The following is a 69872-nucleotide window of genomic DNA, read 5'->3' on the forward strand; positions in this document are numbered from 1 at the left end:
AAATCTCTCAGATAACACAGAACACAAATTGTGTTCGGGAAGAGCACAGCCAAATGTTACTTTTTTGAAGCTGAAAATACAGGATTAACCAAGAACACCCTCAGCCGAGCTCTGAGGTTCAATGGTAACATACTGAAAACGGCACCCCGAAAAAATAAGTGGGTTATGGCTTCATTCTAGGGAAACACAGGCAGGGATTCCAAGTGCTCAAGGTGACGAAATTTGCACTAAGTGAATTGTTACACTTGGAACAGAATGGATGATAAACTGCTTTTAACTGCAGTTTGTGAAATAGCCGGGTACACAAAGGGGTCTAAGGCTGGGTGGCCCTAGGTATTAGAGATAAAAAATAAAAATCAGAGCACGTGTGTAGTCGTTGGCACTTCTCCAGGGCCGCAATTTTGAGGAGTTGATGGGGGAGCTTTATTCGACGCCCCTGAGCAGCCTCGTGTCCTCGCTAAGGCAGTGTAATAGCTCCTCATCCCAAACCCGCGCATGATCTCCTCCAGGCTGCTCCTGAAGCGCTTTGCACACAAAGCCAATTAACTCCATTATGGAAAGAAAGCTTCGAGGGCAGTGCGGCGGCTCTGGAGCCATCTGAGCACACAGGCGAGGCTCGGAGCGGGACCTGCTGATACAGAGCCCCACGAAAATGAGTGGAGTGACTCTGGGCAGGGTCTCTCCCGCCGGTGACCCCACGGAGCCCCAGCCCCAGAGCAGGCCGCCGGCGCCGAGCCGAAGGAAGCCCCACACCGCGGGCGACATGACCGAGACACCCCCACCGCCATCTCCCCCCCCGCGGTGTCTCTGTCCGGGGAGGCGGGGCCTCCCCCGCCCCCCGCGTCGTGCGCCCGGCCCCGCCTCAGCTCGCCATTGGTTGTCGCTGGGGCAGAGCGGCCGCCCCGCCCGCGGCCATTGGCTGGCGGCGAGGCCGGGGTTCCCGGATGCGGCCGCGCGGTGCGGATATAAAGGGCCGGGGGAAGGCGGGAGTGGGCGCAGTTTGAATCGCGGCGGGTCGGGACAGGTTGGTGCTGTCGCCCGGGCTCGGTGCGTGCGGGACGCTCTCTGCTTCAGCCTTCCCCTGCGTGGCACTGCGCTCCGGTTCGCTATGGTGAGGAACCGCGGGGGCGCTCGGGGGGCGGGCGGCCGCGGCTGGGGCCGGGCGGGTTCCGTGCTGCTGACGAGAGGGGGGGAACGCGCGCGGGCTCGGTGGGGGGGGAGGGCGGGGGCGGCTGGGGGGGTGGTCGCACGCGCAGTGGCGCCCCGGGAATGGGGAGCGGGGGCCGCGCATGCGCGCGGGGAGCGGCCTGTGCCGCGCGGTGCGGCGGGCGGCGCGCACGCGCCTCGCAGCGGCGCGGGTGGCTCTGCGCGGGGGGGGTGGTGGAGGCGCGGGGCGCATGCGCGGTGGGAGACGTCAGCGTCTGCTCTTCTCTTGGCATTGCCAGGCTGGTGGGAAAGCTGGGAAGGACTCTGGGAAGACCAAGACCAAAGCAGTGTCCCGTTCCCAACGGGCTGGATTGCAGGTGAGCATGAGCTGAGGTGTGCGTGAGTGAAAGTCAGGCGGGCCTTCCATCTGTTGGTTTATTTGTGCAGTGTGAAACCTTCACATTCTGCTGTCTGGCTGTTGTCTGGAACGATGTAAGGATCGTGAACCAGACATTAACATACCCAGCGGTTTTAGATCTTTGCATATCTATGCAGGGAGGAAAGCAATTCCCTTGTGGCCATTGCTGGGAATCGTGAAAGTTGCTAATGTGAGTTTGGCATGCAGTCTCTTAACTGAATTCTCAAGTTCTGAAATGCAGCCCGTGCTTCTGCCACTAGGATTTTGCTGCCCACAATGTGGTTTTGTGCAGAGCCTTTCTGTCGTCACAGCCTGTTCATGCTTCCGTTATTTTGCAGTTTCCTGTTGGCCGCATCCATCGGCACCTGAAGTCCAGGACAACCAGCCATGGGCGTGTAGGAGCCACAGCTGCTGTGTATAGTGCTGCAATCCTGGAGTACCTGACAGCTGAGGTAAAATGCCTGCAAGGGGTGCCAGCAAGTTGGTCAGTCCCCAAAAGTGCCTACTGTATTTGACCAGTTTGGATGGGGTTGTGAACTCTTCATGTGCTTTGAGACACTTTTAAAGTGTCTCAAAGAGCAAAAAACCATGAAATATCACTCTGCATTTCAAGCAGCTCCTGCAGTGTGCCTTGTAGGAAAAATGCAGTACGTGAAATAACTTTGAGAATAGGCCATTACACCATGTCATATCTGCTGTAGAACTCTGTTAGTGGGAAAACTGAATGCGGAGCTCTAAAGGAGGAACCCCTTGAAAAGAGACATTGTTTGCTGTCTTGTTGTCACTGGCAGTGACACTGTATATGGAGAAGAGAATTGAACAGCTAACAGTGTGCTGTTGGTCTCACTTGATTGTGTAACTGTTAAAAAATGGTCTCGTTTCAGGTCCTTGAGCTGGCGGGAAATGCATCCAAAGACTTGAAGGTGAAACGTATCACTCCCCGTCACCTGCAGCTTGCCATTAGAGGAGATGAAGAGCTGGATTCTCTGATCAAGGCAACAATTGCTGGTGGTGGTATGTCAGTGCTTGTTGTTTATGGGTGCTTGGGTGGCATGAACTGTCACAGACTTGAAGTTAGTTAGTGTTGTCATTTTATTTGAAGCATGAAGTTTAGGAAAATCATCGAAGAAAAATAGCATGGTCTTAACTGTTGTTCTTTTTTAGGTGTAATACCACATATCCACAAGTCCCTCATTGGCAAGAAAGGACAGCAGAAGACTGTCTAAAGGATACCAGGATTCCTTGTTATCTCAGGACTCGAAGTACTTAATTTGTCCAGTGTTGGTGATTCCAGTGGACTGTATCTGTGAAACACGATTTTGCCTTTTTTTAACTTTGAGAAGCTAAAGCTCCCTTGAGCTTTCTAACAAACCAAATTTCTGCGTTGAAGTCTTAACCATATTTAAGTGTTACCATGGCTTCAAAGAAGCTATTGTGTTTGTAGTGGGTTGTAATTGAGCCGACTGTTTTTAGATTGGTTTAAGTAAAGGAAATGTTTGGTTTTGTACAGACTTTTCATCTACTAGAGTGGAAATACTCAATAAATGTTATGTCAGGACTGATTTGTCTCTTTGTCGTTAACTGGAAAGTCTGGTCTCCACTGTGCAGCTCTTGAAGTTGTTCCAAGAGCATGTAACTGACAACTCTTCCTGCTGGGCTTGGGGCATCTTGAAATACAGCCTAAGAATACTGTAGTCAGTAAATACCATGTCGGGAAAGGGCACAGCGCTTTATCCTGTAAAGTTACACTCTTCCTAACTGAACCTGCTGTGTCGTGTGCTGAAGTTGTCTTTAGCAGGGCATGTAAAAAGCTGATGTTATTTAAGGCCAGTTTTACTCAGTGTCAGCCTTCATAGAGGGAGAGGGTCTGTCATGGAGGAGTGTAAGATAAGCTGAAGGGGTGTTGAAATTCCATGCTTCACATAATTTTGTGTTAAGGCCTCTCCTTAACTGTTCCAGCTTGCAAAAGCTTTGGACAGACATCCACGAAAACAGGGACTGTACTGCAGCACCCTTTAAATTGTGCCATGCAGTAGAATCCTCAGTAGCAGTGGATTTCAGGGGGGGTCTGGGCACACCTTCAGCTGTCCCCCACTCTGCTAGTTGATTTCATATAGCAAAGCCCTGCCTGTTGTGGTAAGGGGAAACCTCCTTTTGTTAAGGCAGAGGGGAACAGTCACTGCGTGCGGTTGGGGGTAGCAAGCTCCCTGCCTTCCAGAACTGCAGTCATCAGTGAAATACTGCAAATAGACTTGGTTCTGTTGAGAACAGGCTCTCGTGTTTCCCTAAGCTCTTGGAGGCAGTAATCTCTACTGCAGCACTGTAGCTGCGAGGCGGTGACCTAGATCGGAGACGCCGGTGAGACCTGTGCTAGCTGCACTCCTCTGGCGCTGCGCTGCTTCCCTGGACCAGCAACCGAGTGCCTCCTTGGCGGCACAGCAGTCCTTGCGGGCTGTAACTGCTGTCGCTAATTACAGTCAGCCGGTGCCAGCTGCTAATGAGCACCGTGAGGCAGAGTCGGGTACGGGAAGCAGTGGCACCGTGCGGGGCCGCAGTGCTGCGGCAGCGCGCACGGTACATTTCCATCGCAGCCGGCTCCCCCGCGGGGCCGGCCGTGAGGGCGGCTGCGCTCCCAGCCGGGACGATCCCAGCGCTCCCGGCTCTTCCAGCCGCTCCAGGCCGGGCGGCGGCGGCGCCCCGGGCGGGCGGGGCGGCGCATGCGCGGCGGGGCCCGGAAGGGGCGGCCGGGCTGGCGCCGGTGCGAGCGCCGCGCTGGGGCTGCGGCAGCGCCGGGGCAGCGGCGAGATGAGCCCTGCGGAGTGAGCGCGGCCCCGCCTGACGCCCCGCGCCGCTCTCGGCGCCTCCGCCCCGCCCGCCTCCGCTCTGGCTTCGGGCCCCTTCTCTCTGCGCTGCGGCGGGCGGAGGCGGCGGAAGGAGAAGCCCATGGAGGGGAACCGGGACGAGGCCGAGAAGTGCATCGGGATCGCGCGGGAGGCGCTGGAGGCCGGGAACCGCGACCGCGCCCTCCGCTTCCTGAACAAGGCGCAGAAGCTCTACCCGACCGAGACGGCCCGAGGTGAAGCCCGGCCCCCTCCCCGCTGCCCGGCTCCGTCGGGACGAGCCCGGACGGACCGCGGGGCCCGCAGGAGGGCGGGCGCAGGGGGGCCTGCCCAGGGGGGGCCGTGCGGGCCGAGACGAGCGGGAGCCGGCCCCAGAGGCAGCCCGGGGGCTCTGGCGGGGTGTGCGGCTCGGCCGGCAGAGGAGGCCGGATTGCGTGCCCGGGAGCAGCGCTCAGGGCAGGTGCCTTCCCCCTCCGGTGCATGACTCTGGCGTCAGGCGCTGCGGAGGAGTGGGTTTACCTCCCCCGGTGCCAGCGGGGATCTCCCAGGGCCGACCCAGCTCCTCGCCTGCATTCCCTCTCCTCTCTACAGCCATCAGTAAAAGCGCAGCTGTACAGACGAGGCTTAGCCCCGATTAACATCAGGACATCTCAGGCCCCAGGCCGAGACAAGCTGGGTTGGCTTCTTTTCTGTCACTGTGAATCACCCCTCTCTACCAGCTTGCAGTAAGAGCTGGAGCTTCAGAGTGGACCGTGTCTTCATTCTCTAATATAATTGTAGTTTGGGTTTTCTCGGGTTTGGTTCCCTTTTGGGTGTACAGCAGCCACATAGGAATTGCACACGGCTTTAACTTTGCTAGAGAAAATAGAAAATGTGGCACTCCCAAGACCTAATTAGCTCTCATGACTATTCCATACTAAAACAAAAAAATAGTACCTTTAGCAAAAAGTGTTTAGAAATAATTGTTTCAAAGGAACAGTAGTAAGGTTTCAGTGTATGTAGGACTGTTACCTGTCTTGGAGCCTTTCTGTCATACAGTGCCAGAAGTCAGCTCAAAACACCTTTGGACACAGCAGGGACTTGTTGCCTTCCTCTGGTTCTCACGTACGTGGTCTGTGCTGTGTAAGGAGTAGGAACAGCTTCAGTGCCCTGTACCGCTTAAAGGCCTCAGCAGTTGCCATTTCTGCAGTGGAAGTGTGAGGCCAAATCTTAACTGGAAGTTGCTGTGAGGAGATGCAGTGAACATTTTGGGGTCTCTTATCACCTGACTTCTTCTTCTATGCAAGCAATAAATGAAGACTTTGCTGGCGCTTTTCTTTTTTAATTAGTATTTAATTTTTTCAAGTGTTTGTTTTCTCCTGCAAGACAGCATGGATGTTGCCATATTCCCCTAAATTTCTGTGGCTTGAGAACATGACATGCATGAAAATACTTGGAACTTTTTGGAATCTGTGTTGGTCAGGAGGCAGGAAGGCAGAGGATTTCAATTCAGTTTCTTTCACCAAGGAGAGCAAATTTCATCTGCTTCACACAGCTTGTTATCATCTTATATCTCAAAGAGTTAAAGCAGCTTTCAGGAAAAAAATCTGACTTGTTTTGAGCATTTGTGTTGTTTTTTTTTTTAAGTAGGACTGCCACTACATAACCACCATGATAAAGTATTCAGTGCAAGAAATAGATGGCTAATTAGGCTATTGTCTGTAGGACACTTGTTTTAGTCACTGTGGAAATTAGCCAAGTCAATCGCAAACGAGGTACAGACCTGGGGGAAAGAATTTGGCCTTGTGGTAGTGGGCTGTAATCTGGGGAATTGTGTCTTCTTAAAAGAAAAGCTTCCCAGAATTTCTGTGTGGTGTTAAATAAGTCAGTTCACACCGTTTCCATTAGTGACCAGCTAATTGTTTGTGCTTCGTTTTTCAGGTATTCAGCTTGAAACAAGGGCCTGATTTGTGGAACTGGTGGGCAGTTAAAGCTCCATCTGAAGCTAAAGAGAATTGCAGATGCCCTAATACCACTGAAAAAGTTCAGGCCCTAGGCCTGATTTGAACTAGGTACTTAGAAATTAGGGGACTCTATAAACATCTAATATCTCTGTGCTTCAGTTTTCTATTTGTGGAGGTTGTTGAATCTTTTAGTCATCTCATTTCCTCCCAAAACAACACCAATTCATTGAATTTATTTTGGTTTTAAAGTTTGAGGCACTTAAATGGCCCTCTTAAAAGTGCAGTAAAAGTGCAAGAACACAGACTGTCTTTTTTTCAGGACAGGTTCTGGACGGGCTGCAATAAATTACAGCTGGCATTTTACACTAAGAACAAATTAAATTGCTCTCATTGGATCTTTTAGTTGGGGGCCCACTTGAAGGAAAAAATCCAACCTGTAATTCATAGTTCAGGTAACCAAAAATGTGTCATAGCACATACCAGAGAGAAAGAAGTAGTTAAGGTCTTGTTCTAACAGTTCCTTTAGTTCCTTTAGTTCTAACACAAATTCTCATTTTACAGTCAGAATGTGTTGGGTTTTTATGGTGCTAGGACAACGTGGTGCAGCCCCGGTTGCCTCTGCTCGCTTATGTTTCTCTGGAGTGTGGGTTGGAAGGTAGTTGAACTAATTTCTCACTGAAGTTGCAGATTCTTCGTATGCTGTACCTTTAGTATCGTTTTGAGAACAATTGCACAACCTTTTTACAAACAAAGTTGTCAGTCATAAAAGCAATGAGAATGGTAATGCTGAATCTTTTACTGGTGGGAGCTTCCTCCTCCTGATGTTGTAGTGGATTACAAAAGGGCAGAGAATAGGTTTTAACTATTGTCTCTAAAACAATACTATGTGTGATCTGCTTTTGGCAACATTTACATTTAAAGGGCATTCAGCACTAGTTCAGTCATCAGTGAAGTTTAGTTTTGCTAAACAAAGCTTCTGCCTGAAATACGCTGACTGCAGCAGTGCTATTTTAGGGCTTTACTAGTGTGAAATGTAAGGTCAGTGCTTATTTAATGATACTGAGCTAATGACTTCATAGTAGCAGTGTCCATGTTGACGTCATTCTTTGCTAGAAAATTGTTTGATTTTGGTTTTTGCTAAGGATTCATCTTGCAACTGAACAGAACATAATCTCTTGTCTGGAAAAGATTTTTTTAGAGTGAATTTAAAGATAACAAAGGACAAAATGTCCCTTTCAAACTTAGGTGCCATTCTGTTTGAAGGCAGAAAACAATGTTAAGGAAAACTTTATTTTTTTAGTGCTTCTTAAGATTTTCTTGCCCCATTTCTGATGCTGCCTTTACAAACAAATTTTTTGGGAGCATGTCAATTTAGTTTTTAGGCTGTTGCATTAGGACAAATTCTGAATTAAACAGAATTCTTCCATTAGTGAAAGTGGGGGGAGGAGGGGGGTCATGTTCAATGCATAATGGAATCAAATGTAGTCCAAGGATCTTTCATTCAACAGCAGGTAATAGTACACACAACAGAGACTTCAGACACACTCAGAGATAAGATTCGTTGCCTTACCTGCTAACAAAATAAGTCTTTGGTTCCCTATATGCCCTATTTTGAAATACTAGATGCACAGTTAAAGTTTTCTTAAATGCAGTATTAGTATTGCATTGTAACAGCTGCTTTTACCACCAGCAGTTCATGGAAGAGTCAGAGTATTTTCTGAATACCTAAACTGTATCTTCTATTTGAAGGAAACAATGGCCCCATACCCTTTGTGTGGTTTTCTTTTTCAGTGTAGGACAATAGCATGTTTGTGTACACTGTGTCCTGCTATTTTAGGAAGTTCACACTGATATATTTGAATTTTATTTTTTTAAGCATCCTGCATTGTATTCTCAGCAATGCAGCTCCATTATGAGGTCTGAGAAGGGGATTAGAAAATAGTGATGTTTAAAGAATACTGCAACCAAACCTGTTCATTAAGAGACTTAGAGCCATGCTTGCTGTGGAGAAAGACTGGATGTTAAAAATGCAAACCATCGCCCATGTCTGTGCTTCTGCCATTTCTGCTCCCACAGGTTCTGCATAAATGTTGGGGCAGGGATGAGAAATCTCTAGAGCAATACCAATATAAAAGGAGGAACTGCAAAACTTTGAGCAAGCATCGTTTCAAGAAGGCCACATGTTCATTAGGATTCTATGCAATGCCATTGTTAAATGTCATACTCACTGGATAGAAAGATAATTTTTTTGTTTTGTTTTGTTTTCTGGTAGCACTTCTTTGGAGCACATTGGGACTGAAATGCTTCATTCCAAGGGCACTGTCTGTCCATTCAAAGCTCTGTTCTTGATTAGTTCTTAATCTGCAGACCTGGTCACCTCGTTGGAGTTGTTACTACTTCATTTACCTCAGAACTTCATATGCCACAACCGAGGATATTAGAATAAAGTATTGCAAATATCAATATGTCCTTCAGTTATAATCCATAATGCAACTGTAGCTCTCCTGTTTTCAAGCTCCAGATTTCATTTGTAGTGAGAGCATCCCCTCAGTTACAACTAGACATGTAAAGCTTAGTTGTTTCCTTATATCTGCTGTAAAGAGCCTGATCTGATCAGTCCATGAGTCTGGCTGAGGCAGGCAGAGGGGCAGGACTGGCTCTGAAATCAGCTGACTTTCTTGTTCAGGCTGAGTGTAGTTATTCACTAATAAGTGAATGTAAAACTAAGTGCTGGGGAGCTGTTAAGACGTGGTGGCTCTCCTTTTTAACAAAGCTTCACTTTCTTTTCTTTCTGTGATACACAAGCTATGATGTGTAGGATCCCAGTTTTCTGCTGCTCTAAGAAAGACCATGCTAAGCAGAGAAGAATTTTTTTTTTATTTAGGAGAAAATTCTTAAGGATTCTTCCCATGGGCTTTCTAGAAGAAAGTGCTGTGCTTTCACACTGCATGGGACATTTTTCCTGAGCAGTTTTTATTAGTGCATTTTTAATGCAGATAGTAACTAATTTTCTTTATGAAACAAATTTAGGCTATGTAGTTTGCCATGTTGCTCTGAAGGAATCTGTTTTCAGGAAAGGTGGACTATTTAATAATCTTTGATCTATATTATACTTTGTGGGCAGTCCCTTGTGTTAAAGTGGTATTGTTTCTGATTCATTGCTAAGACAGATACCCCTAAAATACAGGCTTATATACAGAAATGGACTTTGTGTATAATGTTTATTAAAACTGCTACATTTGAGATCTGCTGGAACATGGAATGAAAGAGGATTTCAAGAACTAGCAGAAGCCAAGTGGTTTTCAAGTTTCAGGTCTTGAGTTGGGTGTATTTGGCTGGTCCGTGGCTGGTTGTGGCATTTTAAGAGTGGTTTCAATTTCAGCTGATATTGCCTGTAAGGAATAGAGCATCAGTTTGTGGCAGTAATGACTCAGGTTACAGATAGGTATGTACTGTAGGAACTGAAATGTGCTGGAGATGGGCTTGATGTCTGTGTGGAATAATTTGCACTTTATATAGAGTTTAAGGTTAGTTCCTCTTCTTCAATTTGCACTTGCTTATTCAGGTGTTCAGATGTTTTCACCCCAAGGCACAGGTTCAGTGGCTCTAAAAAACATCTAGAAATGAAGCACCTGGACATATTCTCTCCAGTTACATTACCTTGGCAGAGACAGATGGGAGGAGCCTGATCACTAATTTTGAAACACTTTTCCATAGTTTTGCCACAAAAAAGAATTATCAGACTGGCTGCAGAAAATTTGTGACACAAAGTGGTGATCAGTAAGGAAGGAGGATGTAGCAGCTAGTCTTGTCATGTGGTGCTCTCATCTGAGATCCTTGAGAGCCCTGACTTTTTCACTAATACCTGTAATGATACTATGATATACTGTTGTTTTTATAGTTTTGTTGGAAGCTATTATGAAGAATGGAAGCACTGCTGGGGGAGGCGCTTACTGCCAAAAACCAGCCAGTAACAGTGATCAAAGTAAGCCCAACAGCACAAAGGAGAGCAATGCATCTGCTGCAGGTGAAAGTGGAAAAGGCTACAACAAAGACCAAATGGAAGGAGTATTAAGGTATGGCTTAAATATGTCATTGCTTTTCATTCTGTGTATTACCTGCTTACCCTTTCAACTCTTGTCATCTAAAGGAGCCACAGGAAGTTTGAGGTTAGCTCAGAGGGATTACTTGTACTGAACTTTGACTGGAAGGAGGAGTTTTGCTGGCTTTAAACACTGAATGAGACGCTGTCACTTTCTGCAAGAAAGATGCTACTCCTTTCTTCAAAATATTAAGGCTACTTTATGGAAAAATAATACTCAAAATAGTTACTGAGTAGATCTCATGGTAAATGGAAAAAGTTATGAAAACTCTGTTGTACAACTTGCAGGGCAGTGTTTCTATTCAGTATTTTTATACTAAAGATACACGGTCACTCCTAAAGTTTATTTTCAAGCTAATCTTGCTGTACAGGCTAGTCTTAGACAAATGTTAAAATTATTTTGGTTTGAATGTAAAGGTGTCTGAGAAGCACTGGAATACATCATCTGAGTTGCACTATAAACTCTGCTTAGTGCAACTTGATAGTATTAAGATGAGGTGACATTAGGAAAGGATGTGGGAAAAGAAACAAAGGTCAATAAAAATGCCCTTTTGAGGCAAGTAAGTCTTAAGTCATGTTGTTATTGCATACTTGCTGGCTGTAGGAGCAAGAAAAATATTGTTTCATATGTGCCTGGGTTTCTGCTAAAGAAATATGGATATAGCAAGGAAATTGCACAGCTCAAACCCTGGTATTTTCACATAAGCCTAGCCCACATATTTTCAAGGGAGCTTGAAGGGAAATCAAGAGGTCCCTGTCTCCTAGTTTGTGTGTATTGGATGTTGTGCATAACAGAAATTTGGGGTGGTTGGGGTTTGTGTGCATCTGTGAAATGTATGTTACTGTTGATACGATCTTGGATCTTCCTGCATTTCAGTAATCTGTTCAGCTGTGCTAACAGTGAGGAAAGAAGTAGTTTTACTTTGTTGATACAGAAGCTCTGCATTCAGGCAGGTAGACAGCAGCAGGTCTCACATGGTTATCCTCTTGGTGTTATTTACTAGTGCTTTTCATTTACCATCATCTCCACTTAATTAATGTTATTACCTTTTGTGATATATCTAAAATAAAACCTGGATAAGCCTGTATGTTTCTGTTAAAATGATTGTAGTATGTATGCTTGTACACACATGTGTGAGACAAAATATCCAGAAAGAAGTCCTCTGTAAATGTGGCTTAGGTCAAAATAAGACATGTCACATACTCCCAAAAAGCTGCTGCAGGGAGGGCTGTCTTGGTGCCAGTAGTCACTCACCTGTGACATGCCATTCTGAGCTGCAGTCTGCTTCGACATCAGGCTCTCTGCAAGATCAGTCTGTTTGTTTGTTTTAGCAGAAGGTATGTTACCTACTTTCTTGACTGAAATGGTGTTGTAGAGCTAGCTTTTTTCTCTAGTTGGCTTCTGTGGTATTGGGTATTGCTTTCTTGAAGGGATTTGTTAAATGCTATATAAACTTAATCCAGTTTGTTGAGATCAGGACCAGAGTTAGGGATATTCAAGAATCGCACATTGAGAATAGTATTGATGCAACATGGCTTCAAGAATATTGAATGTTGAGTACAGAGTTTTAAAACCTACCAAGATCTTTGCAAAATAAGCGATTGTAATATAGAACAACCCATGTTTGTTTGTTTAACATACCACTTAAAATCGTGTGTTAAAACAATGTCTTCACCTTTGCTCAGGGAACACTGCCATCCTTTAATACAGCACTTCATGAACCTTTAGAGAGAGATGAATTTTTTGTTTAGATTTGTGCAGTGATCAACAGAGCAAGTTTTGAGTTCATGTTGAAAGTTTTGAAATGTTCATCATGTTATTATTTAGTGACATAAACCACTTAAAAAATTTGTGGTTAAGAATTAAAAAACATGTGTGCCTTGCCAATGAGAGCAGAATTAAATACAAACAATAGCCTAAAACTCAATGGAAAAATATAACACATTCAGCGATGATAACTGAGAGAAAGTTCATGTTTAAACCACAGTGAGAATGAGCTTTCTAGTTGGAAACATGACAGACAGCATATGATATTGCTTCAGTCAGGCCCCATATTTTTCCAATTAAATGAAACGTACCCCTTTGGGGAGGGTATTCTTTAGAGAATAGAGTTTGTCACCACCATATGCTTCTGCTGTACCGCAGTGGAATGGTTTTCAGATGTTTGAATTGATTAAAGAAATTGTGTGTGAAAAGGGGTGTTTTTAAACAGTGTTTCATCCCCAGTTGTTGTCTTTTTTTCTGTAAGGGAAGAAGTTTATAGACAGCAAGGTAGCAAAACCTCCAAACTTCAATAAATTCTGACACTCAGCATGGACATCGGACAAACAGAGTGGTTTGCATGTGCATGATTCAAAAGGTCATTATCCTCAAATATTCTTCCCTTTAGGAGTTCTTGGTTCAGTAACTGAATATAGACATAGGGAAAGCTTTTAGCTACACTTCCATGCCATTTCCAATGCTTTTGTTGTAAGCTTTACCAAGCTGTCAGACCGGGAGACTGACTCTGAGCTCCCTGGCTTGGATCACTGATTAAAGTTCCTGGAATTGTACAGCTATCTTGAATTTGTTTGTGACAGCAGATTTAAGAAGCATAGTGAGGATATGCTTGGAGCAATGTAACTAATTTAGCTGCATTAATTTTCATCAGGGTTACTCTAGTAATGTGAGTAGCTATGAGTACAAACAAGCACCTCTGTGCTGGCTTCATTTTTTCCACATACACAGGGGACACTGATCACTAGCAAGTTACCATAACAGTTCTGTAGAGTATTACGTGAGCTTGCAAGCTGCTCAACAGGGAGAAGCGTAAGATGTAACATATTTCCTTTGATTGCATAAGTGCTGGGTAATGCTGCTCTTTGTGGGAGCTGTGCTTGCTATTTCAGTGTGACAGTTTGAAGGTTGAGAGATACCGCAGCACTTTGTTGCTTTTAAGTGGAAATGCTTTGAAAATCCTATCTGTAGTACGTGCATCTTTTTCCTAATGAACCTTACCTTGTCACTGAGAACTGGATCAAGTTGCCTTAACACCCTTAGGTGACCTGCATGTGGGAGATACTGCAGAAATATGCTAGGACCCACAGTAGGCTTAATGCCTTCTTAGAGCAAGTGCCCTAGAGGTCTCTAGGCAACTGAAAGCTACACAAGTGATGTCAGCTTAAGACAAATGTGTAAGAATCACATGCACGACAAAAAAATGAGGCATTTTCATGTTTTATGTTTTATACAGGGTCTTTTTAAATTATCTTAAAATGCACATGGTATTTGACCTCTTTGGTCTCTTTTTTTTTTAGTGAATAAGCCATAGCATGTATTCCATATTGCCTTTTTGACATCTGAAAGAAAACTGCCATGACTACTAGTATGCTAAATTTGCATTGTTGTCTTGTGAAAACGGTGGTGGAATACTGCTTTTCCTGCCTTGCCAGTGCCAGCTTCTTGGAAGAAAGCACAAGAATCAAGTTTTGTATGGATTTTTGAGATAAAACCAAACCAAACGAATAGAGGCATGAGTTCTGTAGAAACCTTGGAAGGCAGGATTAAGTGTCATCAAGTAGTGGTCAGGAATAATCAGTAGCTTGATTTGAATTCATGTAGTGAACCAAAAAATTGCCTGTGCACATTTCATGGATCAAAGTAGGAGTATAAGTTGTGTGACTGACTTTTTCCAAGCATTCTGCTGACACTTTCACAAATCCAGCAAAAAGAGATATTGGTTCTTTTCTACCATAGTGTCAAGAAGATAATTAATTGGAAGTGGATTAATAAGAGCAATCAGTATGTGTTAAAAAAAACCAAACCACCAAAGCAGAGAAATCAGGGCATCCCTTTAATTAGGCTGTAGAGCTGCCATGAATTTTTGAAATATCCATTTGAATGGTTGAGAAATTAGGGTGGAAATCATAGTCATAGAGCCTGTCACAGAAAAGTGGCAGAGAAGACATGATGGACTTTGTCAGAAAGCTCATAACTAAAATAAAATATTAAATAAAATCTGGAGAATAGCATGCTGATGTAAACACAGCCTTGACTATTTCATATGATACACACAGTAGAAACAAACTGATCAGGTACATCCAAGAGCAAGGTAGTAAGACAAGCACCCTAATGTGTTGTTGAATCTATCAGTGCAACAGAAGTCTGAGAGTTCTGCTGCATTTGTTTCAAAAGCTAGGGGTATGCTGGTACCAGCTTGAGTTCCTTGACAATGCTGTGACCTTCTCTTCCCAATCTAGAGCACTTCTTTCAGCCCATGTTTGTCACCCAAACTGTGACTGGCACATTCCCAGCTCAGCTGCTAGATACCATTTGCATCAGGCTCTCTGGCATAGTTGGAAATTTGACCTGTATAGATTTTGGTCTGCATTTTACTGTGTTTTTCGGCTCAACTCTAGGATCAGAAGTCAGTATAGCTTCCTCTTGCTGGATTCCTTGTCACTAACATTCACATTGCTGCTCACTGTGCTGCTCAGTTCAGATTACCATTGGGAGAAATAATTGTGGCTCCCTTGACATGCTTCTGGTTGAAGTATTTGTCTTTTGGGCTGTTCCTGTGAGAAGGAAGGAAGGAACTTTGGAAGACCCTTTGAAATACCTCCTCATACTCCAAATTTCATGATTGTGCATTGCTGCAGGTATTTGATACAGTAAGGCAAGCATCTCTGATAGGTTTTGTTAATCTGATAAAAGCTGGCAGTGCTGACCTAATCGGAATTGTAGATTTGAAAAGTGATCTGACAAGCACAGCATTAGGATCCCATCATTTTGTAGTCACAGGAGAACCAGTGGTGGCAGCCCTTGGGTTTCTGCAGCTGAGAAAAGACGTTTCAGAACCTGAAGGGCTTCCTCTGCTGTCAGCCATCAGAGCATGGAGAGGAGCCCAGCATCCAGCAGAGTTGTTGGTGCTGCAGTTTGCAGCTGGCTGACCAGTTCTACTGCAGGTGCCTTATCAGCTGCAAGCTGGGATAGTGGAGCTTTGCAAGTGGTGATGAGATACTTCCGTCAACAGATTGGGCATGAATGTAGGCCATCACTTGCTCTCCTGCAGTTTGAGAAGTCTATTCTGTAAAAGTCAGGTGTTATTTCAGGAACAGCCAGCAAATCTGTTAATCAGAAGGACAGTGCCAAGGTGTTGGCAGGGGACTAACAATTCAACAAGGAGAGAGAAATAACAGAAATAATTTGTTAGTAATTCAGATACAGAAGTGATCCAACCAGAAGTGAAAAGTACAGGAAAAGCAATTCACAAAAAAGCCAAAACCCCAAGCAAAGTATCAGTGAAAACACCAAACTTCAAGTAAACCAAAAATAAAGAATGGGAATAACCTGTTCAATACAAAATGGGCAGTTAGTAAGCAAGTAATGTGTACATTAGAATTTTGAAAAGAAATGTCTGTGTGGAGTTTACGTATGCAAGAAAACTAGCAGTAGGAACTGCAGTGCCTTAAGGGCAGCAAGACCAAACAACAATTTGAAATGCAGCATTCAGAAAGTTGTTCATGCTGAGAGTGTTGGAGGGGTTTCAGGTGCAGTTAAAAGCCAGCAGTAACATCAGTGATGGAGCTTTTCCAAAACCTCCACTGATTTTACCCTTAATTTTTCCCTGCTTTTACTAGCTGATTTTTGTGCCCTGTAGTAAGAGAAAAGTGCCACCTGCCTTCCCATGACAAATCTCCACAGGATAATTCAGTGGTGCAGGTGAGGGTTTCTGGCTGAGTGACGATTGTCAGAGGTCAGTCTACTAAAGTAAAGAGGTGAGGAATATGTCCAGTAATGTCTGCATCTTTTGAGGGGCAAGGATCAAGTTGGACATGGCTTCCAACAGCTTCCAGCAGCTGGAGAGAAGCTTCTCATCAGGAGAGTGGAGTTTTGGGGGAGGAAGACTTGGAGCATCTCTTAAAGGATGAGGATGGATGGGGCGTCTGAGGGTGGGCTGTGTGCTCCAACAGTGTTAGAGAAGCCTTGTGGCTGCACAGCCATGTGTGACCTGAGTCCTGGTGACCCCAAAGTTTGTCCTGTGATAAACTGACTTTCCAGGTTCTGTTTGTGGTGCATTAAAGTTTTGCTTCTCAGGAGTACATCACAAACACTGATAACTTTGTTTAACTGGAAAGCACCTTCTAATCATCTTTGCTGTCCCATCATCCCCAGTGCAAGTTTTGGTGCAGAACTCACATGAACTCAGCTGAAGGGGGGAGAAACGGAGGTGTTACTCTGTTATGATTGCCCCGAATTGTGGTCTGTCAGGAACCTCCTGGCAAAAGTCACTGACTCCCTCCCAGGAGGAAACTGCATTAACCAGATGCTGGCAGCTTACAGTCCAGGTGGTTTTTGCCTTGAGGTGGCCAAGCAATGGTGTAAAACTGTTGGCTAATGGCAGAGTGTGGTAAGGGCTTCATAGCATAAGCTCACTGCTGAAAATTCCAGGCTTAGGTATGGTTTTTGGCCCCTGTGCATTTGTAAGATCATTTAATGGTTTTTAGCTTTAAAACTTGATCTGCCTAATCCAAAGTTCTGCTGAACTGCAAAATTTCCATATGTATATGCATGTTCCACATTTGTTTGTAGAATTTTTCATTTACCCCTAGGAAAGACTTGCAAAGAAAAAACAGAAATGTGTTATACTTTGGCTGAACATGTTTCTCAGTAATAACAATACCTCATTTGTGGGCCAGGTTCAGGATAGCTGTTGCATGAAAGTGATTGCATTAATCCTTTAGATCTTCTGGTAGATACCCACCATTGCTGCTTCTCCTTTGAGGGTCATCCACTGTGGAGCATCCACTGGTTGTGAACAGGAGGAAATCTCAAGTGGCTTTTGGGGAGTTAGAAAGTACAGGTTGGCATCTGTTGCATTGTTCTTTTTTTTTTTTTTCCCCATATTTCTCTTCTTGGCATCCTAGAGTTGTGAAATGAATGTATATTGTAAATAAATAAATTTCCCTGGTGTTTTTTTTTCCCCACGAAAAATGACAATATGCTGTTGAAGGAGACAGTTGTTGAGGATGCACAATGCTTAAAAACACAGGAATGAATGTTTCACACCAGAGTTTTAATGCCAAAGCAAGAGAGTTGTAGGGGATGCACAGTGCTTAAAAACACGTGAATGAATGTTTAACACCAGAGTTTTAATGCTAAAACAATTACAACTTTGCTAAACATTGATGGCTTGCTATGTAATTTTATATCAACCAAAGTTCTGAAGAGTCTGGCCCACAAACAGATATCTCAGAAGCAGTTGTTCAAGAGAACTTAGATTGGATGCTGAGATATCAAATTAAGCTTTTATTTCATGAAATTGCTACTGTTAGACATTTAAATAAAGATACCTGTTCTTGGTACAGTTCATAAATCATCCCAGCATTGAGGCTATGGATTAAGGGATCTGTACACTACCACACTTCTTTCTGCTTGTACAGATTACCAAAGAAGAGTTTCCAGTACTCATGAGTATAATTTAATGTATTTTCTTTCCAACCTTTCTTGATGGATTCACTGTGTTCTTTTTAGTTAGCTCTATCAGCTTCCTAATTGGAGCTTATTAAATGTTACTTCAATATAATGAGCCATATTTATTTCACAGGATGTTTGTGTTGGCAGCTGCCTGCATACATTCAATTCAGTGCTCTTGTGAGCATTACACCGAGGCTTCCATCAAAGCTTCTGTATTTGAACACAGGAAACAGGATCCCTCAAATGAAACTTGATTTGATCAATCTGTGAAGTAGGATGGACCACACATGATGGTGTGGTTGTACTTGTGATGCTCACACTCCCTTAATAACAGGATTCCATGAGAATGCCAAAGGCTTGCTTGCCCCCTTGCAATACACAGGGCTGTCCTGTGTATAGTCTTGGAAACATTAAACCCAAATTTATGTAGACATTTGTGCATGTAAGAGAATGCAGATACGATTACAGCCATGTGAAAGACTCACATGAAGCTTTTAAAATATTTTTGGATGTAATTTCTATTTCTTGCTCAGACCAGCCCATTTTTTTTGGCATGCACTCCATGTCAATGTGCCTTATTTCTGCAGTGCAAGTTTGGGATTCAGCCTTTTCTTTCTGAATTTTTACCTAGGTAACTTGGTTTGATTGTTAAGCTCTATTTACTGGTTTGATCAGTTCTTCCTGCCCACAAAGAATTAATGTTCTCACATTTCCTCTAAGTGCTCTTTCTTTCTTCTGGGGTATTGTGAAGTATACTAAATCATTACATCATTTCCAGATTTTGCTTTTCCTTTCTGGGTTAGATAGCCTACAAAAAGAATATTTCTGAGGTTTGAGTTTTAAAAAATGCTATACTTGATTATATGAGATAAGCTAAATATGCAATTGCTGGAGCTGATAGTGTGACTTTGAATTTACATAAACACTTACAGAAAGATTGTTAAGATCCAGGTGCATTCCCAGCAGCAGAAGTGTTCTCACATGTTTTATTCCCTGTAAAGTGAATGCTTGCGTGATGGAAGGATTTGGCTTTAGTTTGGAGAAAGGGAGGTGTTGTTTGCTTTGTTTTATATCTTTCATACTGAAGTGCATTTGCTGTTTACAGTCAAAACACATTTTCCTACCTGCTAGTTGTGCAAAGTAAATTTGGAACCTTCTTTTATGCATTATTAACAGCAATATTAATGTAATTGTAGATGAGGAAATGCTACAGTAGTTGCAAACTGAAACCCTTTCTTACAACCATGGTAGTTCTACAGTAGAAGAAATGTACATAAAAAGCTCAATAGTGAGTTTATTATCAAAAAATGACATTCTTTGTTTCCAGAGTGGATATTTAAAAAATAATTTATATTGAAAGCAAAAGATGTAATATAATGCACCAGTGTAGTGTATGACCTCATTCACAGCTGTGTGTTAACCCATTACTTTTACATCTTTTTGCTTGCAACATTTTACATCATTTTCTTTTGCAGTATAAAGAAATGTAAAAATTATTACGAAGTCCTTGGAGTGTCAAAGGATGCAGGTGAAGAAGACCTAAAGAAGGCTTATAGAAAACTTGCTTTGAAATTCCACCCAGACAAAAACCATGCACCTGGAGCAACAGAGGCTTTTAAAAGTAAAACACCATTTTTACTTTAAATTTCTTTTATCATTAAACTTCATCCAAATCCATATTTATCTGCATTGATTGCTTGTATTTTTACAAATGTAAATGTGTTTTTTAGCTGTTGTTGGACTGACATTTTTATTCAAGAAAATATTTGACCTTTGTTATATTAGAAGTATAGATAAATAACATGGACTTTGGCAGTAGGGCTTGGTTTCAGAAAATCGACTGTAATGTTCAGTACAGGGAAGAAATACTTGATCTGTGAAACCCAATTGTACTTTTTTACTGTTGTTGACTTAATGTAGTTATTGAATTTTATTGTCTTGGATCTTTACTGTACTTGAGCTAGATAAAAAAGAAAGCAATCCTTGAGAACAAAATGCAGTTTTTTCTGAATCATGTGCCACACTAAGTTGCCTCTTCCTTAGAATTTCTTGTATGTGTGTAGTTTTACTACTTTTCCTGCATAAAAACACCTGAGTTCAATCATGGCCTTACTAGTAGTTGCCTTGGACCATTTTTTAGGTAAAATTTACAGTCTGACTTGACCTTATTTAAGGCTGCCCAGCTTAGCCCTACACAAGGGGAGTTATTGAAGAAAAGCATTTTAAAGAAAACTACAGCTTCATCTCAGATGAACAAAAATGTGAATCTGTAAGAAATTATAATGCATAAACAATCAGATTGTGGTACATATTTTTATTTTTTTCCTGTGTGAGGTTTACATGCAGACATTTGAAAAAAATCATTTGGATAAAACACTTAAATTGGGGAGGGAAAAAAAGAAAAAAAAGTCCTGAGCAAGACTTCTGATACAGCCTTTAAGAGGTAATTATAATGATATATTAACAATTCCAGATGAAAAGTAGATACAGCAGAGCAGGAAAGTTGATTACTATTGATTCATTTACTACAGCCTTGTGATGTCTTTATCTAAAAGATACTATTCCTATAAAATTGTCTCAGGCCTTGGGAATAAAATAGTTCTTCCTTGTTAATAGCATTTCAAATAAATCGTCTTTAAAATGTTAAAAATCAGCTTCTTAATATTTTATTTAATGTGAGCACTTTGTACAAGTCTTAATTTCTTCAGCTGAATTTCACTTTCTGGTTTTTAACTAGATGAGTAAATGAACAGAAAATTTTGTAGGCGAATCTCATTGCCCAAAAATTACTTCATGACAACTAGTATTTTCTTGCATTGAAATTATTGTAATCCTTTTGTATGGCTGAGTAAATTTATGGTTTAGTTTTCCTTTAAAGATATCTGATCAGTTTTTGACATCAATCTGAGAAAAGGAGTTTATAACAATAGTTTTTATTTCATAATAATGCTTTATTTTAAGGAAAGGTCACATTATAAAACAGAATTTCATTTCATGATAGGTAATGTAATAACTTCTGCTATCTTTTATCAATTTAATCAAAAATCTTTCCTGTGAAAGTTTTGACCAGTGAATTTTTTTTTCATTTTTATGTCCTTTTTGAAAAGAAAGTTATATTGGAATCAAATCTGTTGTGAATTAGCACCAGATAATCAAGAGCAAGTAACAAAGAGGCATATTGTGACAGTAGGGTAACTTCATTTTATGTGCAGTCACCTGAATTATCTCTCTTAGTTTTTAATTCTTGGGAAAATCTAAATTTTTGCTACCTATTTTATCCTTATGCTGAGCAACAGAGCAATATTTTATGTCAGTTTGTATCATGCTGCAGTTCAAAATACCAGGCTTCATTTATATGGGTTTTCTCCTCCACTTAAAGGAGTTGTTTAGGTTTTTTCCTAAGGGCATCTTAAAAGACTTGTAGCTCAAACTCATTAACTTTTGCTTAGATTGGATAATGTTTAAAATATTAATTATAAAGCCACAGTCTTATTTGCCTGTGTTGAGGTTATAGTGTTGCACCTTTCACGAACTTTTGATGACTGATGGCTTTTCAACACTGAAAATCATAATCCCTGTGCCTTGGGTTGGTTGGCTGCAAAGGAACTCTTTTGTTGGAGAGGCCTGGAGGAGAGAGTAGAGAGGAAGGCAGAAGGGGTTTAATGACGATATGACTGAGTGAAGATTGTTCATCAAGTGGCAACACAAACTTTCCATCAGTCTGCAAGAGCATTATGTCTGTGCACCACAAGAAAAAAGCTGCTAAAGTCAGCAGTGTATGTGGGTTTTCTTGCTGATATTTTCTGTGCTTACCTAAGTGAGGTTTTATCCTTTCTACTGCCAAAATGGAAGCTGTTCATTTGTGATACCGTAGCATAAACAGGGACAAGCATCCAGGCCAGGCCTTCCAAACACTTCCAAACACTCATATTGACCGCCCGAGGAGCACATTCCTGTCATGCATGCATGTTCTACTCCTCAGGTTACATCATGCAGAACTTTGTGGTATTCAAGTAACCCACAAATACCTTCAGAAGCATGAAGCAAAATACATTCACACTCTTGTAGACAATGAGGTTGGTGCCTTCCAAGAAATGCCCACTTTACCAAATGAAACCAAAGAAAACCTGCTGAGTCCATGATGATTTTTTAAGCTAGCTGCTAGAGCAAACTGCAGTTACTCAGCTTCAGAGTCTCATTGTAATGCTTGATGCTTTTTTTGTAACTGCAATGAGAGAGAACATTTCCACAAGGGTAGGTGTTCCCCTAGAAAAGGAAACAAAGCTCTCCTGCCTTCTGCCTTGTTTAACAGGATAAAAGGCTTTTGGATAGCGTTGGTGGGAAACTTTGTGGAAGCTATTCTAAGAAAAGTGGAGATGTTTCTGGACCTTGTTCTACTGTAGCTGTTTTGTAACATACAGTAAATTGCATCGTTTGCTGCCTATTTTTGACTTTGAAATTGCAATTTTCATGCTGGAATAGCTTTTATCATGCATTTATGGGAGTTGTGTTTTATTCCCTGCTTCAGAAATCGGAAATGCGTATGCTGTGCTGAGTAATCCAGAGAAACGAAAGCAGTATGACCTTACAGGCAGTGAAGAGCAAACTTGCAATCACCCTAGCAATGGCAGATTCAACTTCCATAGAGGTTGTGAGGCAGATATTACTCCAGAGGATCTGTTCAACATGTTTTTTGGAGGGGCCTTTCCAACAGGTATTTGTATATGTCAGCATAATTATTGAGATGTACTGCTAGAGTGGCATTAGAGTTTATGACATTATAAAATAGTAGAACTATTCCAGCCAGCCTTGAACCCCAACTCAACAATCTGCATCAGTTTTCCCTCAAGTATTGCTAAATCCCAAAAATGTCAGTTCTTTGGGGTTACTATCATACAGCTTAAAATACTTATTTTAAACAGCTTTGAAATTTCAAGATACCTTAATGTCCTTTTATGTGCTGTTGTGCAGTAATGTAAAGTGCTTTATGTTGCTTCTGTACTGACCTCTAAACGGTGTTTTTGTACATGATTTAAATGTGGATGTTCCTTTCTCAGGTAGTGTACACTCATTTTCTAATGGTCGTGCTGGCTACAGCCATCCAAACCAGCACCGTCAGAGTGGGCACGAGAGGGAGGAAGAGAGAGGTGATGTAAGTTTAAGCACCATTGACTTTAAACTACACAATTTGCTTTCAGTATTGTGATTGTACAGGAGCTCTATACTGTAGAGGAGGATTTGTACCTGCCAGTTGGGTATTTTAAACTTCAGTGGGTGGTTCACTTACTGACTGGTAAATAGGCATGAAAATTTGAGAAGGTAATAGCCTGGTTTTGTAAACCTGATGTTGTATGTCACTCTCTTACTGGTGACTGGTATTATTAACCTATATATGCCACTAATTGTGGCCACTAATCCTTGTATGCATAGAAAAATTTATTTGGGCTGAGGTAAGAATTGAACTTACAGCTCAGTATTCACCTCCATGAATTATCTCTAGTCCTGTATAATCACATGTCACTGTATAGATGAGACCAAATCATGGCATACAATGTAGCTGAATCCAGCTTTTATGTGGTAGTTGCTTGTGTGTATGTGCTAACCCATGAACTCCTGCAGCTTGAGCACTGTGTGAATATTGTGTATGCATTTGAAAGTTCAGATAATACCACAGTGTTTGCACTTACTGTTTTCATAGCAGCTTTTGAGGCTTAAAGCAAAAAGTCACACTTAGCATTAAGTATTGTCAGATTTACCTGTTTGCCTGATGATTTATGAAATACCTGAATCTATTTTGTTCCTTAGGGAGGTTTCTCTATGGTCATTCAGCTGATGCCTATTATTGTGTTGATCTTTGTCTCCTTGTTGAGCCAGTTGATGGTATCTAACCCTCCTTACGCCTTATACCCAAGATCGTAAGTAATGCTTAATTACATCACCTTAAAGCAGAGGGGAAGGTATTGTAATCGCCCTCTCCCACTTAGAAGCATTGTGGAGAGTCTTCCATTAGTTGATCATTGATTTCCCACAGTGAAGAAAGGGAGGGAAGGTGTAGATGAAGCAGAAAAACATGCTCTGTTTTTCAAAAAATTCAAGTGCAAAGAACATGCTGTGAGAATGTAATGGAGAAAAGAGGTCAGCAGTACCTGGAGTTCAGGAGGTCTACTACAAGGCAGTGGGTCCATGCAACATGGCATGTTGCAAAGGTGTTTGCATCTCCAACATAGTCACCAAAACCTGAAATCTTCTAAGGCTCATTACTCTTTTGGGGGTAATCTGCATTTGCAGAAGATGAAGAACTTGAAAGCAACTTCTGATCTTCATTTAAGTGTTAAACATGATGATGGCTGGGAAGATTGTCTGTTCTTTGCTTCATTCTAGGTGATGGTAAAATCTTCTTTTTCTTGTGAAACTTACCTGTTTCATACAGTAGGATATTTAAACCTTTTTGTCTTCTGAGAAATAAGTAACTTGAATCAAGCGTGCAGCTAGCTGGTAGAAATAGCCCACTCACCACACTGGTTTTAAAGGGCCTTAGCTCCTTGCAGAACCCCTCAACGGAGAGGTTTCTTTTCTCCTGTTTTTCAAAGTTATCTATTTCTGGAGTAGGATGTTTTTCCCTTCTGCAACTAAGCTGTTGTAATGCTTAGAAAAGCTTTTCTGCCAAAATGTTTGCACCCGGTCTTTGATTTTTAATCTACAGAATGCCAGCAGGAAAATGAATTTATCAGGGCTGGCAGCAAACACTTCAGAATGGAGATGCTGTACTGGGTTGTTACAGAATAGTGACCTGTTTCTGTTGAGTTTGAATGTAACTTTCTATTATTAAAACTTGTATTTGGCTAAAGAGGTATGAAATAAGTGTCTTAGTAAAGTGGATTTTTTTTTGAGATCAAGTGTTTGGGCAGCAGAAGTTTAATGTTTAGGTAAGTGCAATAATTTTGTTCTCCAGCAGATTATAGAGCCATTCTTTTAATTATTTGTCTCGAAATGGCAAATTTGGGAATGTGCTGCTATTATTCTGTAATGTCAATATTTTTTTAAGTCTGCTTGTGGTGTAAAAACAATAATCAGATTAATATTTAGTCTTTCTCTCCCCCCTGCCTCCTTTTTTGCAGAAGTACAGGGCAGACCATAAAAATGCAGACAGAAAATTTGGGTGTCATTTATTATGTCAATAAGGACTTTAGAAATGAATACAAAGGAGTGTCATTACAGAAAGTGGAAAAGAGCGTGGAAGAAGATTATGTATCCAACATTCGTAATAACTGTTGGAAGGAGAGGCAACAAAGTAAGTTTGGTAGTATGTGTAATTTCATTAAATCATGCATTACTATAAAAATAGCCTGAGGCAAGTAGGAAGTGCTTGTATTATTACAACATCTCAATGCAAAAGTAAGTGTAAGGTCCCCTGCTATTTCTCACTTTAAAACTGTCCCCAGTGTTACTTAGTTTTTGAATTTTATTCAGTGATCTAACAACCATTTGCAAATTATCAGCAATTTTAACCTGATTTATTAGCTGTGACCATTTCTCAGAAAATTAAAGACCACACTAAATTGATTATGACAAAGCTTTTGTCCTTAACTCACTGCAATTTCTAAGAATTCTCATGTCTTCCACATTACTTTATCATGGCAATAGCTCATTTCCCTCGGTGCTTTTATACAAGTAAATAAATAAACCAGAAGCTTACATAGGTGTTTCCAGAGAGACGAAAAAGTAATCTGCCTTGGACCACAGTACATACACACACCGCTCTTCCAGGCAACCAAGGACAGGCAGCACATCATGTAAAACAAGGGGGTTTAGTTTGCCATCTGTTTCTCCAGTCTAGTATTATACAATGAGTTACTTCTCTTCAGAAACCTAGAATTCAGTGTTAAAGCGTAAGAATACTGAAGAGCACCACCAGCCTTTTCTAAATCAGCATCAATTTTAACCAGTTATTCTGTTATCTGTGAGCTCTGTGGCTCTGCTAAAATTATATCAGTGTTGAAACCAGATGGTTTTAACTTTTCAGGTGGTGAGCTTCAGTCATAGAAGACTGGAAAAATAATTCATTCATGAGCTGTCACTACACTGACCAGAAGCAAATAGAATGTAATTCTCTGAGTCAGATCACATGTTTCTGTCCAGCTTTAGTCTCTGCAGTCCTGTTGTTTGGTACTTGTAATTTATCAGGTTGTGAAAACTACCCAAACTGATTTTGAGTAAGAGGCTCCTAATGGTTTTTCTTTTTTTCCTGATTATAGAAACAGCTCATTTTGTGGTTTTATGGATTTAAAATACCGGTTGTGTGTTAAATCTCTTTGACAGTTAAAATCCATCTGGAGTTAATTGACATTTAAGAATGTCTTGCATTTTGAGTTGAACAAAAAAGATTTTACAGAATTACAATGCTCAGCAATGTCAAGCTGTTGAGCACTAGTATAATACAGAGAGCTCTTAATTATTAATAGCTCTGAACACTGACAGTCTGAATCAGCATCAGTTGAAGTAAAGGGCTTAACATTAAGATTGGATTTTTTGGGGCACAGACAAGATGCTAGAGGTATCAATAACAATGCAGGATCACTGAGATTGGCCTATATTTGTAAGGTTTAACGAGTTCTGACAGAAGTAGTAGGAGATTTTTGTAGGGTGTGTTTTTTTCTTGTTAATCAGATACTGCTGTATGAACTCTGAGGGAGCTGGAAGGCTGATACAGCTTTACCTGTTCAAAAAGATGGAATTGTTACAAAGATCCAGCAAAGGAAAACTGTAGCAGTGCTGTTTCAGTGGTGTCTGTGGGAAGTTAGAATAGAGAGAAGGGAAAAAAGGGCAAGGGTTAAAACCTGAGGTATTTTGTACAGCTGTGTCATGTGCCAAGTATTCAGTTTGTAACCAAAAAAATCTCTTCTGTTTTCTCCTTAAAGAAACAGACTTACTTTATGCAGCAAAAGTCTATCGAGACGACCGGCTCCGAAAGAAAGCAGAGTCCATGTCCATGGAGAACTGCAAAGAACTAGAACGGCTGACCAGCCTCTACCGAGGAGGATGAGCTACAGTTACACACACATCTTACCTATGCTGTTATCTCTCCTGAAACTGAGAAGAGATTTAGTTTCACCATGGATGCTGGAAAAGAGGGTGGATGTAAAACTCTACTGTGTAGCTGTTTCCAGAAACCTTATGCTGAAATATCATTTAACGGCTTCTTTACCTACTGTGAAATATAGGTAACTTTAATTGTTTAGATTTTACTTCAAAGCTTCTGTGAATTCTTTCAGCAGAGAGAATAGCTCAGAAAGGATGCTATACTTATAGAGACTTAGTCATAGTGGTTCTCCTCTAACATATTTGCCATGTAAATATCTGTGGAAAGAACTCTTTGTGTATATATGAGTTAAATGACTTTCTATTTAAAAATCTCAGAAATTTAGTTCCATATTACATTTTGTCTCACTGATGGAATAAATAGTATGATTACATCACTCCTATTCAGATGTCAAGTGTGTGGAGTTGAAATAATTTTTAATATTTTATCTCTAACTCTATGTAAAATCTTCTAGGTTTACCACTTAGAGGAACTTGGTATTTTTAAATATAATGGCATATATTCCTAAATATCTGTTGGGGTAAATTGATCTGGTGTAGAGTAGCAGTTTAGCTGTTGTAGTTTTTTAGCATTTCTAAGCAATGCTGAGAAAAATAAGAACTACACTAATCTCTTTTCAAAGTAAATATTTGCAAATGCTGTACAGACCATTATAAACATTGCTTTTAGTACTTGCAACAGTTTACAGCAGCTCTACCATTTGGTATTCCAGTAGTAGTAAGTCCATACGTATGGTTAACATGCATCCATAGCTTCCTTAATTTTCACTGGAAAGGTAGAGGAAAACATGCAACACTAAAATCTTAACCTAAAATAAAAAGGCAACCTATTTTTTTTTTCCTGGCAGGCTTCCATTTTCTTACTACTTTTTTATTTCAAGCTAGGTCCCAATAGTGATTCCTCAATGGGCATCACAAGTGGAACAGGGAAATTTTGCTAAGGACAAGCTATGTGCCTTTCAACCCTTTTGCCAACTATTTAAATGCTTTGCTGCTTTGCAGTGTGCTCCTATGGTCAGAGCCCTATCACTTGTCAGAAGACATAGGGTATGTTTTTTTTTGGGACCAGAATGTAGCTGGACTGACTTGGTAGAAATGAGCAAGCCTAGTGTTTGGCTCCTACATAGAAGATCATGTAACTCAGTGGCCTGGAAATGGAAACTATATGTAGCCACACCTGCTGATGCAAAGAGGTGTTCTGAAGCAGCTAAGTACAATGTACTTAAAGTTTATCAAAGTATGGTGAAAAAGTTTTTAGGTTCAGTAGCTGATGTTTTTTACATTTCAACAGTGTTATGCAGGGGAATGTTTCTTGTATTTGAGAATGCCAGATAGCTTGTATTATGGGCAATATATTTTGTTTGAGAAAACTGCTATCTTTGAACAATGCTGTCAGTTCATGTGGAGCCAAATATTTCTCCTAAACTCAAAATACTTTGTCTGGCTTGATTGCATTCCTTCTGATCTACAGCAGGATATGACTTTACAAATACACTAAATGCTATTACTCCAAGTGACCCAGAAAACATTTTGCATATATCCCTTTTTCAAATTGTCCCAGTGGAAATGTCTTCTCTTGAATTGGTGTATCATGAGACTGGCTGCAGGCTTTTAACTAAGCAGCTAAACCAGCATTCAAGGTGGACATGAAAGCCTGGGGCACAAAAAGAACTAAAAGTTGCTGAAACAACAAAAAAAAAAAGGGGTTGCTGTGCTGAATGTCCTTGCTAAGACTGCAGTAAAAGGGTTCAGATGTAATGGAAAGGCATCCAGTTGTTTGAAATATGCAATCCAAATCTATGGAGAAAACCAGATTCCCCAGATTTTGTAACTGTCCAGAATGTATTGTAATTATATTAATGAAAACAAACTATCAAAGTACATCCTGGTACTCCTGTGTCTTCTTAAAAGAAGAAAGTTGTTCCAAAGGCTTTAACGAGTACTTGGGCCTTCCTGTTTGCAAATGAGTCTGAGCTTGCAAGTGATCTTTTAGTTAACAGGAAAAAGGATACATAACACATTTATCAAATATTGGAACTGTGAAGTCAGAGTGAACAGATGGTCTTAGCAAAGCTGCCTGTAATAATCCTATGGGCTGTGTCTGCCCTGCAGCCACTTCTGGTGCAGGTGAGAAGTGGGGAAAGAGACGGATGCTGAGCTGGGTTCCATTGCTGTCAGTTCCTCTGCAAACTGGAATGATGTGCTGGCTGTGCCCTATGGCAGCATAGACATCCCAGAAGGTTAAAAGTGAGACCTAGACTGCAGTATTTCATTTGACTACCTATTGCAATTAGCACTTTCTGAAAAGGAAATAATATGTTTATACTGGTGGAAGTATGCTGCTTAGCATTTAACAGATTAAATAGTTGCACACTTTGAAATATCTAGTAATGTGCAAAAGGATGCTGTGATTTCCTGTGGCATAAAGATTAAGCTGCTCTAAATATGGCCTGCAAACATTCTTTTAATATTTCAAGTGGGCGTTTTTCTCCTCATGATTGTTGCTTTTTTCCCTCAAGTCTGAAGGGTTTTTTTCTTCAGAAATGTCAATATCTTCCCTGGATTTGTTAAGGGAATCTGCTGGAAAGTTCAGAATTCATTTTCTCATGAGCAAAATGCAAATTGAAGAGGGTGGAGTACTTAAATCTTTTCAGATGACCTTTCTTCAGAAGACAAAGTTCCCATTAAAATAAGATATTGGAAAGAAAAGGGAAAAACAAAACTGGTCTTGAACAGCCTGACTAAAAACCCCTCAACATTTTATCTACCTGCTCCTTACTGTTTTTATTTAGTCATTACCTTTCATTTAATCTAGAGTTAAAGATAGCATGAACATGGGTTCTTGGTTTTATCCTTTAAAAGGGCAGGCAGAAAAGCCCTGCAAAAAGAGAAAAATCTTGGCATGACTCTGACATAGCCTAATGAAAAAAGGAGGTGATTTGCATCTGCTGAAATATAACATCAATGTGTGTTCTATTTATGGAGCATCCTGAGTCACAAGCAGTTCAGTGTTCACATCTGATGAACATTTCCCTACAAGTTCTCTGTTTGGGTAAAACAAGTCTAAATTGGAATTTTTTACCTTTTTTTAAGCAGTCTTTTTTTCTTTTACAAGTTTCCAAGAAATGGTAGAACATTACAGCACTAAAAATGTAACAGATGCATTTAAATAGCAGAGACGACTTTAAATAATAAATATTTTTAATATAATTTTGTAACAAATGCTGTAAAAGGATTAAAATGGGAGGTCAAGAATATTTTTTAAGGTTGTGTGTTCATAAATTTCATTCACCCTTAAGCAGTTGTTATGCTGACTTGTTGTAGCTTTTTTTGTCAAATAGAAGGAAAGTGCAATAGTAAAAGCATTTTGGGTTTTTTTAAAGCAGGTAATATTAAATAAATTCCTGAAGCTCTAACTTAAATATGATGTAATAAATATAGGAAAGAACTAGGCCATTTGTTGTGGTTTGGCCATGACCCCAGCACCATGCAGCCAGCTGCTCCCACCCCACAGCACGACGGGAGGAGAACCAAACTCAGGTAAAACCTCTGGGCTGAGATGGCAGAGGTTTAATCAGCAAAACAAAATCAGACATCAGTGATCAATAGCAATGAAAAGGGAGACAGCAAGGGAGAGAGGAATAAAACCCAAGAAACAGAAATGATGCCCAACACAATTGCTCACCACACTCTGACCAGTGCCCAGCCTGTCCCTGATGAGCAGTCAGCAGCTCCTGACCAGCCTCCCCAGGTTATACACTGACCATGAGATGCTCCATGGGATGGAATATCCCTTTGGCACATTCAGGTTTGCTGGCCTGGCCATGCTCCCTCCCAGCTTCTTGTGCACCTGCTCACTGCCAGAGCATGGGAGACTGAAAATTCTGGATTTAGGGTCAGCACTGCTCAGCAATAGCCAAAGTATCAGTGTGTAACCAACATTATTCCCATACTGACTCCAAAGCACAGCACTGTACCAGCTGCTAGGAAGAAAAGTAGCTCCCCTATCCCAGCTGAAAGCAGGACACCATTATAAACTATACTTCCTATACTGCTCAGTCTGGCAGGAATTAGGTTTGAGTATTGGGATTCTCCACATTTTTAGAAGTAATATTAACATGCACTGTTTAGTTATGATGTTATCCTTCATGCAGAATACACTTCTCCCTTCAGTACTGGTTTATTCCATGTACAGAATGACTGTCATTGGGATGGGAGAATAAATTACCATTAATAGCAATACAGGGGCCATCTCATAGATGCTTTTGCATAGCTCTTATTCAAAATGTGACAGGGAAATAAGTAAAATTGATCACTGAGCATCATGGCTGCAAATAATAAAAAAAAAAGTTGCATTTTTAAACATTTTTAGTGTATAGTAGGGAATATTTTAATAAATGAGAAGACCAAGGTTGTTGCAGGTAGCATTTTCAAAATACTACCAGAAGCTCACATGATGATTTTATGGGGTTCTCTTTTAAGTATCTCTCTAATATGACCAAGTCCTTATCAAATTGCTGTGTGTGCATGGCTTGGATTAAGAAGGAGGTATGGATTCTCAGTATTCAAATAAATTTGTTCTTTTGAATGACCTTTTCCTCTGTTACTTGCAAAAAGTGGCTTATCTCTGTTTCAGGCTTTTTGGAAACTTCGCTGGAAGTTCAGAAACACTAGCAAGTGATTGTTTTTTTAATTTACACTTTTTAAAATTTTAATTTGATACTGGCATCTAAGCAAAATCTTCAGGTATCCACAATGCTCTAGTCACTGGTGGTGTCCCCTGGGCTCAGTATTGGGCCCAGTTGTGTTCAGTATCTTTACTGACCATCTGGATGAGGGAATTGAGGCTACCCTCAGTAAATCCACAGGTGACACAAAGTTGGGTGGCAGTGTTGATCTGCTGGAGGGCAGGAAGTCTCTGCAGGGGATCTGGACTGGCTGGATCAATGGCCTGAGACCAGCAGAATGAGGTTCAACAAGGCCAAGTGCCGAGTCCTGCCCTTGGGCCACAGCAGCCCCAGGCAGTGCCACAGGCAGGGACAGAGTGGCTGGGAAGCTGCCCAGTGGAAAAGGACCTGGGGGTGCTGGTGACAGCGGCTGAACGTGGGCCAGGGTGTGCCCAGGGGGCCAAGAAGGCCAAGGGCATCCTGGCCTGTGTCAGCAGTGGTGTGGCCAGCAGGAGCAGTGACTGTCCCCCTGTACTGGGCACTGGTGAGGCCACAGCTCAAAGCTGTGTCCATTTCTGGGCCCCTCACTGCAAGAAGGACATTGAGGTGCTGGAGCGTGTCCAGAGAAGGGCAATGGAGCTGGGGCAGGGTCTGGAGCACAGGTCCTGTGAGGAGTGGCTGAGGGAGCTGGGGGTGTTTATCCTGGAGAAGAGGCAGCTCAGGGGGCACCTTAGTGCTCTGCAGCTCCCTGACAGGAGGGTGTAGCCAGGTGGGGGTCGGACTCCTCTGGCATGCAGCCAGTGATAGGATGAGAGAAAATTATCTCAAGCTGTGTCAGGAGAGATTCAGGCTGGATGTTAGCAAGAAATTCTTCACAGAAGAGGTGACTACTACTGAAATGGGCTGCCCAGTAGGGTGATGGAATCACTGTTGCTGGAGGGATTTGAGGAAAGGCTGGATGTGGCACTCAGGGCCATGGTCTGGTTAACGTGATGGTATTCAGTCATAGATCAGACTCGATGATCTGGGACGTCTTTTCCGACCAAATTTATTCTGTGATTCTGTGCTTGGCCTCTAGTGGCAGTAACTGCATAAAAACACGGGTTTTTGCCGGTTGCTGATCCCCTTTAACCGAAGCGCTATGGTTTGTTTTGGTTTTGGTTTGTTTTGCTGCCGGGGCGCAGCGGGGCGGGGGCGCCGGGGAAGCGGTTCCGGGGCCGGGAGGGCGGTGCCGCGGCTCATGTGACAGCGGCTCCGAGAGGAAGCAGCGGCGGCGGAGCCGTGCGGGGCGCGCCGGGGGCGCGGACAGGTACGGCGGGGCGGGCAGGCAGGGGGCGCCCCCCGCGCCCCCCTCCCGGTGCGCGGTGGGCTCGGCCCAGCCGAGCGCCCTTCCCGGCGCGGCTGTACCACGGCGGCGGGGCGGGGGTGGCGGTCGGCCGGGCCTCGGGGACGGAGCGCGCCCTCCCCTCCCTCCGGCCGCTCCCCTCCTCAGAGTCGGTGGCCGCGCCGCGGTGACGGGGCCGCCTCTCGTCTTGTCTCGTAGGCCCGCGGAGGTGGCGGCGGCGGCAGCAGCGGGCGGGCCCCAGCCATGGCCGACGTGAGTGCGGCTCCGCGGGGCGGGCGGGACGCGGGCGGTGGCTGTGGCGGGGGTGGGGCCGGGGGATGCCGAGGCCGGGTCGGGCCGGGCCGGGCGGGGAGGGAGGTGCGGAGGTGCTGGGAGCGGCCGTGAGTAACGCGCCGCCCGTCTCTGCCCGCAGGACCTGAAGCGGTTCCTGTACAAGAAGCTGCCGAGGTAACGCGGGGCCGTGCGGGGCGGGCGGCCAGGGCCATCCGGTGCCAGCCCTCTGCCACACAGGGACACTTCCCACCAGACCGGCTTGCTCGGTGCCCCATCCAGCCTGGCCCATGAATACTTCCAGGGTGCGGTATCCACAGCCGCCCTGGGCAATAGGATACTATTCCAGTATCTCACCACCCACACAGTAAAAAATTTCTTCCTAATATCTAACCTGAATTTCCCGGTTTTCAATTTGTACCCATTAGTCCTTGTCCTGTCACTGCAGTTCCCGATGAAGGGTCCCTCTCCAGCTTCCCTGTAAACCCCCTTCAGATACCAGAAGGTTGCTGTGAGGTCTCCACCCAACCTTCCCTTCTCCCCGCTCAGCAGCCACAACTTCCTCAGCCTGTCTTTGCAGGGGAAGTGCTCCAGCCCTCTTATCAGCTTCGTGGCTTCCTCTGGACTTGCTCCAGCAGCTCCATGTCCTTTCTATTATTGGGGCCACCAGACCTGTACTAAACAGAACAAATACTAAATTAATGAGGGCATCAGGTTTTTTCAAAGTTTTCCCCTTTCTTGCACATTTGTTCACACAAAAAAACCCGTTCCTACTAATTACTGTGTTTATAAAATGGTGTCTCTTCTTCCCTTTTTTTTTTTTTCCAGCGTTGAAGGTCTTCATGCTATTGTAGTCTCAGATAGAGATGGTGTGCCTGTTATCAAAGGTAACTTCAGCTTCTTGCTGTGCTCTGCAGCTGAAATCCTGATTGAACAGCAGGGGGTGGAGAAGTACAGAAAAGTCTTCTGTTATGCCAAATACCTGAATATCCCAAGTGGTAGAATTAAATTGGACTTCAAGTAGAAATTCATTAGTTGATTATGTACCTCTTTAAATATATCCTTTTGTTTGTTTGTAATTGCAGTCTGTGGAAGTTTCCCTCTGTGACAGGGGTTGGAGTGCTGTAAGGTCCTTGTATCTTCAAGTCCCTCACAGGCTGATTGATACTAAGTGGTAGACAGAGCTTGGCAGTGTTTTGTTGGCCTTTTTGGTACTGTCGTTTTTATGTTCTGCAGTACTTGTTTCAGATGTTTTTGGCTTGTGAGTACAATAGTTTAAGGATACAAAGTTTCAGGTATTGCAGATTTATTTTGTTCAGTGCCCCAGAGTATTCAAACACCCAGCAGAACTTGCACATCATCACCTGTTTGCTGTCAAGTGACTGTGTGCCAGTAATCTGTTCAAGGGCTGGAATGGGCACAATGGGACATTGAACCAAAGGGACATCAGCACAGGCATCCTAAAGGAAAAGGATTAAAAATTTCTTAGGTGTGCTAGGAAGGATGCTGCTATAAGGAGCTTTGATCATACAGAGAGCATTAAATGAGGTACAGCTTGTGAAAACTGTTGGGTGTTCCTGTGGGAGCACCTCAGAGGTCTTGCATGTTTCTCTGCTTTTGGCAGAGCACTGAGCTGGATGAGGGTTGGGGATGCAGTCAGAGACCTCATGTAAAGATAAGGATTTTCTTGTTTTGTTCCAGTTGCTAATGATAATGCTCCAGAACATGCACTGCGACCTGGCTTTTTGTCCACCTTTGCCCTTGCCACAGATCAGGGCAGTAAGTTAGGACTCTCCAAAAACAAAAGTATCATCTGCTATTACAATACCTACCAGGTGAGTGACCTCAGTGTGCCCTGTCCTCAGTGACATGAGCTGTTCTTGCATTACATTGAGCAAGAGAAAGAAGGTTATTTAAGCTCTGGTAGATTTTCACTAGGCTGCTATTGAAGTAATTTTGATTTATTTCTTACACAGCTTTAGTTAAGCCTAAATTTCACAGTATTTTTTAAACTTCTGTTACCTTTCTCAAAACTTGAGATTTACTTGTTGACAATGGGAAAGTGTAGTAGTTCTGAATTTGCAGATGTTGCTCATATGCTCTTCTGAATCTTTTATGAAGGGTTTATATTCTTTTTTATAAACAATGTTAATAACTAGTGACACCTAACATGAATTAAAGCACATGCAGCCTGCTTCATAGCTAATCCTGCTGCCAGTATGACTTTGAGGTAAGAACACTTTGAAATACCCCTCACATTTTTCACAAATAAATTGATTATTTGTGTCCAAAAGTCCATCATCTACTACATTTCTGCTCCTTCACAAGATCTGGTGGTCCTGACAGCTTTTAATTATGGCTGCAGTAAACTGGCCAGCTGTTTAGCCTGCAGTGTGTCAAGCTTTGTTTGGAAATTAAGTGGGTGAGTGAGTTAGTACATTGCTTTGACTCTTTTGATGCTGCTAGCTTACTGTTGTGCCCACGGTGCTGTTTCCCTGGTAATGGAGGAACAGATATTCCTGTACAGGGAACAGTATTTTAAAACAATAAACCTGTCTGCCCTCCTGTTTCCCGTGGAGGGTGTGGTCTCCACAGTGTAATCTGCAGGGTCTGCAGCTGAGGCAGGGTTCTGGTGGACAGCACTCTGTAGAACAGTGGAGGTGGAGGGAAATGCCAGGTTTTCCATCTGCAGCTCCCTGTACTATAGGGTAAGTTCTGTTGGTGTTTTTAGCCATGAATCTTGAGAAACAGGTACACTGAAAAGTCACCTCTGTGACTCTTGCTCCTGCTTGCCCTTTAAACTGAGGAGGCTGCTGGTTGCAGAAAGAATTTTTGTGTAAAGAATTCATCAGAGCCCTGGTGTGCATGATGTGTTAGCTGCTGGCTGAGCACTTCTCTCTCCTTGCAGGTGGTGCAGTTCAATCGCTTACCTTTGGTAGTGAGTTTCATTGCAAGCAGCAATGCCAATACAGGTATGTCTGCACATTTGTTTTAAAGATTGCAGTATTTTAATAATTGAAAATAAGTTCCCTGAATTCGCTGCAAGCTGTGTTAGCTTTGTTCCTGCTGTGAATTTTGTCAGTGTATTGTGAAAGGTGTGAGTAAAAATTGACAGATTTTAGGTGTCTTGCTGGCATTGTTATTCTTCTAGAAGCACATTTCTCCTGTGATTAACCTTGCCCATGCTGCGTGGGCAGTACTGTGCTGTACAAGCCAGCTGTTGGGTCTCAGAATTTCTGTCAGCCAAGTTAACATTCTGCAGGAATGTGTGCAGATTTGTCTTCAGTTCCGTGGGGTGGGGAAGTCCTTCAGCCAGGCCCTAGCCTTGCTGGTGAGGACATTGGCTAATGAATGTGAGCAGAAAGGATTTAGTTTTGATACAGCTTCTTGGGACACAGTTATGGAAGTGGCAAGGCAGTAGTGGGGGAGAGTTGTGCTGCACTGGGTGCCTCTTTCAGTGCCAGGGACTGCAGACACCCTGCCTGGGGGTGCTGCCCACTATTCACAGGAAAGTGAGTAGCTCACATGAAACATTTCATGCTTTGAAAATCACTGCCTGTGACTTGGGAGGGAGCTGTGGACTCTGCAGAGAGGCTTCTCAGTGATGTTGTTTGATGGAACATTCTGTCTCTTCTCTCTTTCCAGGGCTGATTGTAAGTTTAGAGAAGGAGCTCACGCCCCTGTTTGAAGAACTGAGGCAGGTTGTCGAAGTTTCTTAACCCGATGGTATAGCCAGAGTGCAGCATTCCTCTGCAGCCCAGTGGACAGAAAGATTCAATAATCATCAGTCAAATAACATGTCTTGGAAGAAATACCACAGCTCCTTAGTATACTAAGTAAGAGTAAATTGTACATAGTACTGAATCTGAAATGATCTACTAGTGTGTTGTAGGTGGATGTTACTTTAGGCCATGCTTCTTGTATTGTGCAGTACTGGAGAGCCCACCAAAATAGCTCCCATGGAGTTTAGCTCAGCCAGCTGAGCCAGGCCGGCACCATGCCCTTGGCTCCAAGGAGCGACCCCCAGATCTCCTGCTTCACAGGGCACATGGCACATGGCAGGGTGTCCTCAGGCCGGCCACCACTGCCTGTGGGAAGGCACATCAGGTGGAGGGAGTGAGCAGAGATGTGCTTGGAGGCATTGTGAGAGCAAGTGTGATAGCAGTGACTTGTCGGTACAATCAACGTCACACCTTCCTTACACGGGGGGCACTTTGGCAAGGGAGTGCTACTAATCTGGATGCTAGCTGCATCCTGCTTCCACTAGGAAGAAAGCTGTTTCTATGGAAGGTATTGCTGTAGGGATTTTCATGATGCCTAGCTAAAAGCACCCAAACAATGTCTCACTTCTTCATGGGGTTTTTTGTGTAATATGGTTGTGAAGATCTCATGTCTCATAGTCTTTGTGTGGGTTCATCACTGGTGACACTCTCAGCTTATTTACCCTTAGGTTTTCTTAAGTAAATAAATATAAATAAAATACAGTATTTTTAAATGACAGAGCCTGGTCCACTCTTCTGTTGCACTGTAATAACCCCACAGCACATCTGCTTGTCTCTAGAGAGAGCAGGTCTCTTAATTGTTTGTAAATGTCCAAACTCCATGAATTATACACTGAAAACTAACCAATGTGTCTCTCAGTTGGGCAGTAAGGATACCAAGTCCCAGGGCAGTGCAGAGATCCCGTTGCTGGGGATCAAGCCTGTGTTCTTAGCCCCATCCCTTGTTCCCTCCCATGTCCCCTTATGACACCTGCCAGGCACTGCAGATCTGGGGGACAGCTCTGGGCAGGTCTGTGTCCCAGGCTGGGAAAGGGGATGCCATGGCCCTGTGCTCACACCTCACTGACCTGTGGTGCATCAGGCAGCATGGGGGGAAACAATGGTGCTGGAAATGACAGCTGGGAGTTCTTGTCTCAAAAAGAGATTACAGCTTGTCAGTCAACCCTTTTCCATTTAAAATAAGCTGGAATAGGACTTTGGTTGCTGGTCATTACAGAAGCAGCTGGAAGGTGTGTGTATTTCTGGCAAAATGTGTTTGTGTTCCAGCAAAGGCCTCCCCTTGCTGTTTGCTTCTGCTCAACCCATCTGTCTGTGACGGCTTCCAAGGCCACCCAAGTGCTGTTTCTTTCACTGGCTTCAGTTTGTGACACCGTGTGCTGAACTTGTGCCCAGTGTTTTGTGAGGCAGCCTATTGCTGTGAAAAAGGGAAAGCAATGTTTGTGGTTTCCCCACAAGCTCTATTTCCAAGCCATGTTCACAGGACAGTGATGCTGTTGGAGAATATAAGCTCTCTCTTCCCTTTATGCTGCCTCTCTCTCACACAAACTCAGCAAAGGTTTTTAATTAAATGGGAGATGCCAGTTTGTTAAAGCTTCATTAAGGGAAAAAGGAGTACAAAGCTTTAACAATCCAGTGCAGGAATATAAAAGACCTGTGGTAGTTTTATAATGACATTTTATTCAGAAAAGTCTGTATAAAAATATTTACAAATACTTTAAATTTCTAAGTTGAAATAAAACGCTATTTATATGTCCTAATTTAGATTTTCTTTCTTCTTCCAATGTGCTTTTGCCTTCCTCTTCTGCACTCTTCTCCCAGCAAAGGCAATTATCAGACACCTTCTGCATGATCAATACCAAACACAGACTGCAATGTTGCATAGCAGGAGAGGTTTGCAGATGCTGTTTCAGCACAAATTTGATTGTTATGCAGGGAGAGAGGGTCCCCTCTCTTTGCCAGCCCTCAAGGAGGCACAGAATTGCTCAGGGGATCTTGCAGCTGGGTCAGTCTGGTCTTGAGCCTCTCCAGTGTGTCAAACTTTGCTCCCAAAATGTAACACCTATTTAGGGTACAGCACCAACATCATGGAGTTTCATTTCTTGTCTCTCTAGTGAGCCACAACGCTGTTAAATGTGTGTCCTGTGGTTTCTCAGAACCCTGGTTTGTATACAGGTGTGCTTACATGATGCTGTTCACCATTACCTACAGATGCTGTTTGAAACAAATATTCCCTTGTAGCCATCACTGTGGAATAAAGCTAAACCATATAGAAGTTTGACATCTGTCACTTTGAAAAGGCCCTTGAAATACTTCTCTCTGGATTGCAATATAGATACTATTTACAAAATGTAATTCTGTCATTTTTCTTTTGGTTCAAAGCCTAAACAGGTAATAAAAAGATATTTAATGTTTCCAGAAAGGACCTGTTTTAAATAAAAGGTTCAAGGTTACAGAATATGATACCAGTGCTTAGTTGTGATGCAGCTTGCAATAACTTAATGAGTGCTCTGAATAACCCCAAAAGTTTTGAATAGTGCCCACTTTTGTGATTAGGTGGCAGGAGTTTGAATTGAGTGCATTACAGGCATACACCACACGCATCAAACCCACACTCTGGTTCTGCAACCATCCCCACGCGTGACTCGGCAGCCTCAGAGCACCCAGAGCTGCAGGATCCCGTGTGTGCAGAGCTGGGTGACCTCTGTGAGGGGCTCAGAGAGCACTGGAGACCTGAGGCTGCCCTCTGGTAAGCAATGCCTTCCCCTGGAGAGAGGCAATTCCTGCCCGTGGAGCAGGAGCGCTGGCACACCGCTAGGAACTGAGGGTGGCGCTACGCTCCTCCAGCTGCTTCCGTATCCGTGACTGCAACAGAAAGACAGCCCATTACTGCTTGGCTGCATGCATGTGGCTGAGTACAACCCACCCAATTCCTCGTAGTTTTATAGGAAGTAGTGCTTTCAAGCCTTTACATTGTCTCCTCATTCCTGCCATCATGACCCAGGACACGCGGTCTGGGCTGATGATCAGTATTGTTTACCAAGCACATATAATGACATCCTTAGAGATGGAAGTAATTTTTTCTTACAAATGAGCGTGCCTGTAAAAGTGCATCCCAAAAACGCTGAAGTGGGTTTGCAGAGAGATACATTATGCCCCTGTGCATGGCACTGATGAGGCCACACCTTGACTGCTGTGTACAGTTTTGGGCCCCTCAGTTCAAGAAGGTGCCTGAAAATACTTTCCCTCCAGAAAAGGGCAGTGGAGGGGAAGGGGCTGGATCATGAGTCCTATGAGGAGCAGCTGATGGAGCTGGGGTTGTTTAGCCTGGGGAAGAGGAGGTTCTGGGGTGACCTTATTACTCCCTGAAAGGAGGGGGTAGCCAGCTGGGTGTTGGTCTCTTCTCCCAGGCAACCAGTGACAGGATGAGAGGACATAGCCTCAAGCTGTGCCAGGGGAGGTTTAGACTGGACATCAGGAGGAATTTCTTCACAGAAGGGGTTGTTAGACATTGGGAATGAGCTGCCCAGGGAGGTGGTGGAGTCACCATTCCTGGAGGTGCTTAAGAAAAGACAGGGTGTGGCTATGACACTCAGTGCTACAGTGTCTAGTTGACAAGGTTGTGACTGATCAAAGGTTGGACTTGATGACCTCAGAGGTCCTTTCCAACCTAATTGATTCTGTGATTATGTGAAAATGCGTATTCCAATCTAGCTGGCCTGGCAGCCAGAGCAAGTTCTCCCTTGTTGGAGGTGCTGAGAGCTGTAGCCCTTGGGTGCCCCAGTCCTGGGGGCTGTGCTGGCAGTAGCAGCACACATCACCTTACCAGTTTCCACCGCAGGATTTTAATCCACTCGTCAGCTTCTATCCCCGTTTTTGCACACAGGTAGTATGTCCTTAGTGGGAACACTAAACTGCAAGTAAACAAAGCTTTCTTAAGTTGCTAGAACAACTGGCAGCTCTCCACAAAACTGAGCCCAGCTGGCCTATGCCAGCAGTTGCTGAGACAGAGCAGGACAGGGAGGCTGAGCTCCCCTTCAGCCACCAGGAGGGAGATTAACCAAGAATGGGTGACAGCCTTTTACAGCCCAGGGTCCTTAAGGACAAGGACCCTTCTAAGGATAAAAGACCCACATTTGGGCACAGAAGAGGTTACCATGGGACCTGTATCAGTGTCTGACCCCAAGATCATGAGTCTAGGTGATGATTATAGATGTTCACAGAATTAGAAATGCCCACTACACATGGGCCCACCTTTTGCCAGGAGTAATTTGGCAAAGCCATGCAGGACTGACAGAGATTGTCTGACAGAAAGAGACTTGTGAGTTAGAGGATGAGCAGGGTCACAACCACCAAAGGACCTTTCAGAAACACACATTGTTTATATTTCAAAATTCCCTTTGAACTTCCCAGCAACATGGAGAAAATCCTGCAACCTACCAGAAACAATTGACTCTTTCCTGGGAATAGTCAAATTGCACAGCTGAGCATTCAGTTAAGTCAAGTGCTCGAATTGGTTCCGTAGCCTTGAAGAGAAAATGTTTTAAAATGTAGACACATGAAAACAGAAGATAAGGTTATCTCACTTCATCTTCAGTGCATCTAGACTTTTACAGGCACCTCCACAGGTTTTTCCAGGCATAGTTACAATGGCTGTAACACTATAAGCACAAACTAGCAAGCATAACATCAGTGGTATGACACAAAGTGAGCTTAATACAAAAAATGCAGGGCTGTTCACATCTGGACAAGCAACAGAGGAGATCTCAACTGCAGGAATATTTGAGCTACATGGAGGCTGCTGAGGGTTTGGCTGATGCCTTGTAATGTGACTGACACAGCAGCAAACCTGGCACCACTTTCAGCCAAGGTTTACAGAGACAAAGGCATGGGTATAGGGCCTATCAGACCAGCCAGCTGTTAGAGATTGAATTAATTCCTAAGTGCCTTAACAGGATGAAGCTGGGTCAGGACAAATGTAGAAGCAAAGCCAAAGTAGTGCTTGCAGCAGAAGTGATAGATTTGGCTGCCTGAGAAGCATGTGTGCACAAACACACACACGTATATACACGTGTAAAAGTTTCTTTGGACGAGCTCAGGTGCAGGGATTGTGTATAAGAGCAACCCATCTCCCTTAGGAGCTTCATTCTCCCTAAGTGTGAGAGCTCTTCCTCCATTTGTTTCAGCCTCACATTGTTAAGGCCTCAGAAGAGACAGCTTAATTGCTTTCCTCCCAAACAGCCTTAGCTGTTTCCATGGTCCTTCAGAAGGTGTATGGAGGTGTCTGTTGCTCTCTCATCTTCCCTTAATATTTTTGCTGACTCAGTGGCTGTTAGTAACACCCTACATCAGAAGAAAGCCCCTTGGGCTGAGGTGTGATACCAAATGCTATCCCAGGGTTAGCTGCAGGCTGCCCACCTGTAGGTCCCTGCAACCCCACAGCAACAACAGGAGTGCCAGGAGACACTGGAGCTGCTGCCTGGAAGGAGACTGTAGTCCTGACAAATACAGGAGTTCTTCTTGCCTGGTAAGTCACTAATGGAGTGCTGCTCTTTGAAATGCTATCCTGCAAACTTAACTCAAGCTGTCTTGAACTGAAATGAAAACTGGTGGAAAGCCCTGCAAAAACATAACTGTTTAGAAATGGTAATGTTTGGTGAGAGAAGGCTCTTGTGTCTGCTCTTGTGTAAAAATCTGTTAGAGGCTTGAAACAGGTCTTGGCAGAGGTGAACAGTTTGGATGTGTTTATGAAGGAACCTCAAACAGAGTAAGGGCATTGTAAGGGCAAAGAAACTCCAGCTGTGTTTCTTATCTTTACTCAGATCAAGATCGAAATGGAGCAGCAACTGTAAGGATGCTGCAGATTGATCTTTGTCAGAAGGAATTTTTAAATGAATAGTTTTTCATGTATCCTGTGAGACCACTTGAAATAAGAGGATGAAATCAAAGAATGCAAAGGATACTACCAGTATTTTCTGAACTATTTTAGCAGCATGCTCTCTGTCAGGTTGTGTCTGAGCTACAAATAAAGGTTGTGTTGTGCTGGTAGCTTAAAATCCACTTAACAAAGCAAAACAAAAATGTATTCTAGGCCAGGTTGGGCAGGGCTTGGAGCAGCCTGGTCTAGTGGAAGGTGTCTCTGCCTGTGGTGGAGAGCTTGGAAGAAGAAGATCTTTGACGTCCCTTCCAACCCAAACTATTCCATGATTCTTTGCAAAAAATCCCTGTAAACTCTATCCAGTAGCTAAGACTGGCAGAGGACAATAAACGTAAAACTTACTTTCTCTTGTTGAAGTCATCAGCAAAACTGACTTTACTTGACAGGTTTGACCCCTCTGACAGTTTGGGAAGCTTTAGCTTGGAAAGCTGTGATACAGATGTGAGAAGCCAGAGAGACAAGGAGGCTGCAGCTGCCTGTGTAGATGTTTAAAAGGTGGAATTGGTGTTTGCTACTTACTGTCTGGTCTTTGAAGTACTTCAGTTCATTCCTATGCAGTGTAAACCACCTTGTTTTCCAGCTCTGAAAGATCAAGAATGAATGGTAACTGTTTTGGGAGAGTTTAGTCTAAAACTTGGGAAAGAAAAACTTTCAAAGCTGCTGGCTTGCCCTGGTTTACAGCTGTGCTTTGCTGTTGCTCAAAACACAAATTGTTCCTCTCTGCAGGGAAATACAGGTGGAACAATTTCAGCTCCATGTTGTCTTTAGCTTCAGAGAGTGGAAGCAACAAGTAAGAGTTTTCCTTACCTTGACTATTTTGCCTTTTTTTATCAAATATCCTTCTTTGGTACCGAGCTGTGAAGTAAGAAAGAAAGAAAGAAAGGGATTGTGGTTAGAGGCTGAGCTCTGCTTCCATGTCCCACATCCCCCTCCTTGCCAACATTGGGAAGATGCATCAGTTCTTTGGGAAACTCCCCAGAGCCACTTGCCCTCACTTCAGTGCTCCCCCTGGGCTGATCCAGCTGTCTTAGGGTGAACATGGAGCAGTGCTGGCTCTGGAGCAGCCCCCAGGCTGTGCCTCCCCCAGGGAGCTCCTGCCCTGCCCCTTCTCAGCCAAACACACCCAAATAGCTGCAGTTCCACTTCATTTAGTGAAGCTGGATGGTTGTCCCTGTAGGTGTTGTGACCAGGAGCACATGGGGTTTAACTGACAGCGGAATTATCCTCAGAAAAGGCTCCTCAAATGCAACCAGGGGAAAGTGCTGTTTTACTGAGCTGCTCTCTTCTCTCAACCAGGCCCATGCTGGACAGGAAAAACCTGTTATGTTCAGTGTGCTTTTGGAAAAATTGGGGTTTGAACCGTTTCTCTGTCATCATGAGTGACACTTGGACCTTATCACTTCTTAGATACTGAAATTCTCTGCAGGGACCTGGCTGTGAGATCTCTGAAAATCAAAATCCTGACAAGTTACTGCTTGTTCTTGAAAAAAATGTTACCTTATTATTGGTGGTGTGTGGAACTCAAGCTTCTTTGGAGGTTAAAGTGTAACTTGGTGATGAAGGGTTGGTTGTGAGACACATCAGAAGTGGTTCTTCTTGCAACTTCATTGACCCATATTAACATAATTCTTCCTCTTCCCCCCCAAAAATACAGTATATAATTAAAATATTTTCCTCTCTGTTCAGAGCAAACTGTTTTGGAGAAACCACCTGTCTCACTTATACCTGAGTTACAAGGGATTTAGAGACTCCAACTGCTGTTCAAGTGAGTCTCAAATGTCAGAATAGGTGGCCCAAATGTATATGATTTTTTTTTTGTATGCATTTTTTAAAAATTCATGATAATTTTAATAATGATTATTCTAAATAAATTATTCTAAAAGATAACATGAGAATGAAAATCTTTCATATAGTCTTTGTTTGGATAGTCAGACTCACCCAGGTTTTTACCAGGGGACAGTATTGAAGTGACACAATTATAAAAGCCTTTATTTGCCATGGGCCTGTACTGAGCAAGTCTGTATTTGCTTTGCCTTGTTTGGCAGAGCCTTCCTGTATTTACGAACCCACAGAGGGATTAATAACCAGTCTTACTCCATAGCTCACTCCAACAATCATGCTAGGCTCAGGCCAGGAGCACCCCTCCCACCAGAACACAACTTACTGAGGGAGCATTTGGGACAAGGTCACTTTCTGTCCTTCCTGTCTGCATTGCAGTGTGAACTCGGACAGACTCATAAATGGAAGGTTCCTCCACTTGCCGTGGGTAGGGATGCTTCAACACAATTAAAGTTCCTGGACAGAAAAGAGCAGGAGTAATCCATCTGGCAAGTCCAGCTTAGAAAATAACTTGTCAGTAGCTACATCTCTGAGGAATGGTTAATTTCACCTTCTCCTATAATTAAAAAGGCAGCTGTGAAAACTGTAAATAGATGGTACCTTTTCAAAACCTTTACCCTTGCAAATGCTTGCATGAAATCTCTTGACATTTTAAATTGCTTTCCTGCCCCAGAGGCTGGCTTGGAGGGTGGGCAGGATGCTAAACTAGACAGGAGGCATAGGAGTCATGGGGTTTGCCAACATGCCACTAGCTGGTGCTTAAATCACCTAATCTGTCAGAGCTTGGGTACAGACTTCCTAACAGTAAACCCACGTTACCATCACCCTCAACTGTTTTTACCACAGCTCTTCCCAGTTAAACTTTTCATTGTAGACATTCTTCTTTTTCTCCAAGTAAGGTCATGTTTATTGCATGTTCCCTGAAAAAAAACCTGCATTCTCAATAGTGAATGTATTGTACTTTTCAAAATAGTATTTTTGTACTTTTAGTACAATAGTACTATTGTACTTCTCAAGAACATCCTTGAAATAGTAACTGCTCCACTGTCTAACTCCATTCTTTAAAAATAAAGTCAGAGCATACCAAATGCTGCTCCATTTGCATTTTATGCTGATATTGCAGCTCTTAAAGAGGAGGGATGCTAGAACTGGAAGCAACTTGAACTTGAAACCTACAGATGTATGAGTAATTTAAAAGTATTCTGTAATGGGAGGGGCTAAAAAGAAAAGTGGAAAAATTGTATTTGAAGTAACCAGCTGAAATCTGTTTGCAGGCACAGGGGGTGTATGCAAATGGGATCTATTCAACTTGCTGTAGGTGGAAAGTCAATATTGCTTTATTTCTGTCTGGCCTTGCAGAAAAATTATGCTTTACCATTTAAAATAAAATTGAGAACAGCTCCATCATCATTCCATAGAAACTACTCCTGAGCTGTTGCACAGAATCAGGGTATCATCATCTGTACACCATGGATAAAAAGCTCCATTGCAGAAATGGAAGGACTAATATAACACTTTATACAATATTTGTTTTCTCTGTGGATTTTGTTTTTGCCTCCACAAAGACAATTGTACAGAATAATCTGATACTTATACACAAGATCTAGCAAAAGCTGCACTGTAGCAAGATTATTCTGCCACATCTGCAACTGCTGATGCTTGGATTGGAGTTGACTCTGAGCCCCTACCTCATTTTTGACCAAACATGGTTATGACCCAGGAGAAATTTGACACCTGTATCTGAAGGAATATTGCCTGAGTGTTAATTCTCTCTTCCCCTCTACTGTTTTCCATGGTATGGTAAGGTGGAAGGTTTCTTGATATGATATCCAATTTTTTTTTTTAATTTTGTAGTACATCTGACTTAGAGGTTTCACAAAGCCAGTAGAATCTGATTAGGAAACCTTAAGGTGGCAAGTATTAATCTCATCCATAGAGATCAGATAAAACCAATGTCTTGCTTATTAGTGTCTAACACATGCAGTGAAGGAGTGAGGAATGGGGAAATACAAGTTTTATGTCATCTGAAATCTTTACAGGGCTAGGCCTGTGGGTGCATGCCTGATTTCTCAGGAAAAATAGCTCACTGGTACAGATCATACATGTGGGAGCTCTGTGTTTGAACCATTCTTGAAAGCAATTTAAAAAGAGTGTTTTGAAAGATACAAGTGCCATATTGAGTGTAGAACTGCATTTTTCTTGGGGGGAGAAATTGGCAAAGGAGCTCTTGAATTTAATGTTTGGGTTAGCAGAGTACTGGTGCAAATTTAGTGTGTGACAAGTTACAGTTATTGCATGTGCCAACTATCATTTAACTGGGCTCTTGCATACATAATTAGCACTGCTCTGAGTTATTTGCATACACTTGCCACAGAGGACACTGAAGTTTGGGCATTAACTTGTACTGACAGGTCTTCATCTCTTACGCTTGAAGCTAAACATAAAACTGACATTGCCATGATAATATCCACTCTGTCTCTCCAGGGATTCTAGCCTGATGGTGTTCAATTCTTGTAGGAATCAAGTTTAATATTTTGACCCTTTAATTCAGGCAGGACATTGGTTGTTAAAGATACTTGTGGTTTTCTCTCTCCTCTTAAAAGCAAGAAAAATCACTGTGATGGCAGATGGCATCAGCATGGTGATGGCATTGCAGGCAGGACAGGAGAGCTGGTCAAAAACATTCCCTACAGGAAGGAGGAGCATAACACCGTAGGCTCCTTCCTTGGACAAAGAATAGTGAGATAAAACCATTTCAAGTCACTTTTCTATTTAGTTTTACTGGGGGATTTCAAGTTCATAGATGACTATTTATTTCCTCACTAACACTGTGCTTTTTGCACAGTGGTTTTGCTGGTTTTGAGAATGTTCTAATCCTCCTGGTATTTTGAAATCCTTCTTCCTCTGAGAAACTGAAAGGAGCTCACAGCCCTGGCTAGTAGAAGCCCAATAAGCTTATGTGTGGTTTATCTTCAAAGAACTTGAAAGATTTTTTGAAGTGGAATTTATTTAGAGACAAATACAAATGTGAATTTATGAACACTTTAGCAGAAGATCTATTTGCTAGCACAACAGAAGCTCCTTTTAGTTAGATCTTTGTGAAGCATGGCTACAAATGTGTTCATACACACAATATGGCTCTCCTTACCTGTTTCACTTCCAATTAAAGGCTGGTTTGCAAAGTGCATGACCAATTCTTTCAAGCTAGAAAATTCATTAAATCCAAATTTGAATGAGGTTCCTGTGTGCTCAACATGGAAGTGTTTAACAGAGTCTTTACCCCTAAAATAAAAGAGGAAAATTTGTCAAGAAGTAAATGCCAAAGGCATTTTGCAGGTACAATCCTTAAATAGCATCTTTCAGTACAGGGCCCCAGGTCACAGGCTGCCTGCCCATCACTGTCTCAATAGTAATACTACTGCCATTACTGTCCCTCACTCAATACAGCTGAAAATCAGATTGTAGTTGCTGACTTACAGATATGAGATGATGACAGCCTAGAAAGGACAAGTTGGTTAATTTAACTCTTGCATCAACAAAAAGACCCACAAGAGAGATTTCAAGCCTTCTGCCTAAATCCTTTCACTTACTGGACTTCAGCCTTGAGGGTGCGCTCAGTATGTGTCTTGCTCTTCAAGTAGCATCCCAATCTCACTGCAAATGTCTTCTGTTTCCCTTTGAAAAATAGGCTGTCTCTGTTTTGCACCCAAACAGGTTTAATAACCTAATTTTAAAAACCTAGGGCTTTAGCAGTTGTTTGCTTTGTCTCTGTATTTGGATGATTGGTTCCACTAGGATGGGCACTGACAAACATGAACCTGGGTCCTTGTTCTGTAAGGGAAGTGATAGCTTTTGTTTATGAAACCTGATGGCATTTAGAGAAGTGTGCAATGTCTCACTTCCTGGGTACACAATTATTTTGACTTCAAAAGACAGTGAAGCACTTATTGCAAGTATTTCTCCATTGAAAAAGATACTTTTGTTAATGTTACTAGCACCCAAAACAAACTGTCTGAGCAAAAACTTACACAGCAAATATACTGGAAAAGTGTGGTGAAGAAAATTAATTATAGCATCTCTTTCATTGTTTATTCCCACTTCCAAAGAAGATTATGGTTTCAAACTGGTATTTAAAGATTTATCTTTGAACAGTATTTATGATACTGTAGAAAACAGAAGAAGAAGGCCTCTGTGGGCCTCCCACATGTTTTGTGCTACAGTAAGCTGAGGCACAACAAGCCAAGTGCAAATGCTCAATGCAAGGGAAGAGCTGCTGTGACTCTGCTGCAATTAAAGGCATTTCCATATTTTTGTTTAATTTCTCAAGACAATGTTGCAATGAGAGCAAATTCTGCTCTGCTTCCCACTTCCCTTTCAAACTGGCTAACGTAGCTGGGGGAGGGGATTTCAGGGAATAAGTGATCTCTCTTCCTACAGCTGTCAATAAAAACCTCAAGGGATGGCTAAGCAGTTTTTCCTTGAAAAACCCCAAACTATAATCATGACCGAAGTTCCTTGTGAGGCTGAGGCAGAAAATAAAGTAAAAGCTACAGAAGATATTTCAGGACAGAAGGAAAAGGACAGCTAGAATTGCTGAAGTTATCTTTTCTACAGAAATGTATCAGAACAAAACTGAATCACTTATTCTACTATTAACTTTTAATACTAGTCAAAAAACTGAAAGAAAACATAACATTAACCAGTAGAAAAATTGAAAAACATTTTAAAATCAAAATCAGTATTCAAAGGAGATGTAACAGCAGAAACTAGCAGAACAGAATAAAAGACCAAACTCAGACTGGGCTATTCAGTTCATATGGTAATGCAGTGAGTAATTCTCACTACAGGAAGAGCTGAACAAGAGATTGGAAGGGGCCTGAAACAGACTTTTGTAGATCTTCTAAGGCTAGAATCTAGAGAAGCAGCAAATTTATTTTCATTAATTAGCACTTCTATTTCCTATTAAAAGAACTATTTAAATTTTGGTTTATTACAATAAGTTGTTTCCTGAATGCCCTTTAAAACTACCTTCAAGATACATATATATATTTTTAATTGGCTGAAGTAGTTACCTCAAATAATGCTTAACATTTTAAAGTAAAAAAAAATATTAACCAGAAAAACAATGATTCACTTGAAATTACTTTTTTTTTTTAAGGAAAGCTATTGCTTATAAATGCCACTATTCTTTTTGGCAACACTTGCACTGAATTCAGTCATTGCTAGTCTGAATACTCATTTTGTAACATCACCTTCAGATCTGTAGGGTACCCTTTGTATAAATGGCTGCCTATAGTGGTAATAATTTCAACAGTGTGTGCATAGGCACACTTGCTCCTAGATCTTCTGTCAGAAGTGGGTCAAAGACCTCATTGTTGCCTTTCCTGGGGAACAGGGTATGTGCAAATCAGACTTTCCTCAGCTCCCAAGCAACTCTTTTTCCAGATTGTAACAGCTCCTGGTACTGAATATGCAGAAAGCCACAATCTCAAGGGCATATGCTGTGCCCCTGTCAGGAGTGGAAATAACCAGCAGCATTACAGATCAAAGTGACTTTAGAAAGTTACTGTGATTCAGCTGAGTTGTGGTCAAGAATTGTTCAGAGGCTCAGTTTGCAGCAGGAATCAGCTTGCATGCACCAGTTTAAAATTTTCGTCTAGAGGCTGCTTTTATCACACAGTTGCCAAAGATTACAAATATTTTTAGGGCTGGTTACCTCTAACCAGCCAATGTGCAGGGAGTACCTTGTGTGTAATGCATGTGTCCTTAGGTTTCCTCAATAAAATGTTGTGGCTTTTCTCCTTATGGGAGACTCTTTAAATGTGATTCCATAGTGAAGTAACCAGGCCAGGCTTCCTCTGCTCTGGTTGTATCCTGAACAGTTGTGTCCTAAATTGCTGTAATTGACTTCAAGGCACTGGCATTGATCACTCACAAGGTGCTATTCAATTTAGTCACCCAGACCTGGCTAAGGCTGAACCGTAGCACAGAACAGAGGAGTAAAACAGCCAAACACTGGATCATCCTTCAGAGGTGATGGTTCCTGTACAGGGATTCAGAAACTAGTAAGATTAGCACTTGCTAAATCTTTGCTGCTGTCCTCATCATAAAACTTTTCTACTCCCACCAGCTGTTTCTTAAGCTCTTTTGATTGACATAGAGATTTTTATCGTGCAGACTGAAAATTTACAGCCATTCTATAGAATTATGTTTTCTACCAATAAGATTAATTCATAATTTGGAAAAATGAGAGCAGTTGTCAAATCCAATCAATTTTTTTTTTACCTCTTGCAAAATGTCATTCAGTGGGATTACACCAATAGGAATATATTTCAAAATAGTTTTAACCCTAGGGAAAAAGAAAAACCTGTAATGCATGGGACATTCAAACATGGAAGTAAGGGCAGCATTAGATTAGTTCATTCTGTCCACAGCCTACCTTACAGAGAGGGAGTACAGATCTTCCCTTTCATTACTCTTCCTCAGAAGATAGCTCCCATCCTGCCCGTTGGAGAGCAACAGCGCTTCTGCTGCATGTCGGGTGAGATTGTCATGGTACCACCTGGGGAGACACAAGGGGTTAGAGCATCCTTCACCCTGGTGCTGCTTTTTGGAGCAGGGTTAGAAAAGGCAGTGTTAGTTGCAGTCCTTCCTCTACAATTTTGAGTTACCACCCTCCTCGCAGGCACTCACAGTTTACACAGATCTGTGCCTCTTGCAGTGGCCATCTTTTGACACAGTCAAAAAACTATTTTTCCTTAACACAAAGTTGCATACAAACAGCTGAGTGTTTTGCTGGATCTAAAAACCCTGCCAATTCTGCTTGCATGAGCAACAAATTACCCAGGTCTGTGCTGATAAGGTGAAAGCAGCTTGGGGGGGGGGGTATAGAGAATCCTTTGTCTATTTTCAGAAGCAGCACTTCCTGACATATGTATGTTCTTTGGTACACATCCTCTTCTGGGCAAACAGGCAGTGCTTAAACTCCTCATAAATTCTGTATTTCCTTCAACGCGTCTTCTCTGCCAAGAACTGCAATTAAACGTGCTTGCCTAAGCTTAGAATTAAAGGGAACAAAATTAACTGACAACATTTCAGTGAAAATTAAGATGTCTTGCCATTGTTGCCTCTTGGCCACCTGTGAGCTGAGCAACAAAAGAAAACATCTAAACACTGTTTCAATTTATCTTCAGTGAAAATTAACTTTATTTTTATATAAAAAGTTTCGAAAGGACTTCACAGGGAGAAAAACCTGCAAAGAAGTCCAGGAAGTGTATTTTATAGGTTTGTTTCCATTCAAAATGTTCCACAATGGAAACACTCAATTTTTTACAAGAGACAAGGATCTCACTAGAAATGAGCCTGAGACTGAACACAAAAAGCTGGAGCTGTAAAAGGCTGGAGCTGAAATCCTGCAAGGCACATGATAATAACCATAGCCATGCACACACACATGAGCCTCTGGAGCAGAAAGAGGGAGGGATAATACACCCAAGGCTCTGCTGGGAGCAAGCTTCCTTTGTCTATGAGTGGAGTGGTGCCAAGTCACCTTTCCCTTCCTTTCAAATGCAGCATTGGGGGCAAAGCCTGTCACTGCTTCAGCCAAAGAAACACAGTTCCACTGCAAGCAGAAGTGCCATGGCAGCACTTTCCACAGCTTGTAACGTGGCAGTCTTAGAAATGAAGCCAGGTGTAACTGTATCCTCTTTCTCCTTAGCTGTTCATCCCAAATTTCCACCAAACTTGGCACCTCACACAAAGCTTTAACTCTGGATTTGGATGGCTGCCTATTTGAAAGGCCAGCTGGCTGATGAATTGCTTTATGAGAGACTCCAGGCTGTTAACCCAGAGGAAGAGAAGATCCATGTGAAACTCAATACAGGCAGGGCATTGCTGCTTTGGCTCTAGACTGTGGTCCATCTACACAGTAGAATAAAATAATGAATATTTAAAGAGTCAAAGTGTCATCCTCTGGAACACCTGTTAGCCAAAATCCACTTTGGGATTAACTGCCCAAGTAAGGAACAGGCAAAGGTCAGATCATTCCTGGTGTGGGCAGGATGGTACCAGCGTGGCCAGACCTGCAGCTGAGAATGCAGCACTGTGTTTGGGGTGGGATTTCCTCACACTATTTGGCTAACTTCTGTGCAAAAGAAGCAGATGTTGAGAAAATCTGTGAGTGGTCATTGTCAGGAAGGAAGCAGATTTTTTTTGATGCTGCTCATAACTGTGCTGTTACCTTATTTCCAAAAAACACCCCTTTACTAAACTTTTGAAAGAGAAGTCACTTAAGTTTAAAAAATGCTGTGCTTAAATTCACACTCTCTTTACACATAAAAGACCAGTGACTAATGAAATGTTACTACTATGCAAAAAAAAATACATAAACCAACCAGAAACCAACAATAAACCCCTTAATTGGGAAAATAATGTTGTTTGAAAGCATGCTTTTAAAACTAGTACAAGGCTGTACTAGTTTCTTGCATAAATATGCTGTCTCAGACAAAAATCCCTCAAATGTTACTATGTTCCTCTTCAGCTCAAAAAATAGAAGTGGATGGGAGACAGTAATGCAGATCTTGGTGTCAAAGGGACTGCTACATGTAGTTTTGGGATTTTTCTCTTCCTGACTGTGACAGATAGTTTGATCGGGTTATTTTGATATTCCACTGGGAAAATGGTCACACAAACTTTGTTCCAATTGCATAAACACAGGTAAAATATTAAAATACTGAAGAAAATTTAGAATTTGCATGACAGACCACCGGGAAGGTAAACAAATGTACACCTATGCAGTCTACTCTCACAATTGAGCCTGAGCTGACAGTACAAGTAGAAATCACCAGGACTAAAACTAATCCCCAACAGTCCTGTGATTAGACACTACTAGGTATACTTCAGGTAAATGTAAGTATTTTTCACAGGGAGAATCCTTCTATTTATCTGTCCCAGAAAAAAAGACTTTTAAGCAGTTCTTTGAAATTAGTAAGCAAATCAAGATGGGATTTATGCCTCATTTGGCAAAACTGTAAAAGGCAGTCCACCTTCAGGTGAAGTTTAAGTTGTCTTCTGAGTTACACTGGGGCAGGAAACACAATACTGTATCTACCTTCGTGCTGTCTTAAAACGAGACATAAAGGAAATTAAAATGCTTTACAAACACCCATCTCTTTGAAGCCCCTAGAAAGTCCTTCATAAGGTAAATTGTCTTAAATCTTTGTTTTTGAACATGCTGGATAATGTTGGATAATTGGGATGCTTCTGAAGGTCCCTCCAAGGGTCACCTTTATAGAGTCTTGTATTCACTACAAAACAGTCCAGAAATCTGCTCTGTACTTTGACACCTTTCAGACTGAAAACCATCAGTAGTGTAAAAATTGCCTGAGGTTCTTAATTGAGATTTCTCGGAGAAACACAAGAAGAAAGATAGATTAAATTCTTTCCTTGCTTCAAACCCACTTCTTCTGGCTGCCCTTGGCCTTGTACACCCTCCTGATATGTATACCTATTTCTGGGAGGTTTCTCTTTTCTAATAGTTTCATTTCTTCTATTAAAAAAAAAGTGTGGTCAACTTTTTGGGGTTCCCTTTCTACAATTTGACTAGCAATCTCAGGCTCAGAGTTTATAGCTGCCGTCATTTATCTATTCTTGTTACTTTAACTTCATCCTAAATGACATTAAATCTCTTTATCCCATCCATGTAAGCATGCTTGTGTTGTCACTGTGTGTGTTTGAATGGCCATGCCATCCTTCCTGCTCTTTGGAATGGCCAGTGAAGGCATGTCTTAGGGTGGGCAAGCACAGCCAGTGAGCCCACTTTTGCTACCCTTTGAAAAAGAAACCATTTCCAGATATCATCCTATTGTTTATGCCACACTGCATTGGTGATGGCATAGAGGAAGGACTTCACTGACAGCTTTTACAGGAAGGAGAAGGAAATGAAACACCCAGTGCACCAGAATGCCCAAACTGATCAGAGCACTCAGACCTGCCCTGAAGATCTGTCCCTCCAGGCCCATGGGGTTCCCCATGGAATAAGCTGGTGGCTGCTGGAGTACAAGCCCTGACTGTGCTGGCCAGCTGTGCCTCTGCAGCTGTTCCAATCATCCCAGCTCCAGAACAGGATCCACTCATGCTAAAATCTCTTTTTAGGGAACATCTCTCTGTAGTTAATGCAGCAACTAGAGCTACCTACACCACAGTGAAGATCAGGAATACGTTACAGCAAAGTCTGGGGTGGGAAACTCTTTGTTCAGGTTAGAACATCATCCTCAAAATGTTCATTCATTCTTTAACAACCCAAGCTGTTCCAATGAAAAATGTTAATGAAACTTCATTTCTGTGTCCCCTGCAGACGAGTGCCCTTAGGTATGGCATCTGTCATTTCTGATAATGCTGTTTTCAAAGCAAGCACCTGCATATTTTGCAAAAAAAAAAAAAAATCTGCCTGTGTAAATAGGGGCTGCTGAATAAACTTGTAGCTGGCATTAGGTGGATAAACTTTTTAACAATAACAGAATACACAAGGAACACAAACACTCATCCATGAAAGGGTGAATGCTGACTTGCATAATTCTCTTCTGAGCCATTTTAATGTGCAAATTGTGTAACATCCAGGAGAAGCACTTGCTTTTCTTCCTCACAAAAATGAAAAATAGTAGCACCAAAAGAGAGCACAGCTGGAAGTTCTGGCTGCTATTTGGTGCAAATGTTTGGAGTGATAACTCGGCAGTATGCCCAGCTATCAGATAAATGCAGTAGGCAGAGGTCACACTTGGTTTTTGTGTCATTATCAAGTGTTCTCAGGCAGGTGTAGCCTGGATAGAATTAGAAACTCTGTGCATGTTTGGCTTGCTTTTGTGGAAAAGTCAAGCAATTCAAAGTTCTTTCTGTGAAGCAAGAAGGAGATTCTTGGTGGTCAGCTGGGTGAGCTGTGCTCTCTTGCAGAAGCTCCCTCCCCTGCAGCAGGGGCAATAGTGCTGGTGCCATGTGGTGGGCAAAAGCACTTTGGCTCTCTGAGCTGCAGGAGCCAAGCAGGAACACAGCAAGTCTAATTTATCTTTTGTCCACCTCTGGAAGGTAACAACGACCCAGATTACTGGGAAGATCAGCCAGTAGGCTGATGTGCTCCCAGTAGGACTTCACTCCCGTAGTGCTCACAGCAGTTCTTTACCCTCAGTTGCTTGACTGGATTTTTTGTTGTTTGTGGGGGTTTTCTGTGGTGGTAGATGTTGGCAAGTTTTATGTTTTGTTGTTTTGGGGTTTTTTTAATTAAATATGTCCTCTACCGCAAGGAGTTGAATTTGCTCACCCTTTGAAACTATATTCTAGCCTCAAAGATGTATTCCCACTCTTAGTTAAAGCAGTAGTCCCCAGCACTGCTCGATGGAGTGCATGGGAAAGCACTGACTTGTCTCCTCTGGCTGGAAGCAATGCTCTTCACACGCCTGTGCTCCAAAAATGACTGTAAAACTGACTCACTAGTTCTCTATTTTTGGCACTCTGTAATTCAGCAACTTCAGATCTTATCTGTCAAGTTTAGGAGTTTGGGATTTAAAATTTTTTCCTAATATCACACCCTAGAAGCATTGCCCATCATCTGAAAATTGCAAAAGGGTTCTCTGTACCTCACATCACTAAAAGTGAAGTTTTGGCCATGTTTTTAGTGGTGCATGAGTTGACAGAGCTCTAGAGAATCTCCAAAAGGGCAAGAATGCTAAGACAGAAGTTACAGATGTCAGGCAACCAAATGGGTATTTACTAGATATCCTTTCAATGTGCTACACTGAAATTCACAAAACTGTGTAAAGTACTTTGCTGGAATACAAGGAGGCCATTATATGGGGGAAAATAATTTAAAAATAGAAATAAGAGGAAATAACATCATTGTATCCAGTCTTAAGGTTTGTCTTCTAACTGTAGACTTTCACTAGTTCATCTTCTGCTTTCTACTTCCATTTTCGCTCACCCTTCTTTCAACTGCCTTCATTCTGATTTTCACCCATTATTTGGCCCACTTTCTAGTCACTTTAATTTTTATCTTCCTTAAATTAGAAAATAGAGATTAAATAATTCTTATGACCATTTACCCTGTTCCAGTCTAACATGTTCCTCAGTTTCACAATTTTATTATCACCTGATCTAGGCCTGTGGCTTAATTTATCTTCTGTTGCTAAAACTAAGCATGGAATGTATTGTCCAGCCTTAAAAATATCATCTGTCATGGTATTGTCAGACCTGAAAGGCCATAAAAGTTCTGCTGCAAGGGGTGACAAAGATTAAGTTTGGACCGTAGAAGGAAAAAAGGCTACAAAAATTTGTTTTCTCTCACCCTGTGGCTTTCACTTTTGATAAACAAAGTGTCACCCAGACTAAGCTGTATTGGGATGGGAACTGTGTTGCCAGAGCTGCCTGTAATTACCGGGATGACGGGCTACTCCACATTCTCGCCTCTTGCGCAAATAATGCTCAGCGGAATTCCCCGCAGTACGTGCTCAGCCACGGAGCTCCAGCTGCTGTTCCTGGCTGTGCTTCAGCTCTAACAGCAGCAAAGGCAACTGGAAAAGGGATTGACTCCAGCAATAACCAAAGAGGCCTTCAGAGGAGAGGCCCATGGTCAGTTTCCTTTTCCTTTTAAGCCAAGGGGCTTATGTCTCTTTTGGCAAACTTCAGTGTTTCCCTTTAAACATTTTGGTAGATTTAGGGACAAAGCTACTGGGTGAGGCAACAAGTTTTTAACAACGAGTTCTGCTTTTGATCTTCCTCTTCATTAAGCATTAGGTCCACCTATATACACATCAATACAATGAAGCTGACTGTAATCTGAATTTTCCCGACAAGTTTCCCTTCTGTTGAGCAGCTAGCCTGGTAAACTACGAGCATATCCTGGTACTCAGCTTCTTCTCTCAAGAGTAAAGTCCTTCCCATTTCACACTTCTTTAAACCTTATCCAACTTCTTTGATTTTTGTAGCAGAAAGCAGAAGCTTTAAAATAAACTGCTTCAAATTCCCCCCCAAAGATATGTCAGTGTTGAAGCTGCTTCTCATTTGAATGACCATTGTCTCTGTTGGACACACACTCCTCACCAGAACTGGGTCTCAGTTGTGCTGGACACTGCATCAGCTGTCAGGGGAGCTCTGCACTGTGAGAAGGGGGCTAAGTTTAGGATGGAAAACCCTTGTGATTACTGAAAATTTCATTGTATGGTCTGGAGAGTGATACACCTACTTGTCATGGCTGAGAAAGTATTTACATTAAGAGATCTTTCCGATTATGCTACAAGAATGTCTGCTGCATGAGGGCTTCTTTTTGCATCTTTAGGCAAAAAAAAAAAAAAAAAAAAAAAAGGGGGGGGAAGAAAAGTGGCTTCAATACTAGCAGAAAAGAAAGGGCCTTGTTTAATAATTTGAAGGGATTCTTTACCTGGCATTGCTTATTCAACTTTAATGCATTTAACTCAACACACTTCCCTGAAGGAGATGCTGAGTGTTCTGTGGAAGGGTGAAAAGTTTAGGTTTTCCATTGAAGTGGAAGTAAAATAAAGAAGGTACAGCTTTAGAAATGCATATTTGTAGCCTTCTAATTTGTACTCTTTCCTTCTTATGTATACCACATTAGGTACCACATCAAGCTCTATTTCTACGAGACTGTCTATGAGAATGAACTCCTTGCTGCTAATAGGCACATGTTTCTGGCATACATTAACTCAGACCACATTGTGGAAATCAGTAAAACTCTGGTAAGTGGGAGTCATGCTTCCTACAACAGCTGCAACTAATTTTTCTTTCCTTCTTCCCTGTAGACTCTGTTTTAGGATGAGCATAATCTTAGAGATGTAGAGAAAAAGTATAAAATGGCTACTCTGGGTACCACTGCAAAGTGACTTCAATGAATTTTGTACCTGTTAGGTGCTTCAGTTACCAGGCATTTCATTGAAAGGTTTTTTTAAATATGGGAAAGTAGCACCAGTGTGGAGATAGTGAACAAATCTGAGTGCAACAAAGTAGCATGGAATTACTAAGTGAATTAACTTCAAAAATAAGAAATGAATTGGTCCGAATCCACAAATACTCGGGAAGCAAAACACCTGTACTTTTTTCATCAGTTCTTTTTGAATGCAGAGCTGATACCAGAGCCTTTTTGCTTTGTCAGAATGACCACTGGCCTTTCTTCTGCTTTGCCTCCCCTCTGCATTGCTGCCACTGCTCCCACCCTGCCTGTGCCCACCCGTGCTGCTCCTCCAGCCCATGTTTCTCCTTGCCCACGGCACTGCTGCCGGTGACAAAGGGACCCAAGCCTTCCTCCTGCAAAAACCAAAACTAACTGGCAGAAGAAATGGGCGAGACACATCAGACAGGGAACAAGGTCTGTTGCAACCTTCAGCCTTCCTTTTTGCCCCCGGGCTTTTGCTTTTCGGTGAGCATGATGTTCTCCTTTCTCCTCGCAATGGCTGTGAATTGTCCGCTGCTGTCCCTCCCGATGCTCCAGGCACCTTTGGGAATCCTGCTGCCTCCCGGGGCCCAGCAAGGACAGCAGCTCTGCAGACCAGAGCCCAGGCCCAGCTACAAGGAAGCAGCGGAAGGGATGGCACAGAGAGGGCAGGGATCTGAGGGACGGTGCGGGTTTGGTGCTCCCTGGGAACTCAGGGAAGTGGCACGGTACTCCCTGGGCTCTATCCCATGGCGATGGCTTCGAGGCCACAGAGGTTCTCCGATGGGAAGGTGCACCCCTGCCACCAGCTCCCCAGTGCATTCGAACCGTGTGCCCCGCTCTCGGTTTTCTAACTATTCTTTATTTCTCCCGGTCCCCTGTGCCAGCCCCTCACCCCCATCCATCACCGGGACGAGGCGCTGGGCACAGCACCGGAGCGCCTGGGCGGCCTCGCTCAGACAGACGCGCCGTCCCCGCCCCATCCCTCCCTCCCCACGACACCCAGCAGCCGGAGCCAGCCGCTCCCACCCCGCCAGCCCCTCGGCTGCCCCGGGCTGTCCCCGCGGCGCCCTTACCCGAGCGCCAGCAGCTCCAGCGGCGCGGCGGGACGCGGCTCCCGGCGCTGGGCCATGCTCCGCCGCTGCTCCGCGGCCCTGAGGAAGTGCGGGCCGGCACCTCCCCGGGCGGGGCCCGGCCCATCCCATCCCATCCCGCCCCGGCCCCACGGTGAGACCCCGGCCCTCGGCAGGAGCTGCCGGAGCCCCCCGGCTCCCAGCGGTGCTAACACACCTCGGTTTATCGCCAGAACAATTCATACCTCCCGTTGCTTTAACCAGTCCCTCCCAGAAGTTCGTATTCCAAAGCGTTTCGCTGTCCGCTCGTTTTATTCCTGCAATCAATCCATGAACGCCCCTCTCCTCTTCTGTGTCCGCCGAAGTGCTCAGCGAGCAAATCTGTGGAGGTGAAACTTGTGGATTATTCTCTAAGTGTCAGGTGCCCAGTTCTGTCCCCAGCCAGCCCCCAGAGCCCGGGGGGGGCTGTGTTTTACAGCTTTCCATGGCCCTGCCGCTGGATTGCCTGGGAAGGGGAATGCTGCTTGCCCAGGGTCTGCCCCGGCACCCGGACCCGCCGATTTCCGTGGGGATCCTCTGTGCAGGCTTTGAAGAGGTCACGCTGTCTTTCTGAAACGGGAATAGGAACATAAACTGCTAGAAATTTACCGCTTCATTCCCTCTTTGGAAGTATCAAGAGGACTGAGCTTTGTGGACAAGAAATTTCTGAGCGTTATTTGGTGTCTGCTCTTTCTAATGCTTAAACAATCTCCTGCAATACTAGAGGTTATTGGTATTCCCTAATACTTCATGGACAGTAATTATAATAGGTGTGGCAGATTACTTACTGGTCTTTTTTGACAAAAGGACAGGACTCCACAAAAAAAAAAAAAAAAAGAAAAAAAAAGATAGAATGCTCCTTTGCAGTCATAGTGAAGTTTTCACCACGTATCCAGGACTAAAAATCACCTGTTTTCAGAAAAGCTGGTATTTAGAGAGGATGGAACAACTACTTATTTTCCCAAAAGCAGTCATATGAACTGCATGCTCAGTGTGGAGTTGAGAGTCATTTGGAACATTTGGATTTTTTAGCCTGCAGATCCTGCTGGTCTTGGGGAATCAGTTTTGAAAGAGCTTTTCTAGCCTCCTAAATGGGAAAATCTTCAGAGAGGTTCCCTGTGTCAGATCAGACTGTCCTTTGTTTGAGTTTCTAATTGTGGCTGCAAGGTGCTCTGCTTCTGTACTTACCTGTTCATGACGAGAGGCAGACATCCAGTTGTAGATAAAGATTTTGCAAATAAGCTGGGGGGTTGTTCCTTACTAGGAAAATGTAATTTTTTAGTGGGGAAAAGTACTTTTTTCCCTTTTCTGAGTTTTCCCCTTCCTCTATTGCTTGTTGAAAGCTTGTGATCTGATACTCTTTTTGGTAACCTGACTCTGAAATCCACAACATTTGTTAAATAGATGCTTTGATGTCTCCATGGTTTGCTTGTATTTGCTGGATAGATTTATTTATTATTGTTCTCCTGTTCTGTGTTTGATTTAACAGTGATGAACCCATTCTGTGTTGTCTTGTCTGTTCTACTGATAGAGGTAGAAAAGCACCTATGAAAATTTCTTGGTTACAGAGGAAAAGGCACAGAAGGAAAAATTAATTAAATTCCAAGCAACAAAGAGCCACAACTAGATTTTACTAAATTCTACTTGTATCACAAATGGTCTTAAAAGTTCAGCAATGCAGGCTCAAAGGTGGTTTCCAGCCCTTGTGTCCATCACTGTGTTTTGTGCACCACTGTGCTGCAGTGGGAGGGAGTTCCCATCTGGGAGCAGACACTTCCTCTTACTCTGCACCTGACAGTGCAATGTTTCCTCTTCATTTGTAGAAAAAAAAATCTAAAAATAAATTTTAAAAAAGGCAGAAATTATACTCTCATGCAACACAGACGGCCTTCCCCTTTAATAAAGTCCACTTGATTTTGGGTTTTTGGCACAGGTTAGCCACTGGACAGAGAGGCTGCAGATTGCCAGCTTGCACTTGCCCAAAGCCAGAACACTTCAGTGTCTGTGTTTTGGTCCTGTTCCCAAGCACGGGCATCCCTGTTGGAGGAGTGGTTCTGTGTGCAGGGTGGGTGCTGTGCAGAGTAGACCTGTAGATAGTAGCAGTGCTCTGGTGCCTGCAGCTCAGCCCGAGCCCTGCTGGCCACAGAGCACCCCCAAAGGACAGTTTGGCTCTCTACTCATCCCCCCACAGCTGTCAGCAAAAAATCAAAGTGGGATTCAATTAAAAAAAACAATCTCTTCAAGTCTTTCTTGAATAACTGCACCATCTCACAGGAAACAAATACCAAACCCCTATTGTTTTAAATTTCGGTCGTGAAAACCAGAAGAACTACGGCTGTCAAAATGGGGAGGGTCAATAAGGATCAATGCATGTGCAATTATTCCTTGTGTTGTGTCACACTAGGGTTATTCCAGAATGCCATATTTACCAGCAGACTTCAAAACCCAGTGAATCCTTTACAGTGCAGCCACCAGGTCTCTCAGTCCAGCAGATGCTTGCTTTTATGGTAGTGCTTTTGGAGACTGTGTGTTCTGTTTGGCAGAAATTGTGGGATTGCTAGGTGAGCTCATATCACGTGTCCTGCAAGTGGTCAGGTCCCAGCATCATGATGGTTCTTCCAGGTTTTTGAGTTATTATGCAGCAATTGTTTAAAACTGTTTCAAAGGCTTAATTTTTATTTTCAGGTAGCTCTAATTTTGTACTTTAAGATATACTAAATTAATAAAGGAGAATTTGGCTTAGATAGGCATGTGACTAATACATAGATATGATTGCTGCAAAAGCGTAATTAAATAACTCCAGTTACTTGACAGAACGTGGCAGGAAGTAATTGAAAATTTAATTTTTTTCCTTTAACTATTTCACCTTCTAATAGCCTGAATAGATTACAGATAGCTGTGAACCATCCAAGCAAAGATGGTCAGTCACAAAGACAGTGATTTCACCCAAATGAAAGAAAAAAACCCCCAGAAATATCACAAAGCCATTGTTAACATGATTGGGATGAGGGGCAGGTTGGGATGGAGCACAGTGGGCATCTGCAGAGCACAGGTTTCCTACACAACAGAGAGATGGCCATTGATTTATTCCTTTTAAGGTGACTGCATCTGATGATTTTGGAGTGCCCAAGACATCTAATCCCTATTACCCTCAGGTATGACCCCATGGGATTCTGTGAAACCCCCTAAAGCAGCTACAGAAATCTTTCCACTGTGTTCAAACACAGGATGCACACTAACATCATCTTCTGAAATTAACCTGATTCTTCCCTTCTGAATGTAGTATAGATTGTCTTGGAATGTTTATTGGAAGCAATTGTTATGCTGGAAAACACTTCAGATACTGGATATCAGCATAGTGATGAGTTTACTTTGTGGATTTTGAGGCACCTAGGGCATGTTTATTCAATATGTTTCTAATGTCCACAGTCAGCACATTTCCAGAACATGCCAGCTAGCCCTGTGTTGGCTGCAATCTATTCAGACAGGAAACACAGAACAGTGGTGAGAAAAGGAATTTGAAATTACCCAGGTTCCTAGGGGAAAATGGCTTGAAGACAGATTGTGCAAAAGGAAGGGTTGTTCTTGCCCCATTTTCTCCACAGTTTGGGTGGGGCAGGGCTTCTATAGCTAAAGATCACAGTAGTTGTGTTGCTGTCAGGGTTCATTCCCCAGACCTGGATTAGGAACACGTCTCCACCTAGGCACAGCAAGAGGTGCAACAGCCATGCCCTCCCAAGCCTTGTGGAGTTTCCTGCCAAGTAGGATAGGCCCAGCCATGTCCCAAAGGAATATAATTATGTATGGGATCCCAGAGATATTAATTTAATAATTCAGCTTTATAAGTCTCTTAACTCTGCCCCTAGTAAAAAAAAAATAGCATTCTTCATACTCTTCACAATGTGACTTTTGGGACCAAACATAGTTATAATTTCTAAAATCATGCACTTTCTCCTCTTGTTTGCTCTAGGAAATTCAGCTACTTCTCTAGGGCGAAGTGCAGGAGGATTTTTTTTTTCTGGTTTCTGAACTTAAACAGGGACACAGAAATAAGTACAGGAAGTTTCCCTTGATGCTTACTAATATTTTTCCTAGCCTTTGATTGCTGTGTGCATAACCAGGAGCTGGAGCATGTATATTTTGAGATGATGGTGGGAGATTAAATGCCTCTAGCTAGAACAGCTGTGTTATTGCACGTGGTTTGGTTTTCACAGTTTCAATAATGTGGATAATGATATGAAGGTTATGTGTTTCCACTTTGAGTCCTACAAGGAAAACTTTTTAGGAACTTTGTCAATCCACTCTTTAATGTGCATGTGTGCTTGAAGCCTTCAACACGTTTTTCGTGTCCTCTTACACACAGCCAAAGTCTCTTTAGAACATCCCACTTTAGAGCAGTGTCATGCTCTCTGAATAGATGTTTTGCAAATGTTTTTCCTGCCCAGCCCAACCCCAAGAAATAAACCCAAACACCTAGAAATTATCTTTAAATTAGAAAATGTGGGTGTCAGTACACGTGAGGAGGTGGGGGAGAGCAGCTGTTGCTGCCAAAGGCCAGGGTGAGGGGCAGGGTTGGAGACAGGCAGCTCCTCTTGTGGGCCATGTGGTGCCTTGAGCCAAGTGGCCTGCTGGTGGTTCAGCCTCTTTCCAAGAGGAATCAGACCTGGCTGGCAAGTCTGTGCTCCGAGATTACCCAGTAACTAAAGATGTAGAGAGGAGGAGCCTCTCCAGACTCCAGGTGGGGAGCACCTTCAGGGCTGGAGACCTGAATGTCCCCATAATGTGTCCTGCAGCAGAGTCCAGGGTGCCAGCTCCACCTCTGCCCTGGCTCCCAGCTCCTCACAGACAGCATTACAGTACCCATGGCCAAGGCAGAGACTGCACCCAGAGCAGGACTGACCCCACACACACGGTGTCCAACATACAGGAAAAGTGATGGAGAGGCACCATATGATTTTAGGCTTTGGTAAAAGTCTCATGAAAAGGTAGGCTTGGGTAAAAGTGTCATAAAATACAAAATGGAACTGTTTAAACTAAAGACAGGGTTAAGGGAAAAAAAGGCTGAGAACAGTCTTACTTGCTGTTTTGTAAATCTGTTTGTTGTGCACTTTTATTACAGCTCATAAATTTTTTTTTTTTTTTTTGCTTTTTGCAACTTTAAAGTTTATGTTCAAATAACATAAATAATAAATTATATGTATTATAAATAACATATATAATAAATACAATAGCATATAATAATAATATAATATAATACAAATATATCTGTGCACTATCAAACTTGATAGCCCTGTCACCTTATGGAACTGTTTATGGATACAGGGACAAGCTTTAGGAGTGATACCAAGACCTGAGTAGAAAGGAGCTCAGAAGAAAAAACCATTTTACCCAAGTAAAATTATGTTACGTCAGTAGCTCTGAAAACATTTGAATGTTGCATCATTTTGCATTTTATGGCACTGCTGATGCATAAAGCAGGATACTGCGAATCTGGGTGAAAATGGGGATGCAGCTTGCTTTCTGAGAGCAATGGTTGCAATTACAGTGCCTTTTCCTTTGAGAGGCAGCATGGGTTAATATGTTAACATTATGTGAGCATAACATGTTAGGGTTATCCCAGAAGACATCTTGCTGAAATTACAGATGCCAGGCATTTTTCAGTGCCTTGTCAAAAGCACAGTTCACGGCCAGTTGCTAATTTAAAGATGTATATACCTTGCAGCAAGTCTTTTTTTTCCTAAAATGAATAAGAGCCTAACCTTAGGAAGGGTGCAGGAGCTTTATAACTAATATTTTGTGGACCCTAATTGGTCTCATGGGTATTCAATGCACTGCAAATGCCTGGTATGGATGGCTGCTGCTCCTACCAGCACATGGCGTCAATGACCATTTGCAAGCCAGCAGCAGCTTCATATTCCATTCCATTCATGTTCAGGCACTTCAGTGACTTTAAAAACCAGCACTCTGTCACATTAACACCTAAGAGCAGCCTCCTGGCAGGGTCCAGGTTTTAGACAGAGATCCTCTCCAGAAGCCTGGTCTCTTACCTGAGATGTCTCTCTGGCCATGCTTGCAGGCATGATCTCTGCATGCCCATTTTGGGGTGATTGCAGTGGATCTCTCCTGCAATAGTGGGAGAGGTTGTGCATGTTGCTGTGTCCAGCACATTCTCCCTGCTCAAGGGGACGAGAGCATGTCCTCTGCTGGTTTTGGTGAGGGAAAAGCCGAGCTGGGGTCATCTGTGGAGGATTGTGAGAAAAGAGGAGAGAGCAGTAGATGCAGGCAACCATGCCATGCTTTCCTGCTGAGGAAAAGCACCAGGACTGTTGCCTTTTTTGTATTTTAACTGCAGATATTGTCTTCTCTTCTATTTTTTTTTCCCCAAGGCGAGTGCATTTGGCCAAGTAGCACAGTGGGGGGGGTATGAAAAAATCCTGCCTGACCACGCTGCTTCCCTTGCCTATAGCTATTTATTGTACCATGGAGCACAACAGCTGCACTGGGCAGCCACGTGACACACAGGTCTGGCCTGTGCCAGCATCTCAGCCCATCCAGCCCTCTTATTTATACTGTGACTTTCGTGGCAGCCATCTCACCCCACCTCACTGTTATAATTAGACCTTGAAAACCAGTTCAGATAAACATAACTCCAACATTAAAAATCTCCAAACTGATTGACATAAGCAGGTAGAGTAGTGAGGGGCTGGGGAGTTTGCTCAGATGTGTCCTTGTCACCATGATTTTGGCAGAGTAGGCGAGCTCTGGTTTGAATGAAATACAGCTCTCAGGTAGCGGTCTTTGGTTCTGTTACCTCAGAGCAGAGCAGGGTGCACTCCTGTTTAACTGCTGTAAAGTTGATACAGCTCAGGCCTTGTCAACACTGTGGGTGTGCTCCAAGTCAAGCCACTGATCTAATTTCACTGCAGATAGGCAAAACTAATCAAAGGACAGTTGTATCCTGCAGTACAGGTGCCTGAAATGCAAGCTGTAATTGAACAAAGAGAGAATTTTTGGATGACCCAAGAATGAACAAGTGAGGATTTTCCTGAGTTAAGATGAAGAATTAAGGAAATTGGGATTTGAGACACAAACTTGATACTGTAAAGAAAGTGGAGGAGGCTCTTAGAAATATGGGGCTTTTATTGTTATTATGGCCTGATTTGGTTTCAGGGGGTTAAGAATCTCCTCTTTGAACTCAGAAATTAAATTTGCATGTTCATTCAGTGTGTGAATCAGCTTTCCTTCTCAGTTCTGACAGATTGTAAGTTTTAATATCTGGAACCAGAATTTGGGACCTCTTGTAGGCCATATTTATTTCTTGACATTTCGCCAGTTTTTACATTTAGGGCATGCCATGGTTTGGAGGGGAACTGGGTTATGAGTGAACTCACAGGAAATCCTAAGTTTGAAACATGAAATTCATAAGGTGCTAGTTCTCTACATCATTATATTTATGAACATTAAAATTTAATTAACTTCTTTCTTTCTTTGAAAGGATTTGATAGTCCAGGAGTCTGTTTGCCAGAGCTGGAATAAACCAAAACTTCATGGTCTGTAATCTATTAGGAAGTGTAATTATGCACAAGGGTCAAAGCCCCCAACTTACATCCAGGAAATTTCAATTATTTAAACTACATTTCTTGTCTATAATAACCCAGATCTTAGCAGCCTTAAAAAAACATAGTGCTGGCCAAAGTATATATGCTATACCCACAGAAAGCATTTTACTAACTAGGGTAAAAATTAAATATTGCACAAACACCAAAAGCACAAGACCTTCATGTATAAATCAGGCTTCCCTGTCATATTTTTGCAGGGGTCAAAGGATTCCCCCTGGTAATCATCCTCACAGTCCTGAGGACCAGGTAAAATTCACACTCTAAACGTCCATCAAAGCAAAGAGGCTTCACTGCAGAGCTGCAGCACTTCACCACATGTATGCTGCTGTTTTACCTGGAACACACAGAACTGTGCCACCCGAGGGTTTCACAGCATGTGCCAGCGTCAGACAGAGATCTGTGAGCTTTTGTGCTCCTGGCATGGCTCCAAGCTGGTCACAGAATAGCACCAAGTATTGGAGATACTTAGCCAGAAGCCCAGGTGGGCTGCGTGGCTCAGTGAGGCCAAGCAAGCTGTACCACAGCCAGGAGCAGAGCACAGGTGCTTTTACAAGCAAATCCCTTTCTGTATCACCAATGAAAGCTTGAGAGTCATTGTCTTCTGGGATGGAAATGGCCTGGCAGGGGAAAGCAATTATGAGATTGAAAACTATTTTTAAGCTGCTAAAATGAAGTTCAGTTGTTTGGGAAATGCTGCTGAAATGCAAGGTTGGTTTAGGACAGGTTTAATTGCAGTCCTGAGCCTGACCAAAATAAACTGAAACTCTGTAAATGAAAAGTTCATTGAACAAAAGCACCTAGTATAAAAAATGCAGGTTCAACATAGAGATCTCAGAATATAACAAAGTGTTTATCTGCTTGAGTTAGTGAACATTATTTTAACTTCTGTATCAGTCCAAGTCATGTCAGAGTGTTTCTGGCAAAGCTGCAGACAATGATTTTATAGCAATTGATCTGGATGTAACAAAGCCACAAGAAGCTGAACAGCAGTTATTCTGTGGCATATTTTGCAAGTGATACAAATCCTTTTAAATAACAGGTGCACGTTCATAATCATGTTCATCAAAGGGGAGCTGCACACCCAGCATACCTTGGAGATGTCTCACCAATGCACAAATAGGGATCTTAATCAGCATCTCCAGAAAAAAAGGAAAGCAAACTGTGGAGTCAGGTGTGAGGGTGAAGGTGGGGGAAGTCTGGTTGATGCCAAGAAGTAAAATGTCACTTTGATTCTTCATCTGCTATCATGGTTACAAGAAATAACCTAGGCAGCAGCAGCTCCCATTAGCACTTTGAAAAATGAGCTTATGCTTGTTTGGGATTCAAGGTGAAAACTGCTTTTAGGATTTTGAAGTGGCAGGTTCTGCTCACATTTCTGGGCTGCTTCACATTGTGGGAAGGTTCAGCTGGCTGCTCTCTGACACCAGCATGTAGTTAGGTACTCTATGCTTCCTTTAGGATCTAAATACAGGGTGCGTAAACGATCCTCCTTGCAAGTTAAACAGCTTGCCACCAGAAAACCCCTTATTTTTCTGTCTTCCTATTTTGCTTTAACATTTGAAATCTATAGAAATACAATACATTGAAGCAGAGCTGTTTCAGGGATGTCCAAGCATAAACACACAATCACACTGGTGAGTAGCAGCAGCAGCAGGGGAGGAAAGAGGAAATCTTATCCAGGAGGAGCTGGCACATAACTGGTACTGTGGGTCTGTCAGGCCCTTCAGACTGACACAGGAGCAGATGGTTATCTACAGGAGCACACAGTGCAAGGAAATAAAGGCTGCAGCAGATCTTCCATGATCAAACCTCGTGGCTTCAGGGAGCCCTCATACTGTCAGGTTGATAAATAGATCTTTCTTATTACAGATATTTATCTTGCAAAAAAAGCAGTATCCACAGCAATGTCGCTGTGGAAATTGCCTCTGAAGCCTGCTTGCAAAACTGGGGAAAAGATGTCTAGGACTGAGATATTTTGGAAGGATATCCTGTGCTTGCAAAATATTATTGAGCATTAATTGCAATCAAGCCAAGGCAAAGCAAGCTGGTGCTGTGGCACCTTACTCAGAGAAGTGGGCTAAGAAGGTATCTGTCAGTGAGCTCTTCCCAAAAGCCCTCCCAGTGATTGCAAGGGTCTCACATAAAGCTGGGCTTGCTTTAGGCTACCTTGGTGATCTACTAAAGAGCTTGGAGTGTCAAATTACCAGGCAGAGAGAGTTCTTAGCCAGACTTTTAAGTGACTCAAGCCAGGACAGATGGAAAAATGCTGTTCACAAGAAGTAATGTGCATGTGCCCTTCTGAATGCAAAGAGGTGAGTAGTAATTTTAGTGTTTTCCAGCAACATCAAAGTAGAATATTTCTTTTGCAA

The 69872-nt window shown here is 42.7% G+C and overlaps 4 protein-coding genes across 6 annotated transcripts; 3 read left to right on the forward strand and 1 right to left on the reverse strand.

Moving 5' to 3' along the window:
• The first annotated feature begins 748 nt into the window (after positions 1–748).
• H2AZ1 (H2A.Z variant histone 1) lies at positions 749–3122 on the forward strand. 2 transcript variants are annotated; one of them, XM_071431852.1, is made up of 5 exons: positions 749–1111; positions 1446–1523; positions 1903–2016; positions 2449–2578; positions 2729–3122. In XM_071431852.1, the coding sequence occupies exons 1-5, from the start codon at positions 764–766 to the stop codon at positions 2788–2790; spliced, it is 732 nt and encodes a 243-aa protein (XP_071287953.1). In that variant the 5' UTR covers positions 749–763; the 3' UTR covers positions 2791–3122. The 2 variants fall into 2 exon arrangements, with proteins under 2 accessions (XP_071287953.1, XP_071287954.1); XM_071431853.1 differs by lacking the exon at positions 749–1111 and having other exon boundaries at positions 1274–1523.
• A 1159-nt stretch (positions 3123–4281) lies between these two features.
• On the forward strand, positions 4282–31596 carry DNAJB14 (DnaJ heat shock protein family (Hsp40) member B14). Of its 2 annotated transcripts, XM_071431855.1 has the most exons (9): positions 4505–4640; positions 6325–6455; positions 10249–10423; positions 19381–19526; positions 22434–22619; positions 22963–23057; positions 23711–23820; positions 25024–25196; positions 26824–31596. In XM_071431855.1, the coding sequence occupies exons 3-9, from the start codon at positions 10266–10268 to the stop codon at positions 26946–26948; spliced, it is 993 nt and encodes a 330-aa protein (XP_071287956.1). In that variant the 5' UTR covers positions 4505–4640; positions 6325–6455; positions 10249–10265; the 3' UTR covers positions 26949–31596. The 2 variants fall into 2 exon arrangements, with proteins under 2 accessions (XP_071287955.1, XP_071287956.1); XM_071431854.1 differs by lacking the exon at positions 6325–6455 and having other exon boundaries at positions 4282–4640.
• A 1262-nt stretch (positions 31597–32858) lies between these two features.
• On the forward strand, positions 32859–37786 carry LAMTOR3 (late endosomal/lysosomal adaptor, MAPK and MTOR activator 3). The gene is made up of 7 exons (XM_071431857.1): positions 32859–32980; positions 33215–33268; positions 33429–33463; positions 34115–34173; positions 34988–35121; positions 36195–36258; positions 36932–37786. Exons 2-7 carry the CDS (start codon positions 33260–33262, stop codon positions 37003–37005), a joined length of 375 nt encoding a protein of 124 aa, XP_071287958.1. The 5' UTR covers positions 32859–32980; positions 33215–33259; the 3' UTR covers positions 37006–37786.
• Positions 37787–38725: 939 nt separating this feature from the next.
• DAPP1 (dual adaptor of phosphotyrosine and 3-phosphoinositides 1) lies at positions 38726–59987 on the reverse strand. Its single transcript, XM_071431856.1, has 9 exons — positions 59849–59987; positions 51282–51404; positions 47991–48124; positions 45168–45298; positions 43811–43858; positions 43523–43585; positions 41506–41591; positions 40892–40979; positions 38726–39930 (listed from the first exon to the last, which is right to left on the reverse strand). Exons 1-9 carry the CDS (start codon positions 59980–59982, stop codon positions 39880–39882), a joined length of 858 nt encoding a protein of 285 aa, XP_071287957.1. The 5' UTR covers positions 59983–59987; the 3' UTR covers positions 38726–39879.
• Positions 59988–69872: the final 9885 nt, after the last annotated feature.

The sequence above is a fragment of the Agelaius tricolor genome, unplaced genomic scaffold (genome assembly GCF_023055355.1).
Source record: "Agelaius tricolor isolate 1412-34295 unplaced genomic scaffold, bAgeTri1.0.p SCAF_8, whole genome shotgun sequence".
NCBI classification, from domain to species: domain Eukaryota; kingdom Metazoa; phylum Chordata; class Aves; order Passeriformes; family Icteridae; genus Agelaius; species Agelaius tricolor.

Coding starts and splice junctions, on each gene's coding strand:
- DNAJB14 (XM_071431854.1), top strand. CDS start 4,508: ATGGAGGGGAACCGGGACGAGGCCGAGAAGTGCATCGGGATCGCGCGG. Junction 22,620..22,962: donor TGGAGGGGCCTTTCCAACAG/GTATTTGTATAT, acceptor TTCCTTTCTCAG/GTAGTGTACACTCATTTTCT. Junction 25,197..26,823: donor TTGGAAGGAGAGGCAACAAA/GTAAGTTTGGTA, acceptor TTCTCCTTAAAG/AAACAGACTTACTTTATGCA.
- H2AZ1 (XM_071431852.1), top strand. CDS start 764: ATGACCGAGACACCCCCACCGCCATCTCCCCCCCCGCGGTGTCTCTGT. Junction 1,524..1,902: donor CCCAACGGGCTGGATTGCAG/GTGAGCATGAGC, acceptor GTTATTTTGCAG/TTTCCTGTTGGCCGCATCCA. Junction 2,017..2,448: donor TGGAGTACCTGACAGCTGAG/GTAAAATGCCTG, acceptor GTCTCGTTTCAG/GTCCTTGAGCTGGCGGGAAA.
- LAMTOR3 (XM_071431857.1), top strand. Junction 33,464..34,114: donor CTGTACAAGAAGCTGCCGAG/GTAACGCGGGGC, acceptor TTTTTTTTCCAG/CGTTGAAGGTCTTCATGCTA. Junction 35,122..36,194: donor GCTATTACAATACCTACCAG/GTGAGTGACCTC, acceptor CTCTCCTTGCAG/GTGGTGCAGTTCAATCGCTT.
- DAPP1 (XM_071431856.1), bottom strand. CDS start 59,982: ATGGGATGGGATGGGCCGGGCCCCGCCCGGGGAGGTGCCGGCCCGCAC. Junction 45,299..47,990: donor TTTAATTGGAAGTGAAACAG/GTAAGGAGAGCC, acceptor TTTTCTGTCCAG/GAACTTTAATTGTGTTGAAG. Junction 43,859..45,167: donor TTGTCCCAAATGCTCCCTCA/GTAAGTTGTGTT, acceptor CTTACTTCACAG/CTCGGTACCAAAGAAGGATA.